General features: G+C 36.3%; 1 protein-coding gene across 1 annotated transcript; it reads left to right on the forward strand.

Annotated features, from left to right (window-relative positions):
- The first annotated feature begins 15,906 nt into the window (after positions 1 to 15,906).
- SLC39A12 (solute carrier family 39 member 12) lies at positions 15,907 to 45,779 on the forward strand. Its single transcript, XM_042817363.1, has 12 exons — positions 15,907 to 16,176; positions 19,834 to 20,115; positions 22,548 to 22,755; positions 24,676 to 24,875; positions 28,516 to 28,687; positions 31,350 to 31,522; positions 32,725 to 32,877; positions 34,015 to 34,125; positions 36,542 to 36,605; positions 40,091 to 40,249; positions 41,885 to 42,072; positions 45,651 to 45,779. Exons 1-12 carry the CDS (start codon positions 15,907 to 15,909, stop codon positions 45,777 to 45,779), a joined length of 2,109 nt encoding a protein of 702 aa, XP_042673297.1.
- The last annotated feature ends 26,310 nt before the right edge of the window (positions 45,780 to 72,089 follow it).

The following is a 72,089-nucleotide window of genomic DNA, read 5'->3' on the forward strand; positions in this document are numbered from 1 at the left end:
ATGGTTTCTTACTCTGACTGAATTGTATGGAATCACAGAATGGCTTAGGTTGGAGAGGATCTTAAAGATCATCTTTTTTCCAATCCTCCTGCCATGGGCAGGGTTGCCTACCACTACACCAGGCTGTGCAGGATCCCATGCAACATGGCCTTGAATGCTTCCAGAGATGGGGCATCCATAACCTCTCATAATACCCTGTTCCAGTACCTCACCACCCTCTGAGTAAAAAATTTCTTCCTAAAATCTAACCTCAATCTCCCCTCTTTTATTTTAAAGCCATTGCCCCTTATCACTACTAGACTGTGTAAAAAAATCCTCAAGTATAAAATGCTCCCCTCAGATACTGTGGAAGGCCACCACGAGGTCTCACCAGAGCCTTCTCATCTCCAAGCTAAACAAGCCTAGCTCCTTCAACCTTTTCTCACAGGAGAGATTCTCCAGCCCTTTGATCATCTTCACAGCCCTCCTCTGGATCCTCTTCAACAGCTCCACATCCCTCCAGTACTGAGACCCTCAGGACTGAATGCAGTACTCCACATGGGGCCTTATAAGGGCAGAGTAGAAGCCACTCATCCCATGCCCCTGCTTCTACTTTTCCTCTTTTCCATCAGCCTGGTCAGCAGGTCCATGTTCAACCATGCTGCTTTACTGCCTCATCTGCCCGATTTCTTATTCCAGGGAATGGAGTGCTCTTGTTCTTCATGCTTTCAAAAAATAAATAAATAAATAAATAAAAATCTTTGTGATACCTTTCCTTGCTCTTTGGTCGCTATAGTTTTGCTGCTTGAGAGCTAAAAAAGTAAAGGAATACTGACTGTAGCTGACATAATTACTTTCAGGTTTTACCTTTGTTTGTACACAAGATTGAATCAATCATTACATCGGTTTCTTCTACTGTATAAACATGCCCTTATATCTTGTAATATAGCTTGGCTTTAAGTCCGTTTAAAACAAGAAATGAAAAATTTCTTTACATCACTTTTTATTTTTCCAGTTTAGCAAAAACAGTTTAAAAATCGTGTTCAAAAGTGAAATGAGACACAGCAATATAAACAAGCCTGTGACCACATACAGCTGCTCCCTAAGAAGTTTATGTGAAATTCACTTCTGCTAAAAATAGAGACTTGCCTAGAGTAAGCTGTGTTTCTTTGCGCTCCCATTTAGGCTCTGCTTTAGTCAAATGCTCCGTGCTGCACGTTATGCAGTGACTGGCAGGAATGGGGTCTTATGTAAATATGATGGATGAGGTGTACTGAATGAATTCAAGTTCAATAATTTGTGAATATCTAGCCCGTGTACTTTATCTGTCTTTCCTGGAGAAAATGTCTCAGGGAATTGAGACATCTGTTGTGATGGATTTTGTATGGCAAATGTCAATCTCAACCAGTGAGTTATTTTCTATATTTAAATTGGTTTTAGAAAGGCATAAATTGTACTTAAACAAGCCCTTTTGTCAGTGAAATTCATCGCAGTCTTATAAATTCAGCAGAGATTTCATAATTCTATCATCTGGGCATGTCCCACAACATTTTATTAAACAAAGCAAACTTGTGGTTAAATAGCTATGGCAACAAATACCTATGATGTTATATTTGACAGATGAGTAACTTGCAGACTAAGAAATATTTTCGAATTACACTGTTTGAAGCACTCATTATTTAGTCACACATTTTTATTTTCCTTAGTTGTTTTGATAGTAAATATTAGTCCAATGCTTTGCATTGAACCCATTAAGAAAGTAATTTAGAATTATTGCCAGCCTTAAGCAATCACTACACAAAATTATCATTGCAGTATTTTCCGTGTTCAGTAACTTCGCTCTTTTGTCTTCTCTTTATGTTTAGAGTAGAAAAATAGTGAGCAACTGAAAGTGTCAAGTGTCACTTTTTCAAGCAAAAAAAAAAAAACCCAGCAAAGTCAGTTCTCTCAGTTCATGTGGTGAATTTGTGGAAGATAAAGTTAATATAGATCTCTAAAGAATAAATTTCTGTCATGATCAGTATTTTTTGCTGTTGAAAAAGACACATTCAAGTCTGAGCAGGGTCATCAGAGCAATGTTTTGTTATTGTACAGGGAATACAAGGAAAATTGCAAAGAAGGGAAATTTTAACAGTCTGCTAGTTTTCATTTTCTGCTAGTCTGGATTTTTATGACAGTAGTGAAATGTTGCAGAGAAATGAACTGCAGAACTGCAACGAATTTTCAATTGTGAATAATCATTGGCTCAATTAGCAAATTAAAAATGAAATCTTGGTGTGTTTTAGTAATATTGTTGCAGCTGTCTTCCATATTTGTACAGTCAAACTCTAAATGAATTCTTTGTCTGGGTGATAACTTTTTATTATGCTGTTCTCATCCTTAATATTTCACTTATTGTCTTTTCTGAAACATCTTTTAAGAGCTCCATTCTCCATTGACTGGATTCTTAATTAAACTGACTGCTTGTGAAGATGTTTTACATTTAGTTTAAGATTCTTAGTCCTGGGTTATACAATCATGGATGAGTTCCCAGTTTGAGTTACAGCCAAGACCAGAAATACATAACTCAAAAATGCATATTTCATGCAAATATTTCAAATAAATGTGATGAGAGCGTGTTACTGTCCTCTCCAACCTCCTGCCTGTGGATGAGGCCAGGATTCCACACTGAGCTTCTGCAGACCTTTGAAGGTTATAGCCACCCTAAGAGGACCGTCAGAATTAAAAGCACAAATGACATTTTTTTTATGAACCTTTAAAAATTATATCAGTGATTACTCCAGTGCTCCCCTGTCAAACAACAGATTATTTTTATATGATGGACACAAATACCATTAAGGAAACTGATCTCTTTACATGGGCAAATGTTATGATTTTAGGGAGGTGGACAGAGATTGGCTACATCATTGTAGATCAGATTCATTGCTCAGATTCACCACGCTAAAGCAGATAGGTTTTACCTAATACTGCCAGCATTTCCACCTGTTCTAGCATGTAGCATTTACTCTAACACTTCTGCAAATACCCATATTAAGGCACGTGCCATCTTATGCATGGCCCTGCTCACCCTGCATCCTTGAACTGAATGTACAGTGCCTGTCAGATCTGCTAGTAAACAGCATCTGGAATTCATGCTGCTAAGTATGAAAATGTAACTCAAGCCCATGAGCGGGGTACTTGAACACAGCTGGTCTGTTTTTATGTTGGCTCACCCCAGAATGGCTCTTTCCTGAGTTATGTTAATAATGTAAGTAATATATTGGGTATATTATCCTAGCACCATTAGCCAATGGACTCAGCTAGGATGATTAAGGTAGATGGTAGGATGATGTCTATGCCTGTTCAGTATTTCCTAGCTTGGCTCTTCCTGTTCAGGTATAAACTCAAGGGTTGTGGAAAGTATAAGACTAGTCATATACCTAAAGCAGCTTTGTAATCTCTTGAGGCAGTGAGTAACATCATTTAACTTCACCAGGCAATGACTTCCTTATCTGTGGAGCATTTCTCAACCCTTTTTCAGAATGATGTGCTGTGTCATTGTCTCATATATAAAAAATCTAACTAAATTATTCTTATGTTATTATTGGTCCACTAACAACTGGAAGAAATCACTGCAATTTAAGACAATATACTCCTGTTTAGCATGAGTTTCCACAAACACTTTTAATTCCTTTTACTTTTAGAATAATGGTGTTTCCAAATGACTTGTATGTTAAAAATGCAATACATTGCTTAAAAAGCCAGAAGAAAACAAAACAGACTGTGTTGATCTGAAGCTAGCTGAAACCTGAAATACAACAGCTTAGGAAGAAAATTTCTTCTCTGTAAACAGCTTGAAAATAAACAATTTAATTTGACGGTTCCAGTCTGGGGACATGGCATTTACAAAGTGCACTGAGGATTGTATTTAGCAAGTGAGGTATATATTAACAGTGAGCATTTGGAAAATATCGAGTTCAGGATTGGGGGAGGATTAAGTGCTTTAGTTCTGTCAAGAGAGACACAGAGAAATAGTTCAAACCAGCATCAGTTCCTGAAGAAAACTGGTGAGAGAGAGAATACTGCCAAATCAAACTTATCAGTTATCAACTCTAAATGTTATCCCACAGAAAGGAACATTTGCACTTAGACTAGGGTGATACATTGTTTACATTATATGAAGTCCTGTAGAAAAAATCTGGATTATAAATAATATTTTTACAAAAGTGCTCCAGTAATTTTCCAGAGGTACTTGCAGTAGGAGGTAGTAGAAGCTTTGATTTTTCTCAGATAACTGAGTGTTGTGTGGGATGAATAATAGTTTGCAGATAGTGTGCCCTAAGACTTCAACAAAATAGTGTGAATCAAGATTATCTGCAGGAATGCAGGTTCATCTCATTTGTGGTGAATCCAAATGACATTTATTTGCAGTTGAAATTTGGGTAAGAATTCATCATTTAATTCCTTTAAAATGCTGAACTAGTCACTATTTGAATCTGTATTTGAAGCTTACTCTCACGTCACCAACAAGAGGCAACTCCCTATAGCTTTCTATTGCAGTGAGCAAGCTGTAGGACTGGATTCTTGGAAATAAATGCATGTTTTTTTCCAGGCATTGATTTCACTAATCATAAACTTTAGTGTATATCATACTATATGTATCAACCCACCTATCTCAAAAATATTTTCCTCGTGTTGATTTTTAGAGCCAAGTACCTTATGGAATGTGTGAGAGATGGGAAAAAGTATTGCAGATTACTGCTTTTATGTATCAGTACTAAAGTTATGATTACTTTAAAAACAACATATTGATTCCAAGAGCAGGAATCAAATGCCTACAATCAGTACTCGCTAAAAAAAACATGTGCAAATGAAAGCGTTCTGCTACTTCTTCTAGAAACTAATCAAGAATATTCACTTTCTGCTGCTCATGACTCTGAGTACACCCAACTTGGTATTTTTGAAGCTGTGGTCTCCATGTTTTTGAAAGACATGCAAAGAGAAGCAGAATGATTTTGGAACAGAGAAACAATCTGAATGTAAGGATAACAATCCTCCTGAGATAAACGGATGCATGTATGCATTAAAAAATAGAAATAATTAAAAAAAAAAAAAAAAAAAAAAAAAAAAAACAGAGAAGGATAGAGTTACTGGAGATAAACTGTACTCAGAGAATTGGAAAAGTAATGAATTAATCTACTATTCATGTTTGATTTTGTCTGTTTTTACTAGTTATTATTATTACTTACAATACTTATTCAGAGATAATACTTACCAAGACATTACTGTTAATGGGTATTGCAGCGTATTTAACTGAATCAAAATTATCTGCTGAAATAGATCAAATTCATTACAAAACAAGTTTGAGAATAAGGTTCTTCTAAATATTAAAACTAATATTTACTTTGATAATAGCTTTCATTCACACTGAAAGTCTATTTTTCAACTGTAGTTGACGGTTGTGTGGGAACTGTTAAGTCATAGCCTGAACCACTGACTGATCACCTGAGACAAGCACTGAGTCAGCCATGGGAGCACAGGTGAAGGCAATTCAGCTGAGTGACCAGAAGGGGTGGAGCCTGGATGCACCTCTCCTGGACCCATTTAAGGGCTGACTGCCACAGGGGAAGAATTCCTTTCTGGAAAGTGTTCCTTTTGGAATTTTCTGCTGCAGGCCTAGGACATAAGTGAGCATTTCATTTTTGATTGTCTCTTTCCACTTTGGTAATCTTTCTAACTAAAAACCTCTGAAACGCTATCCTAACTGCTACTCTTCTAACTGTGCATTTGTTAATTGTACAATAGTGCAGGCATCTGCATCAGGGATGATCGCTGCAGGCTCTCAACTGTTATACAAGTTATACATACATTCACTAAGTCTAGACCACAATTCCTCTCCTCCAAAAGCAGTCTTCTAGAATAGGCCAGATAAACTGCCTGTTAGACAGTCTCTTTTTTTTTCTAGTGATACTAACAGGGAGTTGCGAGTGACTATATACAGAAGTGTGACAGCTTTACCGTAAAGTCTGAAGTTTTGTATTAAAAATGTGGATAATAGATGCAGACCTGTGTATTTGCATTCTGGTAGATTTAATTCCAATTTGTGGGTTTCTTAAAGAAGAGGTAGTATTAAGGATCATGCCAAGAGAAAATGCTGTGGTTTGTTTCTCTCTCATATGCACATACTTTCCTCTTTCAAAATGACAGTGAAAATGGTGTTTGGCAAGTTTATTTGTCATATTTTTGTTTCAGAAGTAGGAGAGCAAACTGAAGTTAATACATAGCCAGTTATCTAAGATACAGACAGGTGGTCTCAGAGTTTATACTTATTCTCTTTAATAGACAGAATTTTCTAGTCAGATAGCTTTGAGTCACTCAAAATATTGCAGCAAAACAATACAAGGGACTCGTCGTTCAGAATGGGGAGGAAATCCAGTACGTTGGATGCATCCATTCTCCAGACTTTTATCTGAAGGTATACACAAAGAATGAGTTCTTAAAGCCAGCACTCCCACCTCCCTTTTATTATCCTCAGCACTGATTTATGAATAACCTTAGTTTTCTTCTTAAATAAATTTTTGCCCCGGCTTCATCTTCGGTTCTTATCAGAGTTCCTGGAAAATAAAATAAAATGAAATTCTAGATAAGACCAAAACCAAACTTCTTAAGAGAGAGTTAATTAAAAATTCCTCTCAACACACCATGCTCTGCATACTAATCCACTTAATGCTTTCTTTTCCTAGCTAACCACTGCCAGACATTGACTTGTTCTACTTGGCTACTTCTGAACTTTACAGTGAGCTGCAGATTGTATGTTGTTAGATCTAGTCATTAATAAATACACACTTTAAGCTCAATGAAGTTGTGTAAAGTGAGATTAAACTTCACATTTATGGTTTTCCAGACTTGTTTATGTGTGAATTCGTGCATGCGATACTTTAAAAAGACTCTTTCTGTGAAGCTGGAAACAACACTGAGCAAAACTGGGAGCGGGAGTTTTTAAAAATTAAAATGAGAGTGATTATTGATAAGAATGATAGTTGTGTTAAATAGAGATAGGGCAAATTCAGGAATTATTACATTTGTGTTAAAAAGTAATATTGAAGGGAGGGGACAATAGAAATTGTAATAAAATTTTTTTGACAAAACAATCCTTTATTTCCCTTTATCATCTGTCCAAGCATCATAAGGTATTTAATACTGTATTCTCTTTTTGTAATTGTACATCTATATATAGTAATATAATGCCATCAAATAATGTATAAGAAAACAAGGAAAACAGGAAAAACATTGGCAATGAAAACAAATGAATAAACACAGAGATTATGTAAAAAAGATACAAAAGAAAAGTGCAAGTAAGAAAGAAAAAAAGTTATTAAATATTAGAGTTAGGGATATTTTTCACAAAGGAAATATGGAAGTTACATGATACGCAGCATCTGCAAGGTTTGTGGGCACAAGTTTTTAAAAATTGAAAGGGTTATTTCTTCTAAATTTCCCATTGCTGCCTTGATGAAAAGACAAGTTTAATTCATTCTGTTACTGTTTTTTCCACAATAGGTTATAATTAGAACTTAATAGAAAATTCAGACAAGCAATTCTTGGAACAGTATGTGGGAGACTGCAGGTACTGATTAAGAGTAGATTGTCTGGGTGGTGAAATCTCTGAATCAGTAATTAGAGCTTAAAATAACAACCGAAATCAAGTTAAGTGATAGTGTTGCAAATAATTGTACTTGATTATTTTCAGCTGAGTATTAGGTTTTCCAAACCCAGGATCCAGGACCACAAGTGTGATAGCTTTCCTACCACCAATTTCTTTATAACAGGTTGTCTTCTGGTACTTGACAGAGACTGGCTTTAGTCTCCTTGAAAACTACCATCCTGTATTGTTTCCTTAATGTGTTTTTATTTTTATTATTTATTTGCTTATTCCTATTTGTTGTTATCATTCTAGGAATGATATATGTATTCATTAACGTGTATTCATTAATAAGTAATGTGACTTCTATATTATTATTTGTGGTCTAAGAATAACCTTAATTAAAAAAAAAATTAGTCTTTTTTTTTTTTTTTTTTTTTCTTTATCTTTGTTTATTTCCTGGATGCAGCAGACTGTGTTCACGCAATGAGCTGATGTTTTTGAGATGGTTAAAAAAGGAGGAGTTTAAATTCTCCAAAGTTTCTTTGCTGTGAGGGTGATGCACTAGAATAAGTTGTACAGAGAAGTTGAGATGCCCTGGAGTTGTTCAAGGCCAGGTTGAATGGAGCTTTGCCCAGCTTGGTCTAGTGGCAGTTGTACCTGCCTGTAGTATTGGTGTTGGAACCGAATGATCTTCAAAGTCCTTTCCAACCCCAAACAATCTATGATTCTTTCAAAACCCATACTTTATTCATTGCAGTTAGTTTTTGCATTGATGTGGAATAATAATATGCGTGTATAAAACTACAAATAACTTGGATAAAACAAGTAAAAACTAGAACAAAAATGTCTAAGAATGGGATGTGCTGTTGTCAGTGCTGTTGCCTTCAAAAGCTGGTTGACATTAAATTCAGTTTTTTATTTTATAATTAACAGCAATTTGAGGAAAATGAATCTAACTGGCCTATCTATACAATGCTTTTGTTTTTGTATTGGAGCGAACTTCAATTTCAGACCTGGATGAGCGTATATGTATTTTTAGTAACTTCCAGATGAATTTGCTAGAATGAGTACATATGTTTACTCACCTAGGAACTGAGTACTATAAAAGAGATTGAAAGGTCAGGCAGTAGAAGCACAGTCTCAGATTTTTCAATCTAGTAACACTGCATGTTAAATTTAAATCATCTTATACTATATACTTCTAATGGTTTTAAGTATTTTTATATTTTCAGTAATGTAACTTATTTGATGCAACTAGAAAAGACTAATTCTGTATTTTTTTTTTTAGCTTCTGTTTTCATAAAATATAAAAAATTATAGCTAAATATTTCTTTTAGTTTCCATTTAGCTGTGAAAATGAATTAATTAATAAGCCATAGGAAAGTACTTTTTTTTTTTTTTTAACATGTTTTTACATGTTATTAATTTTTTGATCTTCTGAATAAAGGAGATGCAGTAGATTATATCCATCAGAACTTCACTGTAACAATTACATATAACTATTCGGTATGGTACCAACAGGAAACTACTTACTAAATTGAAGGATTAAAAAATTGAGGATAAGTAAATAATCTAGAAGGTTATGAGTTGCTTTGAAAATGGATGGATTGACTTAGAGGTTACCACTGAGATCTTTCATGATTCAACTATTTAGACTATTGTTATCTGATAAGTAGATAGCAATGACATCATTTGCTGAGGACATTGAGTCAGGAAGCAACAGAGCATAATTGGGCTTTCATGCAAAAAGAACTAGAGGCTTGGAATTTTGGACATAGAGTGAAATACAGTACCACAAAAACAGTCTGAGAACGCACTTATCTCAATCACTGTAAGAATAAAAATGCTTTAGAAATATTGTATCAAGTATGATACCTAGCACTAAGGGTCTTTTGAGTGTTTGTCAAACCTAAAAGGATGGCTATTCAACAGGAAAGGGCCATTCCAATATGATATGTATAGTGGAAATGTTGAGTCATGGCTTGAACCAGTGATTGAGCATTTGGTGGGAAGGCTGGGCCAACCCAGGGGAGCTCAGGTGTATGCATCTGAGTGGCCGCAAGGGGTGCAGCCAGGATCCACCCCTTTCCTGATTTCATTTAAGGGTTTGTAGTGGAGGTAAGGGTATCTTGTTGGAGATCCTGGCTTACCTTAGGTCTTCCTGGAGTAAGCAGCATTTTTTCCTTTGTTCCTGTGTCCTCAGCTGTTGCATTTAAGCAAATCCTCACTTGCTGCAGCCTAGGACTTTGCTACTCTGCTATCACTGTTGCATTTTCCATTGAGTTACAGCATTACTCGTCATCAGAACAATGTTGGAAATGATGTGATACCTAGGTCTGTTTCCTGTGTGGTAAATAGCATAACTGTTAAAACAATTTCTTCATTTTATTACTAATTGGTGCTCTGTGCTGCAGTGTTATGTAGTTATTCATGTGTAATCGTATCTTTAATGAAATTGTAAGTGCTTTGGGTTAGATGATATGTTCTTAGTAAGGCCAACTCATGTTTTTATCTTTAGAAACATAAAAAAAGCAGAAATGAAGAATGCGCACGGTAGATTCTGGTAGCATTCCAGGACATAACTGAACAGGTAGAAAGCTTAATAACTCACTTTCTGCATCTTTATAGCATAAAAGGAGGTAAAATAGCTGAAAGTGATGTTGAATCATAGAATGGCCTGAGTTAGCAAGGACCTTGGAGGAAGTTTTTCACACAGAGGGTGGTGACACACTGGAACAAGTTACCCAAGGAGGTTGTGGATGCCCCATCCCTGGAGGCATTCACAGCCAGTCTGGATGTGGGTCTGGACAGCCTGATCCAGTGGTTGGCAACCCTGCACATAGCAGGGCGTTGAAACTAGGTGATCGTTGTGGTCCTTTTCAACCCAGGCCGTTCTATGATTCTATGACCTCAAGTATCAGTAAGTTCCAACGCTCCTAACACAAGCATGGCTGCCAGCTGCTAAACAGAGTACTAGATCAGATTGCCCAGGGCCCCATCCAACCTGGCCTTAAACACCTCCATATGCACATATCTGCTGCTGTATCTAAGTTCTTGATTAGATTTAATGATACTCTTGAATAGTCTTCAAAGTTACGTTTGTATCCATTTTTTTGGACTGTGTAGTCCAAAAACACTGACCAGAAAATCAGCAATGGAGAAGTTGTATGAGGTTAAAGTTTGTAGTAAGAAAAGGGCAATTAATGAGACCTAAGTAGGTCACACACTTCATATAAAATAATGTTTTGTTAACCCATCTAAGTTTTTATGCCAGTCGTCTGAAGACAACAGATGTCAAGAATTACTTGTGCAGTATGAGGAAAAAATACTTCTGAAGGTACACTTCTCAAAACTTAAGAGGCTTTGCTGGTCTAGAGTGGAAATAATACATGAATTCCTTTCTTCTGTTATAAATAGATTTCCAAGTCTCCCTAAGGAAACTTTCTGTTAACATGTGAGTCAGTCAGTCCGGAACTAATATAAGGCTTGTTCCAGAGATACAAATTAATATGTGAAACCATATTAATGTATATCTCAGATCATTTCAATAGAATTCAGTCGTTTTAATTAATTGGCACTCTAAATATATGATATTGTTGGGATTGGCATGTGAGGCCAATGAGGCTGAATAGACTGTAGTAATTTTAAAGCACTGATATTTTTTTTTTAAAAGTTCTCTGGCATTAATTCATTGGCAAGAATGCTCTATATATAGAAGTTAGACTTAAATTTCTTGCAAAATATAATCCTTTCATATGTCAGTATGGTGCCTTTGGCTGTAATTATAGTAATGTGCATGCATCGCATTAATAACACGGGGGAAACCTGCAGTAGTTCAGAATTCTCTGCCAAAATTACTGTGATTAATAAAAGGGCAAAAACCACATTTGCTTTGTCCATCAAAACAAGATTTACAGTATTTAAGGAATAAGAGTTATATAGCTGCATTTCTCAGTTAAGATGTGAAGTTCAGCAGGGGTCTTGCTAAGATGATGCCTACATCCTCTCCCTATTCTGCTGTACAAATAAAATTAAGTGGCTTACCAGGTTGATAGAGCTCATGGGCATGTCCTTGTCATCTCTCAGTGAGTCCTCTAGAGAGTTTTCCTATTCACATATAATTTATTCACTGATCCTTTGAAAAATAGTAAATTGCAGAGTGCAGTTATTCATGGCATTTGTGAATGGGCAACTTGCTTTTGTTCTTGCAGCAGGTGTGTAGGTGGGAGAAACAAGACAAGCTGCAGTGAGTCTCACTGGCTCACTTAAAATTTAAACAGCTGAAAATCCTGTAACCAAAGAGGGCTTGCTGCACATGCTTCTCATATTCTGTGCCTGATTATGCTATTTGGAAATTGCCTTCACTCCTAGTCATGGAAGTTTGGGGACATAATAATATGAGCTTGCTTAGTCATAAAAGAGAGCACTTGTGTATGAAGATGTGCTTCATTTGAGATCATGAACAGAAACATGAAATAAAATATGAATTTCGGGAAGTACCTATCTTGATCACATTCTTATCTTTTCTGGTAACATTTTACTAGGATGTTTAGCAGTGCTGGTCAGCAATCTGTTACTCTTCAAGTATCCCCCCATGATGTAAGTTCAAACTGATTAAAAATGGTGGTTTATCTCTGCAAATTCTTGATGTCAGATCCTTGCTTGAGCATGAGACAGTCCTGAGCTAAGCATAGAATCAAGTTTAAAAAGTGTCATTCACTTATTTAAGTTTGCCATGCTTCTGGTTTTGGTCTTTTTTCATGTTAGAAGGACAAGTTGCTTTGCTTTGAGATACCTGGTTCTGCAATACTTCTGAGGGCTCTTTCTCCATAAACATTGTCATTCTACCTTTTTTTTTTCCTGTCTATTGAAAAATCACTTCAATTTAAGCCAAAGTGGGAGAGACTGATATAAGAAATGAGAGAATTATATTAGTGATGCTTGTTTCTTGAGGTTCTGAGTCATTTCTCTGTATCTGTCAGCAAACTTGTATTAAGCATCTAACCACATGGCTCAGTTGTTATCGTTGTCCCATTTTGTTGGTTGACATAATATCAGCATGGGTAGGTAGCAGGGGAATAATGCTATTACAGAAGAGTTCGAAAAAAGGAGTTAGCAATTGGTTTCAGAGATCATGTAAAAAGTAGTCCTCCAATTGTTGTGCAGACAGAAATATTCCTAGCTCATGACAGAAAGCAGAGGCAATGCTGTGATGCTAAGGGTTAAAGCGGAAGTGGAAGCTTGAGTTCTCATCAGTAACTTTGCCACCAATGGGAAACATATTTGCAAGCCAGAGAAGGAAGTTTGCAACACTTAACCTGAAAAAAAAATGGAAATTTCTTTGAAACCATAGTGCCCAGTACTAACTGTCATCTGTGGCTTTCTAATACACAAAATGTTTCATTTTGTTACCATCAATTTGTAATATGAACACTAATGTGAGATATTGCCGGTATTATTATGCAAATCTTCTCTCAGAAGCTTTTGATAGTAGTAAAACATAAAATGTATATTTTTAAACATTAGCTTCTCTCAGCAAATTGAAACAATTCATCTTCTGTTTATACACATTAACTGGATGGAATAAATTTTTCATTTCAATTACTAGTTACACACAAAATGCCAAATTATGTACAGATAAACGTACTCTATGTTTGTTTGGTGATTAAGCAATCTATGGAACTAAGTGTTGGAAGCTATTCCCACATCATCTGAGGGACTGTTTTTATTAGTAGAACAAATATGGACATAGTGTTGTTTCATAGAGCGAATTACATAAAAGCCAGAACAGGGGAAAAAAAAAAAAAATAGATTGAGAAAGTAAAATAAAACACATTTCAATACAAATGTTGAGGGTCTTTGGTATCATTGAGTAAATAATAGTAGGACTAATTTTTTAAATGTTCAGCTTTGATCGCACAAGAGTTTACACTGTTCCATATACCTATAATTGTGTTTTTGAGAACATCATTTCTTTATATTTTGCACTTCACTTGAGCTCTTGTTGTTCTCTTTTCTTTCTTTTCTTTTTTTTTTTTTTTTTTTTTCCCCCACCAGTCTCAGTTGCCAAGTCTCAGCTTTACTAACACCAGATTATTCCCTTTGAGCTGGCAGCTTTGGAGGAAGCACTGCTGGCATTTTAGAACCCAGGACTGTGTCCCTAGAGCTCTGAAGAGAAACACGATGTTTCTGTTACCAGTAAGGTAAGCAGTCTTACTGCTTCTCAGGGTTTGAAGAACAAAGTGAGATGCTAATTATTCATTACCACACTGAAGGTTTGCAAGGTGGAAGAACGATATGACTGGTATATTTATCACTGTGGAAATCTGTCAGTCATCAGTTTTTACTATATTCTACTGCAATAATACAGTAGCAACGTGGTGACATAAATGTCAGCTTTGCAACAGAACCCCTCAGGAAAGTTAGAGTGGGAGGGAGAATTTTTTTCATTGTGGTTTGGGCTGTCCCTGGTTTTCTAAATGGTGTGAGTGTAGTACAGAATGAGAAAGAAAGAAAGAAAGAAAGAGCCTGTTCTCTGAGGACAGTGCTTCCCAAAGAAAAACAACTTTTTTTTTTTTTTTTTTTTTTTTAATGGAAGTGCTTTAAAAATGTATTTTTCTGTTCTAGTGTTTGCAAAAGGAAATTAAGTTTTGATTTAGAAAGAAATTCAATATATCATAAAATCGCTCCATTATTGTAACATAGCAGAGAACAGTTAGGGTGCTAATTTGTACTACCCATTGTAATGAAATACATTCTTCAGTAGATTTTACACATCTTGTGTTTTGATAGAGTAGAGCAGGCACCATTTGCATAAAATGATAACTACCAGAATATGTAAAATACGTACAATAATGTGATGCTTAGAACTTGCCAAGAAGGACATGTACTAATTCCTGTCCACCTCCATTGTTACCTTAAGAGCCAGCTCTCTCCATAGCAACTGAAAACTTTTCAAGGCAGCTATAAACTAATCCTCTCCAGCTTCCAGAGCACCATCAAGAATTTTAAAAACATTGGACTTCCAGCAGCTAAATACTTCTGTGGATTCAAAAGGCCACGAAGCTAGATACACAGGCTTTCTTTCTCCCTTCAGAAGGTAAGAAAATAATGTTTAGATGTCAGTGTTTCCCAACAAGAGTGCTAACAGTAACGTTTATTTATATAGCAAAAGATTTCCTAGTGTCTAAAGCTTAGTAACTTTAGTTAGGGAGTGAATGTCAGCTTGAATTCAGCAGTGTTTTGCTGTTTTTTTTTTTTTCCTTTTTAAACACTCCATTTGCTGGGTTTGTTTTGAAATCGAACACACACAAATCATATTGCACTTCAAAAAAATGCTGATCTTGTGTGTGGCTGTTTAATGCATGTATGTTGTCATCTGAAAATATCTGTTGCTGCCAGCATATGCCTACAAATAAAATGAAAAAGTCTTTGTGGAAAACAGAAGAGAAACTATTTTGTTTCTTCTGTACTGGAATGGATGTTGTTAAAGCAAAGGTGATGGTATAGCCTGACATTGGGAAGGATAGTGTCAAGACAGATTTACAATACAAAATGTGTTTTGCATCTAGAGTTTAAGAAGTCAAACTTGTTCTTTCTGATGTCTGTCTTGTTTGTTCCCTGAGTTCTACGAATGAAATTATGACCTCAGTCTTGTAACTCTTTCCCCTGATCATAAAATGTCACTAATTTTTAAGGATATCCTGTTCATTCTGTTTCATGTTTTATAGCTGGAGCTTGGTAATGTTGATAAAGTGTTTTGGAAATGAAACTTGCTCTATATCATTCCTTTCTAACATAATTACTGTACTCTGTATCAGAATTAGAATAGTAATCTTTATTTACAGATATTTTTTGCTGCTAAAAACCTGTTTCATAATGGAATAAAAGTGAAAACTACAGTATTTTCCTGTTCTTACTGAAGAGGATTATTAGTGAGTGCAATGCCATAAGAGTGAAACGAAAATCATACACTTTATTTTTATGAGGAGGGAAAAGCAGTTTCAATCAATCACTTATTGGTAATTCTACAGAAATTTTAAGGCTGTGGTTGTCTTAGTTTCCTGCTGTTCTGGGCTATAAAGCCCTTACAGGCTCCCTGTTGTTCAAAAACAGCTTGTCACTGCAAAGCGGCTTAGCCAACCAATTAATAAATCCTTTCAAACATATTGCATTCACACTAATTAAGGGGTTGGGGTTTTTTTCCCCTTTACTATTCAGATTCCTCAGGTTTCGAGTTTAAGCTGTGAAGTGCAAACAACACTCCAACACTCAGTGCAGCTCAGGCGCTGCAGGAAGAGGAGATGTGCTTTCTGAGCAAGCACCCAGCTATTGGGGTGGTATGTTCCGCTTTCCTGCTCAGCGTGCTCATTGCTGAAGGACAGCTTGGGGAAGAGCACGGGCAGGATGGCAGCTCTGCTCCCAGCCGAAGCTATCTGATGGAAGTTTTACGCCTTCTTTCAGCTGACAACCCTGAGCTCCACACAAACCACCCACGAGAACTGGTCAGAATGGTGCTGGAGAGAGCTGAATGCCCACAGCGGATTTATGGCATGCAAGAGGATTGTAATCTGGTCAGTGCTTCAATTAATGAGCAATATTTTTACGGAATCTTCAGTGAGTTCTAAAGTTGTTTGTTATAGTAAAGTCATCCTAAATACATAGCCTAAACACAAATAAGACTCATCACAGGCAAAAATTGATAGTCCCTGCTTGAATTGTTGCTTCGCAAATTACTAATGCTAATTGTTTGATCTTGTAAAGAAGAGGTGTTCCAGATGTGACAAGTATGCCTTAAAAGCCCCATATTTCAGTCTCATGACAGTAATAGTTTTCCTTTGAAGTTTAAGTGTTTATTTTCCAACAAGGATTTTCCAGTTTCACTCTGATCTAACTAAAAAAGCATAAGCTTGAATTTGGCTCCCAGAAGGTTTTCACTGTGGAAGACAGGTAAAATCTGGGGTAAGATCAGTCACTTTTGTTGTTGGTTTTGGTTCATAAAAAGTAAAACTGAGAGAATTAGCACAGATTCATCTGCAGCTTTGCTGAAGTATTAAAGATTCAGGAAAGTTTTTGGTAAGCAGTTTCAGTCAAAGAAAATCAAAGGCAGAGCAATGAATCTTCATATCCAGACTAAAACTGGAAACAGTCCAGGGTATGGCTCCACAGAAGTCTCAGCTGCTGAGTTGAGATTATTTTTCAGAGCTGATTCCTGGTTTGACAAGGAAAGGAACAAGAATCATAAAATCATAAACTGTGGGAGGAGAGAGATGGTGGCAAGTGAGCGACTCACCTGAAAGGAGCTAGTAAGAGCTTGGTCAGTCTTGGCCTTGGTTAATGCTCCTCCAGCTTTGGCTTGGTTCTGTGAAAGCATACATCTGACTATCTCTTTGGATTAGGATTATGAGGACATTCATAATGGTGACTGTTTTGAGAATATACCATTCCTGGCAATAAACAAAGCCAATGAGGTGGAGAAATTTTCCTCCTGTGCAGAGGATGCTTAATTGTCTCTTCCTTCAAATGCTCCCATTTTTCTTGTGAGCCCCAATGTGAAATTTCATACGTAGATAATGTAGTTGTCTGTTTTTCCCTAAATCATTTTGTGTTTGTTTAATAAAAGGAGATAGTACAGGAGATTTTTCTCAGCGTTTTTAAGTATGGACCCAGATCAAAGCAAGAAAATATTAAATAGTAATGGTTATAGATGCCTCCTAATCATCTCAAAATGGGCCTAGGCTTTGTTTTCCTTCTTTGTTTAGCTTCTCTGAATTGCCATCATTTATCTTCTGTTTGCGATCGGGTCTGCCGAGATGATTTAACAGGATTTGGTAACACAAGATAGTGCTGCTCACAGTCTTTGCTGCCTTTCAAGATCTCCAAAATTTGAAACAGAATGCCCCATCTTTGCTTGGCATTTTCTCTCTCATGCTTGTTGGGAATAACTAATTGATTTCAGACTGAACTTTCCCTTATAAATCCAGGATTCCAGTCATACCAGAAGACTCTGGTTTCAGTTTTTTTCTTCTTTTTAATGATGTCTCCAATGGATATTTAAAAGCAACAAAGTTTAACAGTTTTTTTTAGTTTCCTTTTTGGTTTGCTGTTACATATTGGCTTCCAGACTCCTTGGGCAGGGTCTGGTAGCTCTTGAACAGCATCTGTCACTCCTTTATTTCTTAAACACACAACGGTATATATTTCTTGCAAAGTAAGAGATGCTTTATTTTGTTTTAAACTTCTGATCTCTTAAACAAAGAAAATCAGGGTGCTGTTCCTAGTTTCAAATCTGGGCTCTGTGTTTTAAAAGCAAATAAGTTTCCTAAACCAAGATCATGCATGTTGTTATGCCTATGAAATATTCCTAATGGCAAAAATTACAAGTGGTGAGCCCACTTATGTTCTCTCAATATCTCCTTAAAAGTCATGGGCTAAAAAGGACTTAAAAGTTTAATGGGCTGACCTTATACAGTAGAAGCATCTTTTTAAAATGTACCTTATTCCTTAAAAAAAAAAAAAAAAAAAAAAACACCCCAAAAAAAAAAAAAAAAAAAAAAAAAAACAAAAAACCAAAACCAAAACTGCTTACTTTTCTGTCATCTTCCTTGTAAGAACAAACAAAAAACTGGGTGATTATAGTTTATCCCTACTGAGTTTTGAAATGTTACAGAAGCCTTTGAAATTATTTCAGTACATACAGAATTTTTTTTGTTGTTTGTTCTGTTTTTTGTTTTGTTTTATATTGCTACAAAAGTTGAATGGGTATTCAAAAATACTAGCTGGCTAACTTGAGGCCTTTGGGACGGAGAACAGAGTACCTGTGTGATCTTAGCCCAAATGTTAATGTTTGGAGTCATACACTGAAAGTCTAATGCTTTCCAGAACTTGTAGGCAATTGGGCAGGGCACAGTGGATCATACTTCTTTTCATATTGAAATGGAGCTTGCATATGAGTATAAATATTTAATTGGTCATTACCATCCACAGTTCTCTTTGATTATATTGAGTATTTGTGTCAGTTTTTGCGGGAATTACTTACATTAAAATGTGGCAGCTCTCTCAATTCCTCTAGGGAACATTGGCTTCTGAATGCAACAATGTGTGTAGGAAAATGAACTAATGTACAGGGAGAGCTACACCAACAAACACATCATGCTTGTAGCCATAAGCAGTTCAGTTTGACAGCATGGGTTCAATTTACTCATGAACTGGAGTGTAATTATGGTCCTCTCATGCTGTAGTTTTCATCTCACAAATGTACATTCTGGCTAGTCTATCATAATGGTTGAGATTAGCTGACATGGCTTCTTAGTGCTTGGAGAGAGCCATCCTGAGAAAAGAAATGACTGCACAATGAATAGTTACAGAGTCGCTTCAAGAAAGACTCTATATTCTGCAATTCACTGTCTCATTTCCCAGAGCCTGATACAGAGCTCTACTGATTTTTATGGCTTAGTTTTAAAGGCTCACTTTAGTCTGAGCTGGCAAAAGTTTCTGGAAATTTTTTTTCATCAATAATAATTGTAGTTTTACATATATAAACCTTTGCCTGCTCAAATATAAACCATATATAGGGTATTTATTTTCAGTCCTTCTTGAAATTCATTTAGAGGACCAGATAATGTTGAGAACTTGTACTGCCTTTCTGTGCTGAAGGGAGCTGTTCTCTTTAACAGGATGGATTGAGGAAAAAAAAGACAGCCACATGATTGTTGGGTCAATTAAGACTCTTAACACTGTATTAAAAATGATGTAACTTTTGTTCGCGTACCGTGGATTAACTGTGGTCAGTTATGGTCTTTGTCATATAACAGAAACCCATACAGAATGATTAAGCAGTAGGTCTTATTCCTAGTTGTAGATATATTAGATAAAATCTGTTGAAACCAGTGGAAGACTCATTTCTCTGCAGTGAAGTTTTGGCAACAGTTCTGCCTGTTTTATAGTAAATTTTAAATCCCTTGGAGGCTTGACATTGCTATAAAAAAGAAGAGGCTCTGGGAAAAAAAAAAAAAAAAAAAAGATGCAAGGTGTGATCTAGCTGCTGTAGAACTGAAATAAATGATAAGCACCTTCCTCTTCTATTTCCATCAGCTCACATCTGTGTAGTCTTAGGTTTGGTGCCTTATATTTAAGAGTGGAATTCTCCTATTACACTATCATATTGAATTACATGTGACTAGCAATGTGTTTCTTGATTTGAATTTCCATTTATTTCAATTTCTTTGCAGTGTCTTGAACCAGATGCTATGTTACTAATAGCTGGTGGAGGTTTAGAAGATCATCTCAGTGAAGAAGTATTTGAGAGAATTTCTCTTGTTCTCCTTTACTACATTCTCCATCATAGAGATGTGTGTTCTTCAAAACTCAACTTGAGTAATAAGGATTATAAGTTTTATCTAAAGAGTATGCTCAATTTGAGACATGATGAAGACTGTTATTATTTTTCACGGAATGAAACAGAAGACATTTTGGCTGCAGTAAAGAAACATTTTAAAACTCCTGAAACCCAGGTAAAGAAAGGATAAGTAAAAATACTTTTATAGTTGCTGCTGATATGCCTTTATTCAAATGATACAGTGCCTTTAAGCTAGGTCAAGCATTATGTCGATATTGCAGACAACTGGCCAGTAACAGAGCATGGGCTGATTTTTTAGTGTACCTCCTGTCCAATGCTAGCTTTCTCCTTGACTGGCATTTTGGCATGCACTGCCTAACCTTTTCATAGACTCTGTTGAGACATAGTTGGGGAAATAGCTAGCATAGATACAGTTGCTCTGCTTAAGGTATATGGAAAACTGTAGCTGCATAGGTACAAGATCTCGCACTTAGCCTCAAGGACAGAAAATACTTTCTCATCTACTGTATTTACTAATCAATATAGATATGATACTGGTGATTGTATCTAAATGGTATAAAGCAAAGCAGTTCTAAAACTGGTCTGGCTATAGAATGAAAACAGTAAATGCGCTGTCATGAGAACCTATGAGATTCTATCTCCATGCAAAGTATGGTGGGAGTAAGATTATGGCCTAAGATCTGAAGGGCTCATTCATTTTTGTCATGTATCTAATTATCCTTGAGCATGGATATGCCTTGCAGAAAGACTGACATGGATAAGCTTAAATTTCAGACTCAATACACTCTTTATTATTAAGTATATTCAACTCCTAAAGTCATGCAACAAGTTTTTTTCACCACTGTTTACAATTCCTGATCTCAAGTATGATAAAATTATAGAATAATATGTTTGAGTTAACAATCTAAAAAAATCCTACTCTTTTCCTTATTTAACAACAAACAAGCAAAAAACTCCAAACAAACAATAAAATAAGGTTTTATTAGATTAGATAACTACTGAAGTACAAGTTGAACTGCTGTAAGAAGCCCTTTACGTCTGTTCATAATATAAAAGTTAAATTTGGTCTATTGCAAACTTTGAATTTCCCCCTTTCTTTTTTATTTTATTGAATTTTAATTTGCACCATGCTGTCGTAGGTTTTCTGTGCAAACAGGCAAGGAGTCCCAGCTAAGCAGAGAGCACTGAGGACCTCCAGTTCTTTCTGTGTTCTTTGTGTGATCATTTCCCTATCATAAATTATTCATTGACCAGTATATTTGCTTCTAAGCCTTGGTGAATGTGCTGATTTCCAAAAAAAATCCAACGGTATCTGGGCAAAAATAAAGGGACACCAGTGGATATTTGGCATGTCCAGATAGATTAGCAATCCATAAAGTGCTTTGCTGTGCAGTCTGTTTGTTTGCACTGGCAGTATATTCAATTGTCAAGTCACTTCTGTAACTGAGAGTTTACCACTGACACGAGGGAGAAGAAGGTTGGTTTGTTTGTTTAAATGAAAAATACTCAAAATATTATAGACTTTCTAATGCTTAGTTTCACAACACTCAAATTATGGAAAAGGGCCAATTCTGCACAACAATAGAAGAAAGGCAGTTTGTGTCTTCTTCTATGTTTATGACTTACAGAAAGTATCTTCTGATTAAATGATTATAGCACCAGTAAGTTATTTGAAGTGAGGGAGGAAATTTGGGGTTCTGGGAATGAAACCATATTGCATGGACAGGAAAAGAAGATGTTAGCTTCTGCCCCACAGTGTTTAAGGCACACATAGAAAGAGATGATTGTGTAAAACAAGCAATTACTGTACTGGCTCATCTGACTTTTCAGTTTCATTAATATCAGAAATAATAAATGAGCTTTTATAAATTTAATCTTCTTTTTTTTTTTTTTCCCAAACTCCAAATTTTTGCAGTGAAAATGAACAAGAAAGCCAGAATTGGTGGAAATAAAGGGATGTATTTTTGTGCAACAAACAGCTGTAGACTGCCCCTCATTTCAGACCTGCCTGCATACACATTTCTGGATGTACATTACTGTCTACAGCATCTCCTTGGCCACCTGGAAGGGAAGTCACCCTTTATCTGCATAATGGTGGCTTTCCATCTTGTTCCATATAATTGTCCTATAACAATGTATAGATTTCATAAATAAGGGAAAACATTAAGAGAACTCTTCCTGAAGTCTGAGATTAATAAGAGTTTAAAATCCATATTATTTGGGCCACCATCTTGTGCCTTAACAAAAAATCCCTCACTTTTCTGCCACTTCCTGGAATGTGAAGGTAGCTGAGCATGACGTAAGAGAAGTGGAAATAGCACTGAACAGGAATAATGTGAATGAAGTTCTGTACTTCTTCCCCTTAGAATCTGGGTAAAATTTCAGCTTATTTTGTTCTATCCCTGTTCTCCTGGAACTGTCCTCTGTTTCTTATTTGCTATCCTGCTGTCAATTACAGCTTTAACCTCTGTTTTTTTTTTTCTGGCTGACTGTGAATGCATTCTCTCCACTTTCTCCTCCTGTCACTCTTATTATTTAAATCGAGGTGATCGGGGCTGTCTTCATGCTGTTTTCTCCTGATTTCAGTGTGTTGATGTGAGTACTCTGGAGAAAACTGCTGATATAATGGACAGAGACGGTGCTGATGAAAACACTCTTCCACGCTTGGCTGCTTTGATTATTACTTTGGCTCTACAAGGAGTCTGCATGGGAAAAGCAAGCTTGCCCTCCCCAGAATTCTTTATAAAATATATTTTCAATTCATTGAATAGTACCACAGAGCTTCAAGTGGCAGGTAAGGTATTTCTTCACCTGTAGGTGCTGGAAAATAAACTTTTTTTTTTTCCTAATTCTCTAGGAAATATAAAACATTGTTACTATAGCTATTATATACATAGTGTTGTCATAATTTATGACAGCTTCTCAGTGTAGTATGGAGTCTGAAGTGGAAGTTTCGCTGTGAGGGCACTGAGTTTGCCAGGGCCTTCTCTGCTGTTGTGCTGCTGCAACCACATCACAAGACTAACTTAGGGGTAGAGGGGATCATTCACATGCACTGGGCACATTAGGTGCTCTGGTCCCTCAGGCTGCAGTGCAGACATACCCCTGTAGGAGAGGAATTAGATGCAGAGTTCTAAACCATCTACTCAGGGCCTACTGTGGATTTAGAAAGTTTGGATAAGACATCTAGTCCTTTGTGGGTACTGCTAAAATCAACACTTCTACAGTATATTCAAAGCACTTCTAAAAAGTTACCCTAAGTCCGGGTTAAAACAACTTAAAATATAAAACTAAGCATAGGTAAACACATTATTATGACTGTTAGGATGCAGAGAGATATATTAAATCACAGAAGCAAATTATAAAATTTCTGAGATTGCACTTGCATAAACTGGCTTTGCAGCAAAACTGTTCATTTAAAAGTGCCAGTGGAGATCTCGTAAGTTGACTCACAAGAAAGGATGGAGATGGGCACAATGCTACTCAATAGCTTTGTATGTTAAAATCCAGACCCTAGTGAAGACAGTAGAAGGTCTTCCTTTATGGTTAGTAGAGATAGGATATCATTTAGAGAAAATGAAAAATATTCTTAACTACTTTGTTACAGTGTAAATGTATTTGAAACTTAAGTTAATTAAATTGTCTCTTTTAAATAAATTTAAATTCCTAAAAGGAACAGGAAGAAAAAAAAACAAGAATGTGAATTGTGGAAAAAATGAGAAATTAGAGTTGCCTACAGTTAGCAAATAAAGCTGTCTTCAGCTGTGTTCAGAGCTGTTTAAGAAAAAGAAAAAACACCTTAGCATAAGCCTTTCTCAAAGATGTATCGTTCAGACTATACTATTAGCTTTTTCTAAATAACTACTAAAAAACAAAGGATCATCATATGGAAACATTGTTAATCTCATCAGTCTAAATTTCACTGAAATCAGTATGTATGTTCTTAATGTACAAACTCAGGTTTACCTAAACAATCATTATGACTTTATCTTGAAAAGCACAGGAGTGAAGGGAGATGACCAGGCTGGAAAAAATGGAAGGGAAATGAAATTGTGATAGAACATGCCCCCTTGTAAAATTCAGCATTTCTTTAGCAAGTACAACCATTGCACTCAGTTATGCCATGGGGTATGCATGCCCTGCCTTGTCTAGGACTTGGGCTGGGGCTCCTGGCTCCCTGCTGTCTACTTCAGTGCTGTGATCGGGCATGCTTCCAGATTAGCAACTTGACCAAATGAGACAGAAAATCTGCTGCCCTGTTTTCCATTTCAGAAGTACAAGGGGCAGTATGGCGTCCTCAGGGGTGTTTTCAGGGCACCCAATAAAACACCTTTCTCTCTGGAGTATCTTAATGCCTGCCCCCGGAAGGACAGTTCAAGAAATTATGAAAATATTTGGCAGTAATTCGTAGATAATTTTGATAGAGACCCATGTTTGAATGGAACATGAAATGCTTTTCAGTCACATCTCTTTTTCCCTGAAATTGTCATTGCCAGTGTGGTGCTGTAAAGGAGGAAATGCTGAGTATATTGATGACTTAAAATACTGGAGCTGCTATGCTGAAACTACTGCAGTACTGAACAGTGGAGAGAAAAATATTAAAAAGAGGAATTAATACTAAAATTAACAAAATTATTAAAAAATACTTTGAGTTTTGTCTGTCTAAATGTGTATTTTCCCATGGTAAAATTTCTGTTTTTTGATAAATAACCAGAATTGGAACAACTCCTCAACGTGCTTACAGCCAGAAAGTCCTGCACTGTAAATGGGCAATTCCAAAGCTACAAAAGAAGATATTATGGTATGACAAGCACGGGTACTGGAGCCAGGAGCAGTCCAGTCAAAGCAAGCTATACAGAAGACTATCTGAAAGATTATTATAAAGATCGTGGGAGTAACACAGATTGGGATCAGGTAAATCTATTTTTGTTTTTATATTATTATATAGTATTAGTCACAGTATTAAGTGTTATTAAATAAAGCCTATTGGACAGGGTTTCATTACGGGTGGTGTTATCTTAGTCCTAAGTATTAAACACTAAGGAATTGTTGTTTATCACAGTGATTAAAGCGGTAATTGAGCTTCTTCCTTTAGACTGAAGGACATTCCTCAGACTAAAGGGCGAATTTTTTTAATTTTTAATGTATCCATTTAAAATATATGCTTCAATTACTGTTTCTATTGTTTTTAGTACTTTATACTTCAACTTAGCACAAAGACAGCGGTTCTTTTTCCTGTAGTTGTGCAACTGACTTTTGCTGAGTGATGCAAAACTGAGATGAACGGCATCTGTTTAAATGCCATTCTGATAGATTTGCATAATTTTATTTGTATCTGGTATGCAAATCCTTTCAATATGGTTATCTCATTCCAAGTGTCCACAAAACAGAATCATGCTGATGAGCTGACGCGAGGCATTTAATGGAATCTCAAAATAACTTTAAATGAAAGTCACTTCAAGTGTATTCCATATTAACTTTAAATTGTGAATATCAGAAATCGGCAGTGATATTAGGCATACAAGATGCAAAAGCATTCTCCAGCAATACAAACAATAGATAACACTCAAGTTCAGATTCCTTGAACTTGTGAGACTGACTGTAAATCAAAAGAAGAGTGCACAGGAGTGTTTTCTGAAGTGTTTTAGTGGGTCAAACTGAGGGCCAAATATTTTGTATGGATGCTGAAAAATCACGAAGAAAAATCTGGAGAGAAGAGAATTTATCTTCTTTGATTCTTAACCTCTCTTTTTTGTTCCATTCCTCTTCTACTTGCATCTATTTTCTTTGTCATATTTTTCTATTGGAAGGCTTTGTGTTTCAGTGTTGTTGCTAATTTTGTCTCCTGCTTTCTGCACAAATCTGTGCCTCATGAGTAACAGATACTGCCACAGATGAAGCATTGACTGGTTTACAGCTTGTTTGCTAACTAGATTTAAACCTGTAATTTGATTTTTTTTTTTTTTTTTTTGAAACATCATTGCAGAAAAAAAAGTCACTGCTTTCTAAGTCATTGTATCTATGATCTTAAAAATGCATATAAAACAAGCAGTGGAAGAACTAATAAGAACAATAATATTAACTTCAATTTAATTTTATTACCATATCTGCAGATTCTTTTATGATTCCTCATTAAAGAAATATGTATTTGCGTACTAACATGATCAATTCATCCAACCATCCAGTTTTTCATATGATAATATGCAAATTTTATTTTTATCATCCTATAGGAGTACATACGTAATTACCTCATTAGTGTGGAAGTTTAGTAGTCTGGCTCCCTAATTAAACAACTTAAAAGGCAAGGTCTTGTCACTGGATAAGGTGCAGGTCCTCATGCCCTCAAGAACATTTTAGTACGTGAGTGTTACAAATTATTTTTGTGTGGAGTATTTATTTTCCAGGTAAGATCTTGCTTTTTCTTTTAAAATTCCTTGTTAAATCTCAGGAAAAGGTAGGTTCATGGGGGCCCTCTAAATTCCTTCTCAAAACATCCCAGTTAGATCAGGTTCCACAGGGCCATATCAATCTGAATTCTAAATTTCTCCAAGGATGGCGATGACGCTGTCTTTCTGGGAAACTTGTACCACTACTCTATTGCCTTATTTGGTGACTGTTTTATTATAAATAATTGGATTATCACCTGCTGCAACTACTTCCTATCTTCACTTACCCTTTTGCTGTACATCTCTGAAAAGGCTCAGTCTCCACCTACCTAATGGAGTGAGGGGAAGATGATGTAGTACTTTACATGCCTTCTCTTCTCCAAATAAAGCAATGCAGGTTCCTCAGCCACTCCTTGCTTCTGCTCCTAGCTATCTTGGTCACCTTCAAACTTCTCGTACATGCCGTGTATTTGTCATATTGCTGGTTTTTAATCTGGATACAGTATGCTGAGCAGATGGCAGTAATCATTCTCCATTATGGCCACTGGTTCTGCTCTTGCTGATAGAGCCCAGTGTGCAGTGAGCCTTCACTGCCAGCAGGGCCCACTGGTGGCTCGTTCACATTGCCTGTCAGGACCCCGAGGGCTTTTCTGTTAAGATACCTCCCAGTTGCTTTCCCTCGACCTTAATTGTTGTATGGGGTTATTCTGTTTGAGGTGCAATAAGTTATCTTCACTAATCTTCAAGAATGATTTGTCAGCCTATTCCATTGGCTTGTGAGGATCCCTCTGAACGGCACCCATTACTGTCAGCATATCTATCATTTTCGTCTCAGCTGGATTTCGCAACTGATTGATGCACTCTGTTCCAGCACTGAGGCCACTGATGAGGCATTAAATAATACCATTGAGTACCGACCACTGAGGAGTGCTGCTTAGAACCAGCTATGACCTGGACTTCCAGCTGTTGATACAACTCATTGGTTTTGCACAATTTTTGCTAAATAATTCCAGAGCACAAACATAAGGTCTTTTCTACTTTGAATTCTCTTGCTGCTGTCCTTCCACTTGAAGGTGGAACTGATGTGATTCAGACAGTAAGATCACCCATTACTCTGAACACCTGAGCGTGATATTCAGATTCAGTGTATTGGTGCTCAATTCATCCCATTTCTCAGAGAGATACAAAGCATATTTCACTTTACTAATGAATGAATGGATGCAGGAAGACTTCTCTAGTTATTTAAAAGTGAGGTCAATAACAACTTTTAAAAAATTATTTAAATACTGCTTTTCCTTTGAAAGAAACCCAACCAATTTACAATTTCAGTGAATAGAAAAGCAATACTCAGGAGTTCCTCAATTTTCAGTTGCAGACTATTTTAAATGACAGAAACAAAATATTTAACTTTAAATTGAAATCCAGAAAATTAGATGGGTTAGGAAATTAAGGTTATTCCTGAAAGGGAAGTTTTTGCTACAGATTTTGTCTTTTTAAAAGATTTTGCAGAAATTCCCACTGGAGCAGTCTTGGTGCTGAATGATTATATCTTAACCAGAAGTTCCACCTTGGAGATGAAAGAAAGTTCTTCATGAAATTTTTCAAAACATGTTTTCCTCTTTTGAAAAGGAGACTTTATAACAGAAAGTATTTGAAATTCTCATGTACCTCTAGAAATGCAACTACTAAGTAGTCTTTAAACCAAATCTAGACTACGTAACAGCTGGCATGCTGACCTTGAAGTGATGGCATTGTTAAAAGAATTTGAACACAAACTCTGAAGATATAACCATGAAGCACAAGGACAACCTTCAGTACTGCCTTGATACAAAGCTGTATTAGATTAACAGCAAGCACATACATACATAACAAGCAAGACTTGTTAGCATGTAAGATAATAAAGCATCAAGAGGTACTGTCATGTCAGACCCTCAGATGGTATTAACAGAGATCTAATATTTCTGAAATATTTACTAATATTAAGTTTCAATGAAAAAAAATAGGATTAATTGAAGTAATTGAAATAATATAACCAAAACAGTGTATATGGGAAACAAGTTTCTCTACTTTGCATGACCATCTGTTCTCCTAAGATTACAGATTACATCCTAGCATAAAATGTGGATGCATGCAACGTACTCAGTAATTCTGTATATATTTCTACATAGGTTTGTTTCTCTGCTGATGAACTCGTGAATATATTTTTAAAAAATAGTTCTTCATCCATTTCCAAGGAGCACTTCAAGCAAATGAGTCCAGCAATTGTTCAGCAACTATTAAGTTGTTCATGTCAGCTTCCTGAATCCAAGCAGACGAAACTTCCACCAACAACTTTGGAAAGTGAGTTACGTTGTTGTTATCAGTGTAGCATTGCTTCAAATCAGGTGAGGAGGTGCAGGGCTTCTGGAGAAATTTCATTCGCGAGTAACCTTAAACCAATCAGGATGAGACTTGTGCTCTCCGTAATTTTCTGTGCTGTGTGACTTTGTAGCATGCATGTCAGATAATAGCATTGTATTGGGCAGTGGAGGGAATTCAATGGTTTTGATGTTACATTAGAAAGAATTCTTGTTCAATATATGTTTTTTTTCCCCATTTCTTAGAGAAGTGCCTACTGTAGCCAACAGGTGAGCTGCAGTGGGCCCTCAATAGGGGATTGCTGGGCAAAAATTTTACAAAATTTCTGCAAGGTTTATACTGAAGTCATTGCACAGGTTTTATATATAGTCTCAACACTATGTTAGCTGTCAATTTTTTTTATACTGTGTTGTGGCAAATGTTTAATACAGATAAATTCTGTGTGAACGTTGCTGATTTTTCATGCTGTGTTATTTTACAGCAGAGGAACTTTGGGCATATTACTGTGAAAAGAAAAACCAACAAAACCAATTGTATGGGAAGCAGAAGCTGTGTGATGGAGAGGGAACAAGGGCTGAGTCAGAGTATAATTAGACAGCTTATTTCCATTTGCAGTTATAGCCTTCACATGCTACTACTTCCAGGCATATCTGCACAACCATTGTTGCTGATGCAGCTTCTTCTCTCACCACTCCCTAGTCCACCATCAGAAATAAAAAAAAATTGAGCTAAGGGCTTCTTAATATGTTTCTGGTGTTTGTTTTTTTTTCTATAAATAATCACCTTTCTGGGAAATGTTTAGAACCATAGATGTGCTGGTATATGACAGGAAGTGTTAATTTCTGGCAGGGGGTTTGGGAGCCAGGAATGGGCAACACAGAATAAGTATCTGACAATAATCACTTGCACCTACAGCATCTCTTTTGGTGCTCTTGGAAAAACTTGGCAGGCTGAAAATCAGCACCTTCAAAGCCTTTATCCTAACATCTCCATTGCTAGCTCTAGTTGTTTAGATCCATTAGGAACTCATAAGTTTTTCTTACATCCTAGCTGGCCAACATTCTTTCTAGAATAGATCTTTCAGTCTCTAAACTATATTTGTTCTTTGAGCTAGATATGTTAGTCAGTTTGTGGGAATAAGCAGAAATATGATTCCACAGTGTGCAGATTAATTGAACTATGAGCATGAATTAAAATACATGAGAAAAGAAATTCAAAGAATTGAAACATATTAGAGGACCTTCACGGTTATCGCAATAATAGTTACAGGATGAAGAAATGTACAGAGTATGGGGAATTATTAAAGCTCCCAAAGAGGTAACAGTCCTTTCTTATGTCTCTTTTCGTTATCTGAATATTTAATTCTTTTATCTTTAATTTTTATCTTTTCTATGTCATGGTGATATGCTCATTTTTTCAGATAGGAAATTGAGGGACCAAGAAAAAGGAACTTACCCAGGTCATGTACAAGGTTCATGGTAGTTTCTATGTTCTAGAATTTTCTAACTCCAATATTGTCAGACTGATCGCTGACATTTTAATGATCGCAGAAATGTTTACATCTGTGTAAATGAGGAAAAACCGATCTATTCAAACACAAAGGGGAAGGAGCCAGAGCCCTCTGTGCAGCTTTTTCCCCATACTTGTTTGGGAAAGGTTTCCATGAGCAGAGGGATACTTTTGCTGGCTTGACACAGACAAGCAATGGACTTCATGTTTGACCTACATCTGACCTGAGCACAGGCTGATTAATTTTATTCTTAGTTCTGTTTTACTGACAGACTGTGCTGTTTTGGATAAGTCATCAGGGTCTGACCTTCCTTGAGTATCTACTATAACCTATTGGATATGCAATCTGTGGGATTTACTGTCTAATTTTATGAGGTGCTGAGCTATTAAAGTGTGAAACATTAAGTGATACTTTTGAATATTTTGGCATTAGTTCCTTTACGTCTGTTTTTCATCAGTGTTTTACCTCCATCATAAGACTTTCATACAGGTTAATCAGGATTCATACTGTGCAAGAGGCTTGAAACAAAAGTAGTGTATTAGAGAAGAATTATAAGAGTAACCTTCCAAAAATCCCAATAACTTGGGAAAAATAAGTCACTGGACCCGGTGTGATGACTGAAGAAACGTATGCCCACACTACACTTGTAAACAGCATTTGAACTAATAGACTTATGTCTAGATCCTAAACTAAATGCCTGCATTCATTTGAAGCTTTAAGCCTTGCTCTCTTTACTGGTTTGGTTAATTATGTGGTGTTGACTGTAAAAATACACAGGTGATGACATAAAGAAACAAGCGCAAACCTGTTAAGACAGGGAACAAATGCAGACCAGCATTCACTGTGCTGCTCTGAGCATCTTTAATCGGCACAGTTATGTTCTACTCAGCACTTTAAGGCCTGAAACTTGAAGGTATTAGACTGTATTAACTGTAGAGCCTGAAAAAAAATGATTATTTAGGCTTTCAACTCTGTCATCTGTATCACATGTGACTAGAAAAAAAGTGAACGTAGCACAATGAATCACTTCATAGCCTCAAAAACAAATACGAAACAAAGACTCAAATGCAAACAAATGGAGGTACTGAATGGTTAAAAGTACTGTTGTTTTACTTTGTTTCTTTTTCCCTACAGAATATGGTTACAGCACTGTTGCAGTTTTACTTATTACTGTTGGATCTATGTTTGGTACATCCCTAATTTTATTTAACTCCTGTCAAGAAATCTATACGCTCATTTTACAGCTGTTTGTTGGTTTGGCAGTCGGGACACTTTCTGGCGACGCATTGCTACACCTTATTCCTCAGGTGGGTACTACACATTTAAATGTTGCGAAGATCTTAGCACTTGCACATGCACTGACACACAAGAGAAAGTTTCATTTAAACCTGGCTAACATTAATATTTTAACAAATAAAGCTTCCCATGAATCTGTGTATCAACTACTTACCATTCCAAATACATCTACGCTTTGTAGTCCAGAGAGAGATTCCAAGGACTAGGAAGCAGAATTGAATGAATGATTAATTCAGAAAAAAATGTGTACCCGTGTCAATAAAAACTTTTCAGATAACCCACTAGTCCAACCCACAAGAACCTGCAAGGCAGATTCCTCAGATGTTTTCATGAGGCAGATTCTATAACAGATTGTAGGAAAATTTGTTCAAATGATCTATAAGACATCAATAATTCTCTTCATAAGTGTATCTTGTAGATTCTGAAGCTCTCAACCAAATTAGTACTACTGCCCTGAACAACGTGAGTTGTACTATTTCTTTCAAAATTTGCAAAATCAATTTTAAGAACATGCAGCATATAAAACAGAAACAAATTTTCCATTATGTTATCATTTATTTTTGACTGAGTTTCCTCTCGTATGGAACAAGCCTTACGAGGAGATTTCTACTACTCGTTAAAAGAGTTTCATACCTTTATGAATGATTCTAGTTGGAATGTTTTTTGTACTGAATGCATTTGCTGGAATTGGAACTGGAAAAGTAGTTAAAGACTATTTTCAGTGAGTATCAGACAAATACCTTCCTTTAATGAACGTATTTAAAAGTATTCTTCACTATTTTTAAGTGATGCATCCAGAAAATTCTTCAGTTCCCTTTTTCTGAAGGGAAGCAAAGTAAGGCTGCTGTTTTCCTCTCCTGGGGAAAACCGGAAGCATTTGACAACAGAAAGCCTTCCATGTTATTTTCAGTTTGAAGTTTAAATCAGAAGATGACAAAAGCAACTTCTTAGACTGTAAAAATCTCTATATTTCAAAAATATATATCCTCTGAAAATGCATAAAGGACAATTTCATGTAACTCTCTTGAAACAGTGCAGCTTTGAACAGTGAGAGATGTCATCCATCTACTCTGTTGACTAGCTCAAAATACAATTTAAATTGAAAGAGGTGGCAAAAGAAAATCTTGAAAACAAATCAAATGAAAATACGATAAATTGCTCCAGCCACAATTAAAATATTGGCACTTGAATTTTTTACTTCATCTCTTTTTAGACTCTTGGTTTACATAAACATGAAGCACAAGAGGTAGAACATTTCTATGAAGGAAAAGAATACATTTGGAAACTCTTGGGAATAATTGGAGGGATTCATGGATTTTTTCTGATTGAAAAATGTTTCTTTCTTTTGGTAACACCACGCGAACAGGTAAAGTTTTGTATGTTTTATCCTTTCAAAGAATCTCTTCCATTTAGAGGTGTTGCAGTGCACAAGTTTTTAAAATAACTATGGAAGTAGTTATTGCTTGTGTGACTGAAACTTGGACAGTTGCTTTCTAAACTGCTCCTATCAGACTGACTTTTGATTTCTATTTCTCTTTGCTTCATAGATTTATATGCGCCATGACTGTGCTCCCTATATTTGTAGCTCAGAAAAGGAAACAGTTAATTGAATTTATTTTCTAAGTATATTAGGAGTGGTGCAGGTGAAAGGCTTTTGTCCATATGATATAATAATTATAGTCATTCACTCTAGGCACAGTTTGAAGAAATGGAAGACACAGATGAAAGCACAATATATTTTGAAGGATGGTATCTTAAAATTCCCAAATGACTCCTATCCCAAAGTTTTTGAGAATCTAATAAAAATTTTGTGGTCAGTAGTACCCAAAATTAATAATATCTCCCTTCTCAGTTCCATGCTTATGGTAATTCTGCTGTCTTATCTCAGTGCACTTGATGCCTGGAAATATGACTACGCATGAGGATATAATGTAACAGTGTGAAAGCTCGTTAAGTTTCTCAGCATGCGAGGCTATTTTAATGTCCCTTAAGACACAGTAAGCTTAGCTTTTTGTGTTTTGCGGAGAGTATTTAATGACTGGCCTGATTTAGATAGTTAGTACTAGGTCCCTGTTTCCTATCTTTGAGTCAGCCATAAGAATATTATGTGAAATTAATGGAATGAGACTATTTTGATTATAATGATATTTAGTTTGGTTAAAAAAAAAAAAAAAAAAAAGTTGTCACTAATGTTGCATCCTCAGAGAGAAGAGCATTACCATCATCTCACAATTTAAAAAAAAAAAAAAAAGTTTTAAAATGTTTAAACAATATTTCATCTTCATCTTCAAAAAAATGTATATTTCCACACGCAATTATGATCACTCATGATGTATTTGATTCAATTTTCAAGGGTTTTTTTTTAACCAGATAAACATTAAGAGATGTTGATGTTAACCAATAAATACAATTTTTGTAAATGCTGAACTTTCTCACAAGTTTGAGAAAGACTGCATCTGTGTTCCTTGGGTTTAAGAACTAATTGCAAAGCATCTTCATTCAGCAGGGCCTTTCTTTAGTTAATGGGCACTGGGAACATTCCCATGATCTTCCAATGGAATCTGAATTAAATGAACATTCAGGCAGAGACAAATCTACTTCAACCATACAGTTGGTAGGTTACAAATACGAATTACTTCCCTGATTTTTTTTATATTCTTCTTTCTTTGTTCCTCAAAAATGAACCAAATTAACATAATAAATCAGTACTATTTTTCAGACTTCATTGATTTTTTTTTTTCCTTTATTATATGACATGATTATCAGGAATCCATAGATTTTGAAGCTTACAATAAGATTTTACAGAGATAATTCAAACACAAATTTTTCTAATGACTTCTCTTGAGTATGTACCAGACTGATATAACTACACATACTTACCTACTGATGAGAAAACTTTTGAAGATTTCCTCTCTTCTTTTTAAAATTGTATTAAATGTGAGGGCAGACTCTCCCATATAGGAAGACTTCAGGATGTTCTACAGTGAGAGTTAAGTACTAAACAGAGGAAATCTTGGTCCTTTCTTGGGCATTTTTTCACAAATTTGGAAAGTAATACAAACAAGTTGGGTATCAGAGAGCAGTGCTTACCTGTAAGAAATTACGTAATTTCTTGTCCATCTGTAAGTAAATTCACTCATTACTTCTAACCCATTTTCTCCTTTTCCAAGCAATTTCTTCACCTTATACGGAATACTTAGATATCTGTGTTCCTGGTAATTTAAATCGGAGACCTTCCGTAATGTGAATTCCATTTTAACAAGCAGCTGTGATAGATAAGAGTCTCATGAGCCACTGCTTTTCTCTGAAGCACAGTTGAGAAACTGTCACTTGAATGCAGAGCAAGCAGCCTGCTGAAGAATGTTTACTAATTTGTGAGTCATATCATAGCTTCCTGTTTATGGTTATGAACAATCTAGTCCTTCCTTTCAGCTGCAAGATCACAATAAAGTTATGTATATCACACAAACTACCCTGACTTAGCTAGTTTGTACAAGAGCGGCCAATTTTTCAGAGTCATGCGAGTAATAGTAAGAAAAACACTGGTTGACTAAGAAAAGCTTATAAATCCTTCAGGTCAATGATTAGTCCTGCAGTTTTGACTCAGAGTTCAAAGAAGTGGCATGTGAATAAATATTATAAGAGAAGTGAAACAATTACTGGAATTCATATGGCTGGCTTCAATCATGGGAATTAAGGAGTTTTATTTTTCCTTTAAAATGTAGAATTTAAAAACTAAATCCTTTCCTTTTGCTCCTCTTGCCTCCACAGCACAAATCCCACACCACAACCAAGCTAATTCCAGCCAAGAAACATATCCTGTTTTGCAGCCAATACATATCTCTGCTATAGTTTTTCAGAGGTGGTTGCTGCCCCTAACAAAGCACTCTTCTGGGCTGCTGTTGACTCTTCACTGGCTGCCATAATAGCTTTAATATGCGTTTTATGCTTTGTTTGGACTACAAAAAAAAAAAAAAAAAAAAGTGATTAGTAATTCAACTTTCCTAGTTTCAAACAAATATGGTTTTTGGCATATTTCATTCTTTCATAAATCCCTGATTTCTCTAGTCAGAAAGAAGAGTCCCAGGAAGCATGAGGGTCAGACAGAGACATTCCTCACCTTCTCCCTTCTCTTCCCACAATTGCAGTTTCTGTAATTAAACACTGGGACTGATGCACCAGATTAACTGTCTGGGAAAAGGACAAAGCTGCTGTATCTTTCTTTACTTCTTCACTAAGGGTAAAGTTCACAGTAGAGCATGCTCATGAGCTATTATGCCTGGCCAGAGATGCCTCATGATGATCAAGCCCCAGTGAAAGGCCAAGAGGCAGGGCACTGGGGTCTGTTCGTCCTGAAGAACAAAAAAACTTTTTTCCTATTTCCTAAAGACTGTTTCAGTAGCTCTGATGGAACAGTTTTTGTTCCGAGTGTAAGTGAAATACATCCAATGGGCTACATTTTAATAATTGCACATACTGCATTTTTTCTTTTAAGCAAGCAGCATTACAAACAACAGGGAGAGTAAGGGAGAACTCAGCTACAGTGCTTGTGAGACCTGTGATCCTATTTTTCAGTCTTTTGTTGGAACACCGAGGAGCCTGGTATATGCGCATTTTCCTTGGAAATTCTCTATCCAGCAGGAAACTACAATTGTATTTTTATTACAAACTTGAAAGATTAAATTTGAATTATGATGTCCTTTGTAGTAGTTCTACATTTGGCTCAGATGTTTGTGCATTCAAGCAGAAGCATGATTTTTTGGGGGGATTACAAAACTACAAAAATTTCTGAGCAGTTTATACTTAATTTCTTCTACAGTATCCATCACACTGCTAGCACTCAATATATAATCTGAATGATATCTATGGAAATAGCAGCAATCTTTATTTCAAACTATATTTATTCCTATATATTATATATATAATTCCTATATATATTCCTATATTTATAGCAACAGCGGAAAAAGCTGTTTAACATTTCTCTATTATCTTTCCTTTAACATTGCTCTGTTATCTTTCCTTTCAATTAGAGAAGCCCAGAAGATTCTGAGTCGTCTGAAGTTCCTCCAGGCAACAAAGTGATCAGCACAAAAAGTTAGTATCAATAAAAAGTCCAGACAAGCAACAGGAAAAGTTTTAAGACCTAAGATGGAATAGAAAGTGTGAAGCTGGCTTAGCTCTGTGTTTGCTGTGTGCTACAGCACCACATCTGATGGTGCTTGGATACATAATTAAATCACTGCTTAAAGACCTTTACAACTGCCAACCCTGTAATTGTGAAGTTCATTAATCTTATGGTGTCTATGCTTTAGTGTTTGTTTATTCACTGTTGCAAGCTATTTTTTCTGAATCCTTTGCTTCAAAAGAAGCCTTCAAAATTTAATATGAAACAGATTTTTATAATTGTAAACTTTGCTGGGGCCTTTATTCTGAAGGTAGTGAAATAACTGTATTTTGTTCTTTTTTTGGCTCATTACGTTAGTGTAATTCTGCTTCCTTCTTCTCTTACATGGTAAAGCAATAGCCCCTTTGAACTAGAAATGATTTATCACATGTATGGAATTCTGCACTCAGGATGGCTCTCAGTTTTAGGATAAACTGTTTTCTTCAGAAAGCACTGAAGTAATTCTTGTCTTCTCTGTTTCAATGCTGTTTACTCCATAAAGCTCTGACTGTACTTGTGTAACCTTTTTGAATTTAGTGGTGTTGAAGTCATTCGACTGAGAGAAAAAATTTAATTTAAATCAATTTATTTACTATACTCAACCTTCTTTCTTATTATCTCAAATCTCATGTCATGAGTTGCTTTGTTAAACAATTGCATTATCTTCTAGGTTTTTAGTATTCTTCTCTGTTCTTGTGGACTTCATTTCCATTTGAAAACTGGATTTCCATTTTTTTCAGTGTCGCCTATCCAACAGTACACAATCCAGTGCCAGTTTACTGAAACTGTCTAGTCTATCTCTAGATGTTTCCATTCTGTTCAGGCATAACTCCCTGTTACACAGAAACAGATTCCTAGTGATCTCAGTGTTATTAGTTGCCAACGGCTTAAAACAAAATTTGGTGTACTTTCTGATTAATATTCTTTGCTTCCATTTCTTCCTTGCAGTTCAGTTTTACTTTTATATTAGGAACCAGTATGTGAAACTACTGTAGGGAAGGGAAGTTGCTTTGTGGGCTTCTTGGTGGTGGTGGTGGTTATTGGTTTGGCTTTTTCTCATGAGAATACCTATTTTCAAAGCTTCTATCATAATAGTTTTGTTTTTTTTTTTTCAAGGAGCTCAAAGCATAAACATGCTGAGCTCAATATTAATTCCATCCTCAAACAGAATGGAATCTGACACCATAAGGCAGAAGCTTAACACCTCCAGAAAAGCATTTCAGGTAATACTGTGAGAGGAGGCAGCCCCTTAGACAGCCAGTGAGTAACTCAGAAGCAAGGTGCTACTGGAAGAAAAAAGACCTCTCCACTGGCCATCTCCTTCTCATATATCCACTTTCATTCTACCAACATCTTAAAAGATAAAACAGTAGCATTTTTTCTTTTGTAGATAATTTTTTCCTTTAAACTTGTATTCAAAGCTCAAAAAACTTGATCTCTGGTGAGAGTCTCGCACCTGTTAGCTTTATAAGGGAATTTATGGAATAGAATTTGCTATGAGTGTCAATCTCCTTATTTCAGCAGATAATCCCCCCTTTATTTTGATGATTTTGTTGAAGAACAGGAGGCTCTTTAGAAATTGTTGTGTCAGTTTGATAGTTAAGTTACAGTTGCAGCAGTGTACTGCAGCGAGACAACTGCTTGTAACTGAGGTGCTCTAAAACTGGCTAAAAGCAAAGAAATCATTCTGATTTGTTTATATATGCATCTTCTTAGCTTTCAGTCGAGTAAGTTCATGATGTTTACATTTGCAATTTCTCCATTATGTTAACCTGACTCCTACGTTATATTATTAACAACACACTGAAATGAGTTCCAGCAATTATACTAAGTCTTTTTCAACAGTCAGCTCCTTGCATAAAACAGACTAATAATGTCTCAGGGCAGTCCCTCATTTCATCCTCACCACTCCTTTTTACCAGTCACAACCTTAACGTAGTGCAGCAATCTATTATTTCTATGTAACTCAGGCTCTGCACTATTGATTATAAACTGCACAGTGTTTAGAAAGGACTGTGCAAACTGGGGGCATCCATGTCTGGCTCTGGGAGCTGGCAGAGAAATCTAACAGGTCTGCCAATTGTTCTGAACCCGCAAAGCTTCCAGGCAACTGGAGAGGATTTTCTGAATACAGTTGTTAGGCTTTTATGTGTAATGTGTTGGCTTTTTTTTATAATAGCCTGAAAGCTTCAGTTCTAGACAGTTTTTATAAGGAAAACGTCTGCCCCATTACTATAAAATGGTCACCTCCGGAACAGCATTACAAAGGTAAAACCTTGTGATAACAATATTCAGGAAGTTCTGCACAGCCCCAGACTGTCACATTATGTTTGTGTGGGGTCAGAAACACTTGGGGAAAACATATATTGCTTAGGGCCCAAATCATGACCTCACTTCTCCAGGCATAAATACAACTCCTTGCAAAGCAAACTGTCCATTTGGCATAGAGGGAAGGTGGATGATATCCTGGGAGGACTTGGAAGGTTCTGCTGGCAAGATTTTGGATAAAATGGATTGTGGATTAGCTTCAGGGAGCCTACAAAATTTGTTTCAAAGCCTAGACATCGAGCCTAAATACTGGGCTCACTGCTACTCAAAGAGATTAAATCCCTCCCACGAGTCCACTCATCTGGGCTACAGGCTAGATTATGTCCAATTTTCTGCCTTGATATCAACACTTGTATCACATCCAGTGCTTCTCTTCTCATGTCAAAAAGCCTTGCTAAATGTCCCAAGCATCAAATGTGCTGTTCACACTAAGTTCACTGAGTGGAATGGGAAGAAAAAAGAGCTGCCTGCATCCATGAGTAGACAGGAGTACTACGAGCATAACTGCTATTAATTGATTGGAACAAAAGCTGGAAATGATGCTATAGCACTGCACTAATTGTGGTACTCTGGGGCTTATTGGCTTTTAGCTCTTTCTCTCTGCTTAATGCAATCTCATAAAGAGCATACCCTGAAAATGTAACTCATTATTATTATGATGCTTTACAGCATTAAAACGATCAGCTCCATTACACTAAATATTTGACTTCATTGTAGCTGTATAATTCTGAGCATAATGATGTAAAAATTCCTTCCTTTTAAGGAAAAGAATATAGGGTGCAGGAAAATGAAAACTGTGAAAATTTCACCAACCAAAGCCAGGAAGGTACTTTCTGATATTTTAATCTCTGAGTGATTCTATAACCTGCTTTTTCATTTCAAGTATTTTGAAAGAAGTGCAATAATGGGGACAGAAGAGTTTAACACAATTGTCCTCTGATTTCTTTGACTTTCTGTTATATGTCAATTCTACAAAAACAAACATTTGTAAAGTAGCAAAAATGATAATATCTGTTTGTGTTTAAACTTCTGAGCATTTTTGTTACTTTTTTCTTTTTCTTTTTTTTTTTTTTCTTTTTTTTCCTAGATAACAGAATTAGCTTGTTAGCAATCATGGTTTTGGTGGGTGACAGTCTTCACAATTTTGCTGATGGCTTGGTAATTGGAGCAGCATTCTCATCCTCAACAGAAACAGGTGTGACAACGACTATTGCTATTTTATGCCATGAAATTCCTCATGAAATGGGTAAGAAATATATGTATATTCCTGACTGGCTTTGTAGTTACAGATTTTCCAAAGAATGCTTTCCTGTACTATATTAGTGGGAACTGCTTATAACACCAGCATTGATAGGGCAAGGAGAAATGGTTTCAAACTGAAGAAGGGGAGATTTAGATCGGGTATAAGGAAAAAGGTACCTGGTGAGGAAATAGAACAGGTTTCCCAGTGATGTGATGAATGTCCCATCCCTGGAGATGCTCAAGGTCAGCTCTGAGGGGAGGGGGCTCTGAGCACCTGATCAAGTGTAGGTGACCCTGTTCATGCAGGAGGGTTGTGCCTGATGATCTTTAGATGTCCCTTCCAACTCAAATGATTCCTTGATTCTATGATTAAAACCTGTTAAATGGATACATCCAGGATGAATATATGAAAAGGGTGTGTACTTCTCTGTTCCCTTTAAAAAGAGAAGTGGAGACGTCTTCCCTGTATGATTGGCTGCCATCTCATTTCACTTCTTTGGTTGTAAATTCTATCAGGTCAGAGTAGCTCTTTATTCTCATGTTTATAAACGGAAGAAAACTGTAAACTGTGAGCAAGAGCCATGTGTGTCAAATGGCATATCTGACACAATGGGCTATGAAAGAGTTTTAATATGCAGCAGAGCCATTTAACAATGTATTCTTCAGGGTACTTTAATTCCTGCTACTAATCAAGACTAACAAGATAATAAAGAAAGATATATGACCCATTTTACTAGCAGACAGGGCTGCAAGACAGCTCTATTGAAAAATTTTCCCCGTTATCTCCTTCTTGTAAATCTTTCAGTATGGCTGAAGCTGTTCCTGGCATTGTGTTGATGAACATATATACGCTGGCAAGTTCAAAATGGGAACTTTTGGATTCTGGTTTCATTTTATTTTTAAATGACTGGAGGTTTCAAGTGCTGTATCTGTAGAAAACTTCCCCTCAAAAAGTGGACGGGGAATTCTTGTAGAACTGTTAATTCATGATTGTATAGCACAGAAACTATGAAAGTAGTGAACATCTAACTCCAAAGAGACTTTCTTAATTCTGATGCAGTGGTGTGGTGTCAAAGTGGTATTTCCAAATGAGTAGAGAGGAATTTTTAAAATCATTTGCTGTGGGCCTGTTAGGAAATCATTTATATTTTAGAAGAAAAAATCCATAATCGTTTGTTTTCTCATGTACAATTTACTGAAGTCAATTAGGTTTGAAATCAGTTGAATTAAACTAAAATGGAATTGGATGTGCATAGGTTTTTCTGTGCACAATACTGAAGGACCTGGTTGTAGATACACCCGTGATTTTTAACTGACAAATTCCCAATCAAGGAAGATCTATAAACTTGGGGAAAACATGTGACTTCCTTTTTGCATTTATCCAAGCTGTAAATGTCACAGAAAATTGAGAATTAACAGCAGTTACTCCTGTATACTCTGTGCTATCTTTAGGAACATCTAAACAAATACAAGCTGTTTGGGGTGGTTGTTTTTCCACACAAGATGAATACACAACCAGTTTTATAGAAATCTAAGGGCAATCTTCCATCCTTCACTGTTTCCTTTGTACATTTATTATGAAGAATCTTACAAACACGTTTAGCCACTGACCATTTTTTGTTGTATTTTCTCTATGCAGGAGATTTTGCAGTGCTACTGAGTACGGGCCTCCCCATGAAGATTGCAATTTTGATGAATTTTATAAGTGCACTAACGGCGTTCTTAGGGCTCTATATTGGCCTTTCTGTGTCAACAGATCCATGCATTCAAAACTGGATTTTTACTGTTACAGCTGGAATGTTCTTGTATTTATCTTTAGCAGAAATGGTGAGAAATTCTGCCTATTATTATATGTTCCTTCTAACAGCCACATCATAGATGAGTGTCAAATGAATGCAGGAGGATGAACTTGAAGGGAAAGGAATTTTGTAGGCATCTTAGGAAGAGCATGTCTTCTGCCCTGTATGTGAACGGAGCTTAGAAGAATGGTCTGGTTTTATTTGGTGTCACTGTCACTATAGGTGTAATAGTAATGAAAGGGTGAAATAAAGCTGTAAAGAGGGTAACATACAAATAAGACACAGAGGACTTTTAGACAGGTTAACATTATCAATAGAAGAATTAGAGATAACTGAAAATAACATAAAGAAACATTTGAAAATGAATGACTTTTTAAAAATCTCGAGTAACTTGATAACATTTTTCTTTTTGCTCCTTTTTCTCTGTATATTCTTAATCCATTATTTCAGCATGAATTTGCAGTTTCTGAGCTAAAATGTGAGATGTTTATCCTCTGCCCTCTTTGGCCTGCCTTTCTATCTCAGAGAGGTTTGCACGAGTTCCTAAGCAATTCAAAACCCATTAGATTGTCTCATAATTCCCATCAGTTTTCATACTCCTATTTCAATAGCAATGACCTAACTATAGGAAAAAAATGTGAAAACACATTAGAGAGGGAGAGAGAGGTCTAAGGACTGCAGAAGAATGTTATGGAGTCATAACTCATGAAGGTGCCTCAAGACGCATCATTTATTGAAGAGGTGGCTAAATGTACACTCATAACAACACAGAACTTAATTACCTTTCCAGCTTACTATAATTCACAGTGTCATGCTTTTTAGGTAATGTATATTAATATACAGTTGTTTGCAAGCTTCTGAGCAAAGACTGACCTTACTATGTCAGTAGATCCAGAGGGGAAAAAACAAGTTTTCTTTCTATGAATTTTTACTTTTACTTTTACTTTTACTGTGCTTTTCTTAAGCTTGACTGTCTCTGTTCTGTTAACTACCACTCCCCACCTGGTGCCTATGATAAGAGTAATATTTGAAACCTGATATGCCATGTCATTATTATTACCTATTTAAAAATCTGCTTGTAGTCCTTGGCCTTAGACCTTGGGTGTATTTCAGTCCATTTTTTTCCTACTATAATAGAAGTAATATGAACGTAAAATGCTCCCAAGAGCTTATGAGGGAGCTGATGAAGGACTGTGGATGTATCAGCTGTCTGGATCGAGGTGGTGAATAGCAGACAAGAACACTGTGTACCAAGCTGCATAGTTGCGTCTTGTTCTGACAGAGAAATTTGGAAGTTATGCTGTCTTCCTATTCAGTGTGCATGGTTTCAATAACGTGGCTAAGGGCTTAGTCATATTTTTCCTATAGCGCAGGATCAGAATCGATCAGTGATCAAACTCCTCTAACAACACCATGTTTTTTACTTGTTCTTGACTCCATAACCACGATGTGAGTTGAAGAAGAGAGAAAGAGAAGAATCTTATATTTTTCTCATCTCCTTCTTATGAACAAGGTATTCCAACCAGCTTTTCTCTGCTTTTGCCAAAAGAACTGCCATTGGGTTTTCTGGAAGTGTAAGCACTGAATATCACGGGGAATCTATAGATCTGAAAAGTTTCAGTTGTTTGCATAGGCCATCTCAAAAGAAAATTTGCAGTGCTTTATATTTTTTCAATTTTCAATTTCAAGTTTTTCAGTTTTCTTCACAGGAGTAACTTCTATTCACTGTTGTGTTTCTCATTAAAAAACAGCAATTATCAGTGTGCCTGACAAAGGTGTACAAGTACCTAATGGTGTGCAAAGCTATAATTATAAGAATCTGTTTTCTGAGCTTTCACATACACATCGTATTGGTTAAATATGGGACATGATGGAACAGTCACTGATTTTTGCTTTGGGGAAACACTGAGGGATAGGAGATGGAGGCTCACTGACAGGACAGCACTGTGAGACTGCTGCACCAGTAGAATGTGCAAAATTATTTCTGTTCTTCTGTATCTAAAAATGGTATTCTGGCTCCATTTACAAGCATGGTAAACGAATTAATTAAAAACCTGGGGTGTAGGGCAAGGGATAAAATGATTTATAGCTTTCATCATTTTACCCAAGGAAGTTTGCAAAATTTTATCTTCATAGACATCAGGGAGGGCAGAAAGGAGGAGCATTTTGTCTTGTGACTGTATGCTCCAGTGAAATATTACATTGTAAATTGATGGCTTCAAGATATACATGTAAGTCAAAACCTGTAACATCATGGCTTTAGATGTTGTTTAACCAAAATTAAATCCCCTAAAAAGCAGCTTTTTATGAGCAATATAGAGAGATTTTTTTGTGCCTGACCTCTGCCTGGTTTTTATTTATATGCAAAACAAAAAGCATATTCTGAACACTGATGTGCTGTCAGTTCAGATTTTGATTTACATCAGAAGTGTTTGCATTTCCTCCAGCTTAAAGATCTATGATGACTGTTAGACATATATTAAATACAATAATACGAGTTTTTAAGATGTGAATTTGTATTGTAATCTAAACCATTGCCTGGCTGTTGCAACGATTTAGGACGTCTGAGTTTGCCTGTTACTTTAAAGCAAACCTTTAAAGCAGAGGCAGACTTTTCACTATAAAGGCTTCATTTGGGCCCATATCAGCTTCCAGAGGAGATGCTGCCCATGGGAGGAGTCTGAGAGGGCGCAAGGGAAACGAATGAATTCATTCCAACACAGGCTATGAGTGGGGAAGGAAAGCAATACGATGGGAAGATGTCTGGACAGATGACTACTTTTTTTTTTTTTTTTTTTTTCTTCAGATTTTATTTTGTTTTGAAGTTCACATGAAATAGACAAAATATTAAAAAGTGTTGTACCAGGCCATGCCTCTGTTTCCAGAGGTGGACATGAAAATATTGGCAGTCATTAGTATCACTCCTGGTGTCAGTAAAACAAAACTGAGATCCTGAGCCTGAGGCATTATTTCCACAGAATCTATCAAGATGTATATTTTGTTTAAAACTTTGATAAAAGAGATCATGTAGGGTGGAAGGTCAGTGTGTAAGTAACTTTTAATATGATTATAAACAGCTGCTGCTGCTTTACTTGATTTAAAACTTTCAGAGATAATTATTAAAGGTTCCCCCCTCTCCCCCCCCAGAATATTAAATAGATTGTTTTCCACTTATGTGCTTACTAGACCCCAAGTAAGTAGGAGAGTTGCCAGTTATTTCAGTAGGAGCAGGATTGACCCTATATATAGTACAGAAACAAAATAACTCAAACTAGTTTATTCCCACAAAAGGGAATAACTGATTTTACTAAATAAGAATTTCCTTACAAACAGCTGCACAAAATTACTATTGACAAATTTTGGAATCTCATCCATTCTTGCTGGTGCTAGTGGAAGAACAAAAACGGACAGAATTTTGTTAATCTTTTCACTGTCAAGATCAGTGTAGTTACAACGTACAGAACTTGCAACAGATTAGTAGTTGCATCCAGAAACCCAGTGTTATGAAAGCCTTTTTTAAATGAAGTTTGTCTTGTTTTCCCATAAGACTTTTTCCCAGAGATGAATATATCTGGCTCTCATTCTGGTGTCTTATTCTTTTTTTAGCTTCCTGAAATGACTCATATTCAGACTCGGCGACCCTGGTTGATGTTTCTTCTACAGAACCTTGGATTACTATTAGGCTGGCTTTGCCTCTTACTCTTGGCTATATATGAACAGAAAATTAAAATATAAGTTTTCTTTTGGAAATCTTGAAGTACCACTTATGACAGTGGATAGTTGTTCAGTTTTGTAATGTCTGCCATAGCATTATATAAATTAAGTTTTCAGGATTTTTATATCTGAACAGTAGATAACTATGCCAATTTATTAACTTATTGTTCAGACCTTGGATTTTTTCTTGTAAACGTAAATGTTTAGAAATATATTTTATTTGTTACTGAGTTTCCCAGATTCCCATGCTCAAACTCACAGGAGCTTCTGATTAGTTTTTATTGAGACTGTTCTGGTTGAATGCTCTCAGCGATCACTGCCAGTCTGATAGAAGAAAAGAATAAAGCACATTTAAATGCAATAAAGTGGACTAACCATAGTTGAATTATTCGAAGCAGGAAACTTTATTGTCTCTTAGTGTAAGAAATAAATGTATTTATACAAAACTAAAAAGTATAACAAAACTAAACTGTTAAACTGCATGCAGCAATCTGTTTATAGTATCTATCTTGTTCACTTTGCCAGCATAATGAACTTTGGTTGTCTTGCTGGTCCAGTGTAGCAGGTAAAAATGAAAAGTTCTTGATCTAGAAATATGGCTTCTTTCCCTCAACATCCCTTCCAGATTTCTCAAATCAAGAGAATCTTCAAGCCAGATGTTGCTTTTAAGCCATCATTAATAAAAACCAGTAGTGCCTTCCAGCTGTGCCCTCTTAGAGATTGACTTCAACTCCTTCTAACCTGAGGGTTTTTTTGGTGTAATTAGACTTCTTGGTTTCAAGGGAATTCTGCATAAATTACAGATGACTCATTTAATTTTGCATTGCAGAATCAACCCTGAAACTAATATAAAAATTCTGTTCTAATTCTGAGGTGCTGAGCAGCTTCCAGGAAGTACTGAGCAACATTCATCATTGTGATGTCTGTTACTTACACACTATGAATTACTGGCATAAGAAGCCCTCCCCTATCTAATTTATGTTTTTATGTGAGAATTGAAATGAATTCCTTCTTCCTGCTCTGATGAACTGTGAAAATAGGGACAGCAAGTTACAGAAAAACATATTTTCTTTAGGCAAGTAAATGCATCTTTTTCTTCCTCGCCTTAATCTGCCTTGAAAAAAGGCTCCATTGTGATACTGTATGTCTGTCTTACAATATGTTTACTTGACAGCTCCTACTGGAGATACAATTATTTCTATATTACAGAGAAGATCATGTGCTATTCTGGAGCACGGTCAGTTCTCAGAGAGATATGCTACTTTATCATCAAAATCTAAAATGAAAAATATTGTAAATATTATGTAATAGCCTTGATTCATACAGCTGTGGATCCCTACTCATCAACAGGCTACCTTTGGGAAAAATACTGAAGATAATTATAAAGGTTGTTATGAAACCCATTTTCTGTGCCTGCTAGTTAAGAGAATCTGTAGCAAATACTCCAATGCACATCTAAGTGTATATTTACATACCTTAAAAACCTTGTCCTAAACAATTTATCCAAAGTCACACAGGAAGTTTCTAACTGACTGAGGAAATGAACCAATTTGTTTAAAGTCTCAAAGTAAAATACTAACCTGTTTTATGTAGGTGTGCAAATGTTATGACTGCTTTTTCTGTTGGTTTAACTTTGAAGGCTGCCTAGTCAGCTGACAAGCCTTAGCTTCTCTTTTCAAAGTTTACATTTTTCAGGAGTTTGTGCTTGTTTTTATGAAGGTAAGATTTTTTTAAAAGCAGTTTTCCAGTATTTCATCTGATTGTATTGGCACTGATTCAATGACCTTCAGCTGTGACAGTCAATTCAAGCAATAGCAGAACACCACTGGACGTAAGCAAAATCTATTCCTGTGTCAGTTGGTGTAAATGATCATTGGAAACTTGTTATTTCAAAATGCAGAGCTACTGTAATTTGAATGCTTATACATGGTTAATGTTCACTACAACAGGAAAAAAAAGTTACAAACATAAACATGTTTTGGCAATGTTATGATATTCTGGAATTGTTTTCTATCATTAATTTGTCTGAAAAAGGGCACTTAATTTCTGGCAGTGTGTTCTTTGAAGCTGCATGCAAGCAGAGGTTCACACTGAAAAAATCTGTGGACACAGTGTTAACGTCTCTTTGGAACATACCATCTTTTGACTATGGATAGATGTCAGATTTCTTGATCACATTTAACAAGTATATTCGTACAACTTCCACTGTGTGTGCAAACACACTGAACAGAATGCCTGTACCTTGTTTCTGCCACAGAGACAGTGTGCATCTGTATGAGAACCATTCAGTTACATTTTGTGGTGCTATTAACTCTGAATACCTGACAGCTCACTAGAATACAGAAGTTTGAATTCTTGTGGCACCTACAAGAGAACTTTTGTCACTACCAAAACTGATGCCTCTGCTCTAATTCAGCAGCTCTACAATTGGATACTGAGGATGGAGAAATATCAGATGTAAAGCAAATCTGGGCTATATTTCTTACAGGGTACTGGAAACTATTTCTATATATCACTGAACTGGAAAACTAAATCGGTTCAAATCAAAGAGATCCACCTGCAGGATTCATCTTTTTGCCAAAGCCCAAGAAAAGCAATTGAAGAACATGGGTTTATGTCCTCACAAGAGAGAAGGTGGTGCAAAAGTATTCCTACGATGCATTCTCTTTTGTTTGTTTTAAATTCTGTAGAGTTTATTCATAGAGATTTCAAACAAGGCTCTATTTAAAGCCAGATATTTCTTTCTGTTCCTCCAAACCTAACAGCCAGAACATATTATGCCAATGTTTTCATTGAGTCAAATCCTGAGTAAGGGCTGCAGAACTTCATCGCTTGCAGCCGCTAAATCATGGCTGGGTATCTTTCTAAGATGTATGTGATTGCTCAAACAGTTGTTACATGTTTGATGGAGAGATTACCTGGTGAAGTTTTACAGCCTGTTGGGCAGTTCTGACTAGATAATCATAGTGTTCCTATAAAACCCTAAAATATATCAATCTGTAGAAACAGGATTTTTTTCTGAAAGAAGAGGGTTAGCATTTCTGTCATTCATCTACTCTTAGTTTTCTTGCACTCTTATGATTAAAACAAACAAGAAAATATCTTGCTTTTCTACATAACTTGCTTTTTTACATAGACAGAAAATGGGAGATAAAAGAGAAGGTTTAAAGAATTTGTTTGTTACAGCGTCTTTTCCAGGAAGTTAAGTAGTAGAAAACCTCATAAAAAATAATTCTAATTCCAAATTACAAGGGTAAAAGTGTTGACTTTGTACCTTTTGTTTTGTATATGTTACACATTACCCAGTGACTTTTAAGATAAATAGTACCTTCTTTGCAGCCAGCTATCCTAATGCCCTTAGAAAGTTTCTGGAGCTCATCTGCATGTTTTAAATACTGCCATCTATTCCATCCCTGTATTTTATGCTTTAAACATGAAGGTGGCAACTCGCCAGTGAAGAAAAAAAGGTCTTTTTTAATAAAAGAAAACATGGTTAGTTTGGTATAACAACATATCCTTAAAAAACATACTTGTTTTTCTTTCACCTTGCACTGAAGAAAGCATATTATTGTAACACTTTATTAGCCTGCATTTAGAAACCAAAAACAGGTTTATGTCAAGCCAAGATTAACACTGATAATTTGTAACAAAAGAGTTATTTGTCAGTGTTTTTAACTTCTCTTGCTTTACTGTAACCTGTTGTCAAGTCTTCCTTTCATCTTAAAAATTATTTGCCTTCTATTTTGTTTGCAGCCTTAGGAATGTGACTACAGAAAGTACAAGCAGTTACACAATGGCTTTAACCAAAGCAGAAAGTCATGGAATGTGTTTTACTAGAGCCACCTTCGTTTCCTTCCCTCAAAGGAGCAAAAAACCCATGTGCAGAGCCACTGCTGTGAGTCATGCAGTACGAGCCTTCATCCTTTTATGTCTTTGATAAGAGGGCCTGCAAAGTCATGGCATAGCAGCCCAAAGTCAGTGCTAAGCTCCCTAGTGCGGGGGTAGGAGCACAGAGGGCTGTACAAAACACCCTAGTCTGGGGATAGGACACAGAGGGCTGGCTGCTTCCTGTGGGAAATAGATGACAGGACACAGTGAAGGCCAGGTTGCTACAGAGCTCTCCCTGAGAGACCTGTGTCTTGCTCCCACGTGCTTCAGACCAGCAGACTTTAATGGCTGCAGTGCAAGGATGAAAGGTTTTATAGCTGCAGCGTCCTGTATAAGCTTCTTTCAGAGCAAATTCCCAGACATTTCGTGTTGTCTTGGTTTTGGAGATCAGGGATATCATAAAAGTAATCTGGCTGATAACTCCATGAGTGCAGACTCCTGCTGCGCATCCCGCAGCATCCCAGCAGATAGGATGACCCACAGGAATATCACTTTTCTGCAGAGGAATCTCCAATGATGCTCTCATTAACAAAAGAGAAGGCCTCAAGTCAGGGCTGGTGTGCACATCTTGCCCCACCTTTATAGCACACCCATGTGCACACAAATGAGGCATGGTGTGGCAGTCCCTCCTTGCCAGAGTCTCAGAGCTGATGCATAGAGTGCTAAACATGGAACTATCTAGCAAAACAAATCTCCCTAGCAATCATCTACATGCTGGGCCAATATAGCACTGACCAGCAGTCATTCTGTACAACATGTCAAAAATTTTTGTCCTATTGAAGCTGACTTGGCAAATCACCCTCATCCTTCTCCTAAAGTTGAGCATAATCTTGCCTGGATTATCACATGACAGAGAAAGGTAGGTATAAGGAGTTGGACTAATCACTTACTGTAGTATATTCCAGTCTTAATTTAAGGCCACAACAATTTCTGCACTCTTTCCGTATCTGCTAATGCTGTGATGAAGGCACCAGGGCAATGTCTGTGCTGCTCTGCTGGGTACATGATGTGTGAGCAACGCCTGGCAATGGTTTCAGTGTCTCTGCCCTTGCATGTCAGACATGGCATCCACTGTCACAAAAACTTGTTGGTTTGTCAGGCAAGGACTTTCTAGTATTTGCCCTATCACCTGCTTGTTTGAGCTGTGCAAATATCATAACCCATAAATCAGTCCTATACAAGGACTTATTCTTCATCATCCACACTGATGAATGTTTGTTCAACACTGGAGCAATATATTGCAACTATTGTGACTTCTGAAGTTCAGAAAAGGCAACACAGCATTGGAAATTTCACTAAGAACTACAGAAGTAGAGATTATTACCTACACCATAGTATCAGCAATTTGATTCTTCTCATTTGAGAGACACTGCTATGAGTACCAGGCACAAACACAAGTCATTTTGTATCCACACTGCATTGTTTTGGTATAGCTCTGGTGGTCTTGGGTGGTTTTATTCCTACCATCTGGTACTCTGTTCTGCTTTCAGTACTTCAAAAGTCATCTACATATTTCTGCGTAAATGTTTAGTCTTAGCTCTGGAGCAAGAGCAAACCTACTATCCAGCTGCTGTTGCGATCCAAAAAGTGATGAGAATTTCATCTGTTAAATATGCACTCAGAAATAATCTACATATACAAGGTACAGCAGTTCAGCGGTAAATAGTTGTAATGACCAGAACATTTAGAAAAGCAGAACTGGACAGTATGCATCTGGTCATCTAATGTGCCCAGGTCAGTATAGCGGCACTTAGAAAACTTGACATCCACAGATGAGCTAAAGCCATGCATGCAATTTATTCCCCAGGTCCTGTACACATGAGTCCAGTGAGTATTAGAACAACTTTGTCATTTTCTTGGAGCTCATTTGTGACCATTTCTAATGGAACTTAGACAAGGCTTTAGAAGGAAAGATGCAGTGGAAAATAAGGCTTCTTTTATTTAGTTAAGAAATGAATACAAGTGGTGATACACTTTAAACTGCATAATGATTCATCATCCTGCACAAATGCAAAGCATCTCCTTTTCCACTTGGAGACAAACATGGCAAAATAGATACATACCAGGAAAGTCAGAACAAGGAAATGTCCAAGGAAGAAGATCTTATAGGTGACAGGGCAAATGCCAGTAGAAACAATAAATGTGCAAAGTCAATCAGCTCGTTGTAGTTCATTCTCTTTGGCAACCATAAGACCCACGCAATTCATTTTGCATGTTAGTGGAAAATGTCATGTCTAAGAAGTAGAGTTTCAACACTGGAAATATTTTAAATATTACAAAACAGATGACTTTTAATAACTCTTAAATTTGAGATATGCATTAAAAATATGATCCATATGTTCATAGCCATATATTTTGGAAAATACATATTCATAGTTGATGAAACCAGTATAATTTTATCTGCAGAATTTCAATTCCATCTCAAGTAATAAGAAAGAAACAAAGCTTATGAGACCATATTCTAACATTTCCCACTACCAGAAAACCTACTTTTTAATTTGGCTTGAAGCACTTGCAATTAGCAAGAATATTCCATTTTTCTAGACAACAGAACAGCTGACTGTCTGGCATACTGTTTTGTGGCATTATTGGGGAGTACTAAGAAAACAAGACTGTTGCAGTCTTTTCTAGGACATAATATTTTAATGTGCCATAAAAGTTCTTAGGTTGGAAGACACTTAATTAACCCTCCATCTTCAACATTGATTCTCCTTTATAGAGACACTTTTTTTTTAGGAAATAATTCCAACGTACTTCACTGAAGAGCGGTGTTTTTTTGTTTTTTTCCTTTTCTCTCCTTGCCTCCCATTCCAAAACATAAGCTCTACTATGTGCTAAATCTCAGTATTTGTGGACAAAACCTAATTTGTTAGAAGATCTTTTTCTAGATATCTCATAATTATAGTGTATGTAAGACCACGAGCTTCATTATGGAGAAGAAAAACTAGAGCAAGAGCAGTTCATAACCATTTTTTTTTTTTGTATCAGAAAACATACTCAAGCTTTCTGTGCATAGAAAGCATATGAAAACACAGAAGAAAAATAAAAAAGATGTAAATGACTTTGCAAATAACAGCACTGATATTCAGCACTCAGTCTACAACAGAATGCAAGCGATCAGATCTCCTGCACTCCTTTAATCACACTTTTTTAAAGCCATTGCTTCCCAGCTAGCACATTTTAGCTGACACTGGGCATGTGCCTAATCTTTGGTTATTCTTCAGCATAACAATTGCTAACCACTTTCACTTTTTCACTATACTAGTATTACACATGAAGACAGAGAAAAACAGTTACTAATAATGGATAGTCATCTGATTTGGGGAATATAAACTGCAAGTTGTTGATGATCTCAACTAAATACTAATGAACCAAAAATACATTCTTGAAGCTTACAGTTCAAGTATGAATGTAAACCGTAGCTTTAACATGAGTGGTTTGAGTCTCTCATATTCAAAATATTTCATCTCTCCCTCTTTCTCCAGAATTCACAACATGAAACATATGCCGGATACAAAAGAGTAAGAACAAACCTACAGGTCTCTATCTTACTTAAGATTTACTTTTATGTGCATTTAAGATGGCTATTTGGATAGGAAAAAGTCCCTTCTCCATCTTCTGCACTTATCTATGCCCTGATTATGTCAGGAAAGACCAGATTTGTCAGAGAATTTTTAAGCCTGTTCCTCAGCAGCCAGAATTAGTGGCTCACATGGTAAGAAAAAGGAAGTATTGGCAGAAGAGATATTTGTGTTCACTGTGTATGTGTTTATAAATTAGCCTCAGATTCAGTCTTTGCTCTCTAATTCTTTTAATCAGTTAAAATTACTAAGAATTATAGTACGTAAACCACTTCTGAATTCTTGGGAGAGTTTTTTCTGATGAAATGTTATTCAAAGGGATAATTTCTGATTTGTACTGTATTAAAAATAAAACAAATACAAGCTTTTTCATGCCTTTATAACAACATAAAAATCCCATAAGTCTGCACAGGGCCTCTATTGCTGTGATCTACATGATAAGGAGATCATCTGAAATATAGCTGACAACCAGCATGGTTTCTCAAGTACTGATGTTTCTATGCAGTATGCTTGATGAAAAACACATTGCATGTTCATTTATCTCTTATGTCTGCTTAAAATGTAAGATATAAACATCTCTCCTATGAACACACTCAACAAACCTATATCTGGTTTACATCCTTCAGTCAATACAATGACATTTCTTTAGCTAATCTATTCTGGAGCTGATTTTTACAAAATAGAAGCAAACTCAATTTGTTGAATTTAATGTGATCTTATAACATCCTTACAATAAGTTTAACACTGTGGTTCTGACTGCCTTCTGTTATGGCTTTCTGGTAACAGATATGCTGGTGCAGATACTTCTTCCATAATTAATCTGCTCCAAGATAAAAAGGGAAGGGAAGGGAAAGGAAGGGAAGGGAAGGGAAGGGAAGGGAAGGGAAGGGAAGGGAAGGGAAGGGAAGGGAAGGGTTGAAAGTAAATTTCTAAATGACACAGAGCCTTACTGTTTAATAGCTCTATTTTAGCTCTATGAAAATCAAATAAAAAAAAACAAAACCCCATGTAATGAATGAGAAAAGTGATGCTTGATATCACTATGACTACTAAGTAATTATCGTAAACTATAGCATAGTGGTTTTGGCAGTAAATTACCTTTGCCTGTTGTCTATACCCTCACATACTGTTACCAGCCTTGCTCTATATTGCCACAGGCTCTAGAAAGGGGAGGAGAAGGAGAGGTGAAATGGACTGCAGTTAATTCATCCATTCTAACACTTCCAGCCAGTTCACATCCCTGCAAATTATCACAGCTTAAGGTGTACAAATGGTGTTAGAGCCACAGATCTTTATGTTTAAAAGTTTTAACAAGTTAGCATTTTTTGATAAATGAAACAAAAATCTGCAAATTCTGTGTGCTACCTACTATTTCCAGCCATCTCAATTTCTACCAAAGCTACACGTAGAAGAGAACGAACCAAAAATCACTTCATTAATAACCTTATTTGACACTCTGAAATTCAAAGAAAAACATCCTATTTTTGAAAGTTAACAGTTTAATTGCTGTCAATAAGCTTCTTCAGCTTCCTGCACTGTGCAGTTTTGACTGTGCTGTGAGCTTTCCATGCTTTTGTTAATCGCCAAATGTGCCCATCAGATAAAGTTTTCTATTTGGATAGCACTTCTTTTCTTTCCAAAGTTGTTCATAACTCTGGAACATAAGCTTAAAAATGCTAAGAGTTGCTAAGAAGTCTCTTTATCTGAGCAAATAAATACTCAGTTAAAGCGATAGACCCCAACAATTCAGAGATTGCCTTGAGGAAAACTAGGAAGAAATTTGAGTTGAACATGAGTGATGAACTACAATAGTGAACCTAACGTAGCTCAAAGTTGAACTCAATGCATTTTAATCGTTTAATTTAATTTAATACACACTGTATAAATCACACACCGTTAGACTAGAATAGTTTTCAGAATGCCTGGTTTATTTCTGTAACAGTTTCAGGCCTGACTCCTACGTGGAGTCTTTGAAATTCATCTGCATAAACAAATTCTGGACTCCTGCAAGGACTCCAGGGAGTCATTTCAGCAGCAGTACCAGCTGACAGACATCAGGGCTCCCCTGGTGTCCCCCAGGGACCAGATATAAGATGAGAAATCTCTACTCACTTGAGAGAATTGGTATAGCATGATAACATGAAGAGCTGTGATTTCTTGAGAAGACCTGCAAACACTTTTTGGGTGTAATGAAAACAGGATCTTTGCCTTTTTTAATGTTTCAGCAGAGCAGAAGACAACCAGCAGTCAGGTAAAATATGAGACATAAGAAGACTATGAGGTGTTTAACAGGGCAGACTACATGCAAGGAAATGGTTCTCGAACAATTAATAGCTTTTCTATCTCTGGAATCTGCTGGCTGTGACTTGGTTACCTCCACAAGCTGCAGGAGAAAATGTAATCAGTTTGCAGCTATTAGCTATGACAGACTGTGTCTGTCACAGACGACTTTGACCAGCTTTTCTCTGTGAGGGGAGTAATTGGGATATTGCTCCTCTATCTAACTGAGACTTTTCATAAGGCATGTTAAAATTTAGTTATCTGTAATTAAGTATTTGGCAAATTTATTTGAAAGAGAAATCAAGGAGGAGACAGATTTATAGGTCATTTGTTCATACAGCATTTGTATTGTTTGAAAAGGAAACTACAAAAAATCACTGTAGTTCACCCTGGTGTTCAAAGCTTTAATAGCAAACTGAGTTTCAACTGGCAAGTCTCAAACAGCACCTTCCTACTCAGGAAATTTCTTTTAAAGGCAACTTAAGCTTCTTCAACTCCATTTCAACATGGCAACATTCAAACCAAAGCTTCATTTTTCAAATTTTACTTTAAAAATTAGAAAGAAAAAAAAATAATTGAAATTGGGTACAGCTGCTGTGGGTAACGCCTAAGGGAGCATGCTGCTGAAAGCACCATAGCAAGATCAAGATGTTGTTGGAGCTCTGGTGAGGATTTGTGCTGTTATAATGCTGATATTAAATAAGTGCTCTTATTTTAGACACTAAAAAGAAAACATTAAGTGGATTTGGAAGGCTCTTGCTTTATGAAGCACTCTTCTTAGCTGAGCAGTATTTCTCAACCTCATAATTATAGAAACAGAAAAAGGAAAATATGTTGCTTTGCTTAGTAAAAAACTATGAGATTAATGAAACATAAAAGAGGAATTTTTGCCTTCTCCTAAATATATGTCAGTTTGTAAATTTATCTTCTAGCAATAAAAATGGAATTATTTATTTCTTGCTATCAAAATGTTCTCAGCATTTATAATTGTAAATGTAGTTATCTACTCAACATTTCTTCTGTAAAAGCCAAAATTAAGTAAATAGTTTAACAAATAAATGAAGTTCACAAATGTCCTTTTTTATGCTGTTTCAAGTAATTCTAGTGCTTTGGTCATATGCTTTCTCAAAGGTCTATCAGGTGACTCAACTCTTTAAAAGGGTAGATTACAGCAGGACAAGGAGAAATGGTTTTAAGTTGAGAGAAGGAACATTTAGGTTGGACATTAGGGTGAAACTCTCAACTATGAGAGTGATGAGGTGCTGGAACAGGCTGCCCAGAGAAGCTGTGGAAGTCATATCCCTAGAGGTGTTCAAGGCCAGGTCGGATGGGGCCCTGTGCAACCTGGTCTAGTATTAAATGGGGAGGTTGGTGGCCCTGCCTGTGGCAAGGGAGTTGGAGATTCATGATCCTTGAGGTCCCTCCCAACTCAGGCCATTCTGTGATTCTGTGACTACAACCAGTTAGCTCTTCACAGAAGTGCTATGAGTTGAACTGGGGAATATTCCATGGGTTTATTGCAGAAATTTTATTGTCCTTTTTCCAAAACGAGATAGAAATCTTCTCCGTGTGCTATAAGCAGCTGCAGAACTGCGAGTAATTCTTAGTAACCCCAAAAATGCAATGATTCAGTAATATTTAAATTCATAACAAGTGTATCAAATGATTTTTTAAAAGCAAAATCTTTATAGTGCCCTTTCCATAAGATGTGTAACTCTGACCCTTTTCATGACAAGTTATCGGGTTTAGCATAAAAAATGCTATAATCTCATTGGCTTGTAGTTTACTCTGATTTCATCATGGAATTTTTCAGGTATTTTTCCTTGACTCTTTATTAAATATAGAGAATATAAACCAGAAGATAATGCTATTTCTTCTACAGAGAAACTGTTTTTTATTTCTTAAATGGTGTAATTTCTTCTGGGTCAGGTGCATATTACTCATAAATTCACAGCAAACAATATTTGAAAACACAAACGTGTGTTGTGAAGTGACCCCTACAAGCACATTGCATGCTTGGTCTCAGAACGCATTTATGGTTTGAAGAAAATCTAGAGCTAATGAAAGTGGTAGTAAATGGATTCTTAGGAATACTGTATCCTTCATGCTAGCCATTTATTTATGGTATGGGCCAGATCCAAGATGAAAAAAAATTAATAGCTGTTTTCTGGCAGGGGATCTTACTCCATTATTATGCACTGGATATCACAACAAAGAAGGACTGTTTCTATTTGGGATCTCCCAATGAATCGACAAGACATTTGGCTGTTGTCCCTAGAAATTTTGGATATACAAAGCCAGGCTTCGCAATAAATATTTACATTTGTGGGGGTTTTTTTAATACATAAAGAGCTATGCCAAGACCAAATGTGAAAAAGGCTTTAAACCTTCAAAAACACTGAAGTAATATTTTGTTTTTATCATTTTAAAACATTCATTTCTTTTAACTGTAATTGTGCTTCTCATTTGGGAATTCCTAGGAAGATCAAATTGTCTGAGGCTTTTAAGATAATGGAAGAGAAAATTTGGAAGCTGCTGTGGCAAATGGGTTATTATCCTTGAATTTGTTTTCTACCTAAGATTTTTATAGAGGTTCATAATCTTAGGTGGATATTTCAAATATCTTTAGTAAGACTATTTTGTAAGGGAAGCGTAATACGTTTCTGATTAGATCTTATTTGTGGAATTGTGTAATTAAAATAACGGCTGGTCCAAAATCCTGAAATTAGTTTTCTGTCTTTTTTTCTATTACTTTTCCTTTTTTTTTTTTAAGAGGATCACAACTGAAGTAAGCTAAGCTGCATTCACGTGAAGTTAATACTGCAAAACGGAAAAAATGACAGTAAATGTAGGTATAGAATTTCCTGCTTTTTCAGCCTTTAACAGAATGTTAGGGTGAGAACAGTGGATTTGCCTGAAGCACACAGGTTAGCTAGGTACAGTTCTGCTACATTACCACCCCAGATTTCAGGTTTGCACCAGTTGGTCCCCTGCAATTATGCAGGGGAATTTTGTTAGGGTGGGAATAAGTTAAATATATCATTCAGGCTTGATGATTTTAAGCCAAATGTTGACTCTTACTATCAGTGTTTAAAATTATTACACCCATGCAGAAAAACAATGTAGACTCAATATCCTAACCTGTTCTCCAACTGCAAAGCAAAAAGAGTTATCTAATAGCTAACAGTGTCAATTAGCTGATGAACAATAGCTCTAGCAATATTACAGAAATAAAAAATGAACAAACAAACAAAAAAAAACAAAAAAACCCAACAACAACAAAAAAAAAACACTTTATGGCAATTTAAATACTGATTTTTCTGCCTAATCAACAGCTTAGAGCATACTCTAAAAATCTGATCTCCTCTACAGAGTGACTTATCTGGAAATGCTCAGAGAACCTGACCTAATTTCAGCAACTCTTCTTGCACTCATGCTAATATGAAATGTGACAAGAGCACTTAAAAACTATTCTTGAACTTTTCTTAAAATCTCAGGGGCAAAAGGTATTTTGTGTCTGTATCCTATCTTGTTACCCCAAAGGCAGTTAGACAAACAGAGCTGTCTTAGCTGGAATCCAAGTGACCCATCACTTTAAAGCCAATTACAATGCTAGCATATATATTTGAAGTGTGCACTCTGTAGTAGTTTGAAGCATTTCTTATGGCCTGCGAAGGAGATGACTGTTTATAAGTATGATTGAATATTTATATCACTAATGTTTTTCTTCTCTCTTAAAGATTCATGATTAACATTCAAAAAATAGTTCATCCATGTAAGATATACAAAAGATTTGATAAGAGTAATCACTTTTTCTAAACATCTATTGAAATAGCTAGAACTTGCATGATTTCTGTCTCAATTCAGAGCTCACCTTTAAAGAGTTTATTAATTCAAATAACTGGTTATCTCAACTGGATATTATTCAATTAGTCATTTGTAGATATTTCAGGACAGCTGAAGTCATAGATATCTTTTTTCTTTTATTTTATACTGGCTTTCTCAATACAATGTCCTTTATTAAGCTTGATTTGAGTTTATGCACAAGAAAGAAGTATTGCCGTATGTCTACAAGTCTAAGGTTATGTCTATACCCTATAAAGCATGGTGTGACTCTCCATCAGTAGAAGCTGTGAAAATCCTACTAGTGGTAATACGAGTATGATGGTTACAAGTCTTTCAGGACCTTAGTTGCTCACAAGTAACATTACTGAAATGCTATTTTTGAAACAGTTAAGGTTTAAAGTTATTTTATATTTTATTTAAGGTATAAAGTTATTTTATAGTGGTATTTGCACACATGAGCATTGTGTTCTTAGAAGTCTGTTCACAGAATCGTTGTTAGAGTCTGAGAAACTACCATGATTGCTACAACCATTTGATTTGAAATGACCATGATGTAAATTCCATAAGGCTCTGATAATAAAACCTCCAGGAGGAAGCAAAGCAATAATACAAATTTAAAAAAAAAAAACCAGAACACGTAGGCATGGAACAGGGTGGAAAAACACAGAGCAGTAGAGATATCGCTGCTTTGATGAAAAGCTAGGAACCATAACTGACCTACCTACAGGATTTTAACTCCAAGATAGTGAGCAGAGTCATTAGGCAACAGGTTATACTTTCATCCTTCAAGGCCTCTTTCAGTGTATGATGGCTTCAGTGGCTACTGGATCAAACAGTACTTCAAGCACAAGGTACTTGATTGAGTTGCACTCAGTACATCAAAGTTGTGGGTATGTATAAGTAGCTGTCAATTATATTTCATACTCTGAAACAGATAATCATAATTAATGTGTCAACGAACCTAAATCTTTAACTCTGCTCCCCTTGTATCTAAACTCCTTCCATGGTACCTGTCAGTGAAGTCTGTTTTTTTTTTTATCATTTTGACTTTTTTTCTAAGTGGGATATGTAGCTCTGTGTTTTGCTTTCAGAGTTCTTGCCATACAAGCAAAAGTCTCTTGGCATATGCACGATATTTCACTAGAGTGAAAGGGAATTAGTCATATAAGCCAGCATTTTAAAATCCTTCCAAACTAAGATTAGTTGCCAGATGTTCCAGGAACTTTATCATCAGTCCGGTCGGTCCTGGTGTCCTTGCTTTGTGGTATATGCAGTAGTTGCATTTTAGGCACAGTATATCGTTTCCTAGACAGTTTCAAGGGCTGTAGTTAGATGAACTGATTTTGTTATTTTAGGATTTGTGCGATTTTAGGCTGTGGGAAATGTGAGAAGTCTGTATGATTTCCCTTGATTATAGAGAAATCTGAGAGTACCGCCACAAGAGTCCGATCTGTTTTTGCTCTAAATGTATGTAGACAAGTGCTAACGGAATTTGCGTGTGAGATTTGCTCACAATATCGAGAATAGACTCCACAACAAGAATCCCTTCCCATTCATGAAATCCTGTATTTGTCTTAGGGTATTTTGGCCTCATAGTTTCCATGTATGTAGTCATAGCCAGAGGGAGAAATCTTTAGTAAAAACAACTCCTCTTGAAAATAAGAAGGACAGTAAGCAGCAGAAATGTTAGAGGTAGCATATACACACCAGCCAGGGATTACACAGGCTGCAGCCATAAATCAGAGCTGGTTTTAAAATAACTGATCAGAATCAGACAGAAGAAGCGTGTATGCAGTCCCTGGCAGCCACCTGAACATTACTGGCTTGGGGAGGATTTACAGCCTGTTGCTTTTTGTAGCCCAGGCTCTCTCCTTTTGCCTGCTTACGGTTCAGGCTTCTAGAGCCCAAGGAGACTCTGGGAGATACCTTCACTCACCCAGCCAAACCATCTCACCACAGGAGAGCTACAGCAGGCTTTCATTTACCCTTGGCGTCATAAATCTTTATGGATCAGCAGTGATGTTTCAAAATCATTTTGAAGTGGGGAAGAAGGTGATGAAATAATTTGGATTTCTAATTTGTAGCATTTTGGTCCGAGCAAAGCCACAGAATGACAAATATTTACAATTTATGGTGGCTTTTTTTTCTGCTAGAAATATGAAGATGATATCCGTCTGCAGACGTAATTTGCTCACACACAACATCTTGGGGTATTTTTACAGATATAAAAAAATAATTGATGAAGAGATTATGAAAATGCTTCTTGGCAAGGCTGATACTTAGTGATAGGTGTCATGGAGAACTGCAGTTTCAGATTGACAAATGTACAAAGAAATTTCGAAGATCATATGGCCCTTGTCCCAATAACAAAAAATAAGAGGATGGTATTTGTACAGCAGCACCATCTCATGGATTCAGTGTTTAGGAAGAGTTACAGTGCTGCTAAGGTACAGGTGAAATGGGACAACTTAGTGGAGTGCACAGATTGTCAGTCTGGAGTTGGTTCACATATTAACTGTGAATTTTCTACTACTGCTACCTTGGACAGTTAAGTAAAAACTAAAACTGTTTGGAAAACATTTTGTGTTCTACAGAAAATAGTAGTTTCCCATCTAACTTCAATTCTGTTTTTGTTTTTGTTTTTGTTTTGTTTTTCAAATATATCTAGCAAACATGACATTAACTTTACAATATTTTTTCTTCTTTATCTTTTTTTTTCCCAAACTATAGTTTGGATCACAGACAGCTCAATCTGAGCTAAAAGCTACAGGTGGCTCTTACTGTGTCCATTTTTCAGTAAAGTTGGCCAATCATTTATAGACCTCTTTTTTTCTTTTTTTGTATAAATGATGAACACAGTGATCAAGTAATTGCATTTAATTATTCTGAAGAGGTTTGCTTCCAGATTTGGGTAATGATGATAGTTAAGTAGCAAAAAAATTTAAGATACTAAACACGAAAGACTGTTTTTGTAATACTGATCGATCCTTTGCACGTGTTGCATATGGCTCCCAGTTTGATATTTAATTTTGAATGTAATGCAGTGTTACTTCTAACATTCTGTGCTCTGAAAATCTAATCAATAATCCATTTGATACCGTTGTATCCATTGCCTTTCTTTATTCTTGTGTACTTTATTTACTGAAGCATATGTCAGTAGGGAAGATGTGGAAAAGTTAGTGAACGCTCTATGTTCCTTTCCACTGGTGGTTTGCAACACATCATTTTACCTCTTGGGCAAATATATTTTTAAGAGTGTTTTTTGGAAAACAAGTTATTTTCAAATATTTTACATTTAGAAAGATGGTGCTTGCATGCTACATTTAAAAGTAATCTGTGTTTTTAGCATTTTTGTCACTCTTTGGTGAAAATATATATGTGCACAGACTAGTCATGTAATTAGTGTGCTGACAGAGCATTGGTTTCTGTTTCTAAGGATATTTTGGTTTCTATTCAGAGATCTATTTTATCACCCCAAAAAATCCACATTTTTAGGCATCTAATATCAGCTTTGTTTACCCCTTGCATTCTCAATGCTTTTTATCTCATTTTTCTGCTAGGATGTGGATTTTTTTAATTTGATTTGACAATAGGGTAGATTTTCTCTAAAAGATGCCATGTAATAATTCTACAAATTAAGATAATTCTAAAATATAAAGTCTGATCTAAAATTGGATCATGCATATGAAGTGTAATTCAAAGTGAACTGAGATTCTGCAGTGCTAAAAACCAAACCTGAAAAGCCCTTCTGGAGTGCTAGGTGGTCTCTGAGGCACTAAAATCAATGAACACTGTATTTCTATTTAGAGTTGCACTTATGAGCAGACTAGCTAACTTTTCTCCCTAGTAAACACTCCTAAGAGTACATCTATGGTCTTTGACTCTCAGAAAGCTTCTGTATCTATCACAATAGTTTCTTCTGTAAACAAGCTCCTTGGGAATAGTAATGAGGGGAAGACCAAATACTAGTTTTTAATTTAATAGCTGAATACTCCAAGAATATGTGAAAATCCTGAGATTTAGTTCCTGTTGTAAAGGATATTTAATTCATTCACTGGCTGTTTTGGTTAAAATGCAGGAATGGGTTCACCTTAGAAAAATTTAACTGTTCTATGCTTCTGTTGCCTGATGTCTACGTTGCAATTTAACTGACTTTTTATGATATTATTTCTAATCATTGTTTACAAAGATTTGCAGATGGTTTCTTGAAAAAAGGCTGCATTTAAATAAGTGCAAGATAATTGGAAACAACAGACATTCAGTGTAATGAAAACATTAAATGTACTGGAAGACTTACTCTACACGTAAGGTACTTGAATCTTGAAGATGATTTGCTCTGTCTAATTTAAGCATGGTAGTAAAATAGAAGACTGGTGAATTTTCTTGCAACACAGAATGTAGCTAATGAAGAAATTAGCAAAAGAAGAGATTATACATAAACAGTATACTGGCCTATGGTAAACAAACTTTTATTGCAGTTGCAAACCACACCATGAGCTCTAATCAAATAGTTTATAGACTGTTATTGCACTATAGCAAATGTGCTATCAAAGAAAAACAGAGAGAGATACATAGTGAACTGAGGAGCACTGTGGAGTAGCACACATTTTGACAGCAGCATTTTATGATCAGCACTTATAAGCAGCACATAGTCTTCTGGTTTTGAAGTCTCTGAGCAACAGGGACATAAGATCTTCTGTGTGATCTTCTCCCTCTTGCTGATACTTTGACGTGCACTCTTTACATTGCTGTAGTGGAAGAAAGGTAAGTAAGAACCCTTATCACAACTTCAAACTTGTTTATTTGGGAAAAGAAAAAAGAAAAAAAGTTTATCTTGTATACTTACTGTCCTAAAAGTTCCCATGAAGTCCTTTTAGTTTACACTAATGACTGAACGGAGGCTGCAGACACAAAAAAAATTCCTTCCCCCAGGAGGAGCCATGAAGCAAACGATGTTGCAGTGGCTGTATGGGTGACCATCCTCAGTTTCAGAACATTCCTGACTCAGCCAAACAGGTGGCCAAATGGCCTCTTCACTGGTTTGAGAACTATTGCACTCAACATATAAGTGAGAATGAAAAATTAATCTTGGTTAAAATTAGCATATTGGATTTGAAACAGCAGGAGTCCAGGAGTTGATTAATGAACAATAGTTTGGCTGCAAACAGCTAGAATTTCTATCCGGACTATCTCACTGTGTTTACTGTCATTGTTTCCTTTATGCTGGGTGACATATATAGCAAAACTGTATTAAACAGTATTGTTTCTGGTAAAAACATTTGGGAGAGAATTTTCTCAAAGCAAACAACCTCACAGTGGACTAAAGTGCAAATCCCTTAGCAATTAATCATACAGTTCACACTGGTAAGTTGTTAAGACATTGGCAATATAATTCACCAATGCATTATTCTGTTATTTGCAGACTTTAATATGCGGTGTTGTTTTTTTTCTTGTGTGTTTGATCTATTGGAAATGTTTTGTGTCAGCCCGTAGAAAGGAAAACATGTTTTGCTGTGTGTTGAATAGTAGATGAGCATTTGGAAGATTTCAAAATATTTGCTTCAGTAAATTTTTAATTAGTTTGTATAAAGTGCTTTGGAATACTCTTGTGAAGGAAGAATTGAGTTACTGTTTACGAGACATAGTGAAGTATACTCAACAGAAGAGAGAAAACATTGTCTGGGATTCTGGGATCCATTTAAAAACTAGTGTGTAGCACCTTGTAACTCATTAACAGTTCTGTGAGGGTAATGAAGCTAACAATATAAACAATATACAGGGCTCCTTTTGGTGCTAATATACATATAGTTTGTTCACAAATATCCAGTGCCCAAGTAATAGGTAAATATGAACTCCTCTTTTTTGATGCTTCTGTCTTAAGGTGGACATGAAAATTTTCACTGCAGTCCGTGGGACTGTTAGCAAATAGTGGGATCCAGGACTGCGTCCAAGCATGTTTCTCATAGCCAGCACAATATTTTGGGTACTCCCCAAGTTTGTCTAGCCAAATCTCTTTGCCAGAAAATGCAAAATCAGGTGAGCCTACTGAGAGAGGACTCAGATAGGAAACCAACAAGATTAAAGATTTATTTGGAAAATATTGTATGACTTTATCAACCTTCAGATAAGCACTTCATGTAACTCTAAAACTAGGTGAATCTAATATAATGCCAACGTCAAGCATTACTCAAGGAAGCTATTTTATAAAGAAGACTCTGACTAGTCTGGGGGGTCTTTAATATATCCATCTCACTGAAACTATATTAGAAGAAAATAGAGACATCAATAATAGAGTTTCTCTCCATTTGTGGGCCCAACAGTAATTCACTCACTCAACAGATAAATGTGTGTTGCTGTCAAACCTGCAAGAATTGATTTAAAACCATTAATTTCTGTAGTAGAGTAGTAGGAGTTTCAAATTTTAAGTTCATTTAAAGATTGTTTTTTAATGTTGGTTCTGCTTACATGATACTGAAAACTAATTTTTCATTGGCTTCTTATATAGAACCAGTCTACACCTGCTAGTCCAGCAATAAATTACTGACGTTCTTATAGCAATTCCTATTTCAGGACTTTTTTCTTGGGAAGACAGTTTTAAGGCTGTTCTCATTACCACTGTCCAGATTGTGTTTCTTGACCTGCTGCATTGCAGTGGGAGCAGCAGTACTCCCTGTGCCCCCTGTGCAGAGTGAGAGTCATGGAGTGTGCTGCCATGGAGCGAGTGCAAGCCATGTTGGGCCTTGGTCTTGCCTAAGTTGATTCCCTTGTTATTTTTAGGGACCTTTAAGATCGTCTAGTTCCAACCATCCTCTATAGTCAGGGACACCTCCTTCTAGACCAGGCTTCTCACAGCCCCATCCAGCCTAGCCTTAAATGCCCCCTTCCTGGAGGCATTCACCTCTCTAGGCAATCTGTTCCAGTGTCTCTCTACGCTCACACTAAATAATTTCTTCCTAATATCTAGTCTAAATCTACCCTCTTCCAGTTTAAAGCTATTTCCCTTCATCTTTTCACATGCCCTTAACAAAAAGTCACTCTCTTCCACTGGGTCATGGGCACAGCAGAATTTTGTAAGGGATGCAAGCATAAGTAAAGCATGTACAGGTTTCCTAATAAGGAATTATTTTGAGCAAAATGAAAGGTTTGTTTTGGTATTGTATGCTTTGTCAGAACACTCCCTCCTTCAACGAACTTCATGGACACTCTTCTTTTCTTTTCGAAAATTGTTCATTCAGGAAGCTGACAAAGAAGATGTAGCTGTGTTAATGGCTTCCACCATCAGCAGTGGTTCCTGTGGCATACATCAGGGGCAGCACTGTCTGGTTTTCCTGAGCATCCCAGGCTTGGATAACAACATATTTACCTGCTGGTTTTTAATAGAGACAGGACTGTAAAAGATAATTCTTTCTTATTATAGTGGTTCAAATCAATTATTAAAAAAAAAAAAAGTGTTTTTTTTCTTTTTTTTTTTTTTTGAAGTTAGTTCATTTCAATCTGTTTCTCCCACAAAACGAACAAGAAAAAAACGGAGGGGAAAATTTTTGTTAGCATCTAATGATATCCATTCCAATTTGAAAAAAGCATTGGAGAAAGTACTAGGAAGAGTATTATAAAATACACAGTACCAAAATAACTGTAAAATATTTGTAGCTACAAGATGTATAATAAATCTGCTTAGTGCTTGCCACAGTTTTCTTCTTTGCATGCAAAGAAAAAAGTATTGCTATTCTTTTTTTTTTTTTTTTTTTTTTTTCCACTGAAATCATAATTTCCCACTGTGATGTTACAGTAAAAATTGTCAGCTCAGCCCAAGCTTCTGCTCTCAAGTTTTTGAAGGACACCTTGGTTTGCCTCATTTAAATCACCCATAGGGTGTTGAAGCAGGGCAAAATTGTACAACTTTTCATATTTCAGGGGGGCAGAATTTTCTCTCAAAAGTTTTTGCTCTGGAAATACATAAGTAAAGATGGGTTTAATGGCAACTGATTGTGGACAGTACAGTATATACATCATTGTATTAACATGACTGATGATATCATCTTTTTTGCAGTCATTTTTCTTCCGAAACTTGAAAGCTAATGAAGATTTATTGAAAATTGCACTCTTACAAAATGAACATTTCTATCTTGCTAAGGATTGTGGGTCATCTGAGTAAAATAGGTTTAGCAGTAAAGGAGAAAAAGAAGGAACAAACAAAAGCTTGAAGACTTGTCTTCCTCCCCCTCATTTTACTGCGTAAACTCAAAGCGCTTACCAAAAATTACTTTTCAGAAGCCAAACCGACATTATTCTGCAGTAATGTTTTCACAACTGACCCCGATTGCAGCTTGATGTTTATAGCTGAGCTGCTCTCAGGGCTGGTGTTCTGCCAGGAAGGAATTCCTGCAGCCCTGCTCCAAGCACTGGGCTCCTGCTCCCTGCTCCGCCCAGCACTTGCACTTATCTGGCAGTAAGATGGCTGGTGGAGATAACACAGCAGAGAATTAACCCTATAGAAAGATAATTAATTTTCTGCTATGTTTTAATTTCAGTCCTGAATGGATTGTCTCACACTGGGAGAAGCAAGCAAGATGATTGTGCAGAGTGGGTTAGTGCAGCCAAGGTGAGGAGGAAGGGAAGTGACTCCTGGCAAATGCCAAGCATTGAAGACTGCTTGATGGTACTGTGGAGCAGTGCCACCAGCCATCTGCCTTCAGATCCACACATGCATAAATCTGTGCAGAGTTTGTAAACTCCTAGGCAAGTTAACTCTGCCAACAGCCCTGGTAATGATGAGTTAACTGTCAACCATGTTGATTGTTTTGCAATCCTTCTACAGATTAGATGCTGTCATTGTCTTTTCTTACACCATTTATTGTGAATGGAGTTCTTTGGTGCCACAAATAAGAGCTTTCGGGTAGAAAGAAAAAATATGTCTTTCCTAAGTCATAAAAGCAGAAGATGAGCTTAGGGCTCAGTAAAGGGTGGAAGACGGGCCAAGCCCACGAAGCTGTTTGGATGCTGTCCTTGGACACAGTCTGGATGGTCTATTAAAAGTTGTCTCTTATGTCAGTAACTCACATGGGCTTAGCATACTTGTGGGTGAGAGTGCTACAAAGCCTTTTTGTGCTCATGTGTTTCATGTATTTAATAATAAGAGAGCAATAACGCTATAAATAGGAGCACCATAGTTGGTAAGGACTGGGGATACAAAGAAGATACGTGGTCTCAGCTATGATAGGAGGGCAAAGAAAAAGGAAAGAAAATATCATCTGAATCAAGCAACTTCTACAGAAGTGCTTCATTAAAATGAGATTTGTACACAACCCACAGGCAGCACAATTGCCTTTTGCAAAGTGAGCAGCTAGCAAGCAGGAGTGTGCCTTTTTTGGTCACGTTTTTAAGAGGGTTGAAAAATATGTGCTTAGGTGTTGTAGCTTTTGCAAGTACTGTGAGCCTTTGTACCTTGCTCTTCTATCATGGAGAAAACTTCCTCCTCCTAATTCTGTCCCCTTCCCCCCAAGAATATATCAAAACAGTATCAATCAAGGTTTTGTTGCACCTCACCTACACCCCACAGAGTAAAGCATAATGAGCACGCTCTGGAAGGACAGATCTGCTCATTTAATGCAGCCAGCCAGTGTGGTGTTCTGATACAGACTGATAATAGATTCACAAGTGAGCTTGTTCAGATATTAGCTCAGTGCTTTTGTTCAGACTTGTTGTGCAAAAGGTAAAGTACAAAAATAAGGGAAGTCTCTTAAGTTTGCAGCAGTCAGCTTGCAATTCATTGCTGAAAAAGATGGACTACGTTTGTTCTGAGATATTAAATCCAGGTAACTGAGTGTATTCGTGTTTTTACAATACTGAATTTACCAGCTACAGCAGAAAGTGACACAGAGGAATAGATGGGCAGCGCTTCCTTTAACTGATATACCCAAAGAACTCACTGTATCAGAGCTTTAAACTTATATTCAGTTGCAAGAACTTAAGCAGTTTCATAGCAGACATCGTAAGCTCACAGGTCTTTATTTATGCAAGTTTTTGTCATCTCCCTTGGGCCTAAGTATTTAGCTTATAGCTGCATGTATTCAAATAAAAGCAAACTTTTTATTTCTGCATGTTCCTGTGACAATTATGGACTAAAACGATGCTATACAAGAGTGCAAAGGTTAAAACACAGTGCTGGAGACTAACATTCTTGTATTGATGGCAAGGACAATTAAATGCGTGAAGTAACACGGTGTTCCTTGCTCTAGAAGAACATCTAATCTCTCAAAGAACAAAAAAAGCCCTGTATTTTTATTATCTTCTCAAACAGACTAAGGTTTTTTTTTTTTTTTTTTTTTTTTTTTTTTATTAAAAAAAAAATTATTTTTTTTTTTTTTTTTTTTTTTTTTTTTTTTCCTTAACAAATAGCTTCTCTTCTCTTTTCTTCAAATTACCTAAAATTCGCATGTTTAGTAAAGTCCAAATAAGCATGCACAACACCTCTCCATTGCAGATAAGAGAGAAAAAGAAATATGTAGCAGAGTGGTTTTCTTCTGAGAAGTGGTCAGGAATAGCAGGTTGTTTTTCCCCTGAGAAACAGCTAGCAAATTGGAATCTCTGTATATTGTTTTTACACGTTGACCCTTCTCCTGGAGATGTGGCCAAAAACAGCACGCAGAGGGATGGATGACAGCAAGGGTATGTGTTCAGCTGAAGGATTTTCACAGAACATTTCAAGGTTAGAAAATGCTGTTGAACTACAAACAAAAGGGTGAAAAAGTTATTTTTCCCAGTTAATCTTCTGACCATTTATTACATCGATGCAATGAATGATAATTGCTAGTAAAGAATAGTTAGGCAGATTATCAGGAGGAGAAACAAAATAAATGTACTATTTAGAAATTTATAGGGGGTCAGTGATTTGTTTTACATATGTTCTTAGAGAAACATATACAACCCCAATTCTCAATATTTAGCTATTTTCTCTTTTGGTTATTTGTGACTTAAACTTATTTCTTGAGTCCTTGCTCTCTACAGCGTTTGTACTAGGGCTGCTCCAAAAGTAATGCCTCCTATTTTATGATGTTGGCCCACAAAGTCAGAGGCAGATGTTGGTGGCATGGCAGTAGAGATTGAACCTTCTCACCAATATTTCATTACATTTTATTGCCGTGAGACAGATAGCAGCAGAGGAGCAGTCTGACAATATGGCTTCTGATATGGAAATGCGCAGGAAACAAAAGTGTGGAACTGAATTCCTCCATGCAGAAAAATGGCACCCAATGACATCCATCGACATTTGTTAAACATTTATGGAGACCAGACAGTGGATGTGACCACAGTGAAGTGGGTCAACTCCACTGTTGTAGAATTTTATGAGAGCAGCATGCAGACTTCTGTTCGCCACTGGTGAACATACATAGCTAATGGTGGTGGCTGTTTTGAAAAACAATGTTTAATCGCTGAGAATTTTCTCCCCCGAATAGTGTTATTGTTTGTATTTTTCACATAAATAAGTAGGAGCTGTTGCTTTCAGAGTGACTTGTGTCTGTGTATGTAAACAAAAAAATTACATTCATATTTTCATAAAAAAGAAGAAAAATTAACTATTAAAGATGCAGAACTTAGCAAAGTGACCTTGATTTGATATATTTGAGCTCTAATTTATGAGGAAGTAGAAATCCCCTTTCAACACAGATGGACAATTCATGGTTTCAGAAACTGTAATGCATTCAAAATGATCAATATTAAGGAACGGTATATTTAAAAAAAAAAATCCGGTGAGTAATAATATACCCTACACAAAATGAAAAATTCAGTATGAGGGACCACTGCTACATAACTAAATAGCTACCACTCCCTGCTCCATGTGAGAGAGAACAGGTAGACATTGATGGATGCCTGAAAACTTACCAAGTCCAGGCTGTACTGAATCACTGTTTATCAAGAGCTGTTTGTATAGAGTGTTTGAGACAGAAGGATAAATGGTTCCAAAGCCATAAAGATGCTGGAAATGAAAGCCAGCATCATCAGATAAAACCACCCCACTTAGCAATCATGAACAGAAATATTATGCTAGGATCTTGTACAAATCTTTACTTATGAGATGTCCTCTTGTAATTGTTATGGTGGTCACAAAAAGTAACTCAATTAAAACAATCTAAATTGAAGGCAACAAATAATTGCTCCAAGGCCTATATCAGACTGTGAAACATACATTTTTTCACATCAAATGTGCAAAGAGAAAATGCCTCTTGCTTATGATCACTAAGAGGACATCTGAAAGCAGGCCAGGCTTTAGCACCTTTGCAGGTAGAATAATTTAACCGTTTGAATAATATGTAAACACACGAACAGCATTCTTTTCATTACAGTTCTGTTTTGCCAAGGGTGATATCTTGGACAAAATTATTTTTGAAAAATACTAGGACAACTTTAAAAAAAAACCAACAATATAAACACAAAAACTGTGGAACTTTTTGGACAAGTGCAATTTCTGAATCTTCTTCAAACCTCAGGGCATTTCTACTAGCAGATAAAGACAATTTCCTTGCAAAAAGTGGATGTTTTTTGCCATTCACATGAGAAAATCTGCAGGGGTAAGTTAACTCAGAGAGGAAATTTATTACTGTAATGAAAAACGAGACAAATCAAGCACACGGTTGGGAGAAAGCTTGAAAGTGCTTCTTGATCCAGCTTTTGTGCTGGGCTGGATATGCTAGCTCCTTTTGCTGTGTGACTATTATATTACATTTAGATACTGATG

The sequence above is a fragment of the Centrocercus urophasianus genome, unplaced genomic scaffold, assembly GCF_019232065.1.
Source record: "Centrocercus urophasianus isolate 14NV4802_14NV808 unplaced genomic scaffold, USGS_Curo_1.0 seq_16, whole genome shotgun sequence".
Lineage (NCBI taxonomy): Eukaryota > Metazoa > Chordata > Aves > Galliformes > Phasianidae > Centrocercus > Centrocercus urophasianus.

Coding starts and splice junctions, on each gene's coding strand:
- SLC39A12 (XM_042817363.1), top strand. CDS start 15,907: ATGTGCTTTCTGAGCAAGCACCCAGCTATTGGGGTGGTATGTTCCGCT. Junction 28,688..31,349: donor TCCACCAACAACTTTGGAAA/GTGAGTTACGTT, acceptor TTTTCCCTACAG/AATATGGTTACAGCACTGTT. Junction 32,878..34,014: donor TGGTAACACCACGCGAACAG/GTAAAGTTTTGT, acceptor ATCTTCATTCAG/CAGGGCCTTTCTTTAGTTAA.